General features: G+C 41.6%; 2 protein-coding genes across 2 annotated transcripts; both read right to left on the bottom strand.

The window, feature by feature from the left end:
- Nucleotides 1-15767: 15767 nt before the first annotated feature.
- On the bottom strand, nucleotides 15768-17885 carry LOC130744245 (uncharacterized). The gene has a single exon (XM_057596438.1). The coding sequence runs from the start codon at nucleotides 17883-17885 to the stop codon at nucleotides 15768-15770; it is 2118 nt and encodes a 705-aa protein (XP_057452421.1).
- A 6-nt stretch (nucleotides 17886-17891) lies between these two features.
- On the bottom strand, nucleotides 17892-20575 carry LOC130744244 (uncharacterized). The gene is made up of 2 exons (XM_057596437.1): nucleotides 18295-20575; nucleotides 17892-18229 (listed from the first exon to the last, which is right to left on the bottom strand). The coding sequence occupies exons 1-2, from the start codon at nucleotides 20573-20575 to the stop codon at nucleotides 17892-17894; spliced, it is 2619 nt and encodes an 872-aa protein (XP_057452420.1).
- Between the last annotated feature and the right edge of the window lie 51514 nt (nucleotides 20576-72089).

Below are 72089 nucleotides of genomic sequence, written 5' to 3'. Positions count from 1 at the left end.
GAATTGCTTGAGGAATGTTGCATAGTCGTTTTAGGAATTAGTGCGAGTCGTCTGCACACCTGCCTTATGGCGAGCGTGTCCAGAATAGGCTAATTTCGCTTTTAAAGCAACGTATTAAGTGAGATTTCAAATCCTTGAGAAATTTAAAGGTTCTCCTTATTTTTCCTTCGACCGATGTTTCATTTCGGAACCTTGGACTGTACGCACGATAGTATTCACTTTTCGGAAGTCCGACGACGCTAATTTCTTTACTTCGAAATCCTAAATTCAAGCGCTAGATGAAGACTTTTTCTATTCGGGACTTCTAACGAAGTTTCCGTCCTCGTAGCTAGATTTTTTTCGACATTTCCAATCTTTCTTCTGAACAAAGTTTTGTCGTCTGACCATCACAGCAAAAAGTAGTTTTTCGGGACAGATTAACTTACACCGCTTTTGGGATTTTGGATATCGTTTTTCCCAAATGTCAGAGATTTGGTTGGAGTTCTGGAATTCTGTCGCCAGAATCTCTCTTAGAATTCATCGGTGAACATGCTGCAAAAATCGGAATCGCGAAATTTTCATTTTCCCGCGATTTCACCTTCCTATAAATAGCTGAAAAATCAAAATATCTTCTCATTTTCTTTCTTCAAGGCCGCGAGTTGTGGAGAGGAGAGGGAGAAGATTTTTCGTCGAAACTCGACCGATCTTCGTGCAGTTCGTTCCTACTTCAAGGTATCGAGGTAACTAGCTTGATTCTTACATGTGATCATCGTTTCTACTGCTTTTCTGTAGTCGTTTATGTGCTCAAAGTTTCGAGCTTTTTGTAAAACTGTCCGTTTTTCCTGATTTCTCTGTTGGGTTATCTTCCCTACGTGCCCAAGAGCCTAAAACCTTCGTCAGTATTCGCCGTTATGGATCGAGTTGTCAAGGATCTGAAAAACTGATTCAAAACCCCTTTTGTCGCACATTTCGAAACTTTATTGTCGAAAAGTCGTAATCTGACTTCGTGCCTTTAGGATTAGTTGTCACGGATGTCGTTAGGATCACTGCTATCAAATTTGTTTTCCGAACTGATAACTTTGAGGTTTTGAGCTTTTATTTTGGACCAAAACGCCCCTGAACAGCCGTATTTCGATCCGATCGTCCGAAAATTTTTCCGACAGTTTCTTTGCCTTAGTTTTACCCTAAAACTACCTTGTAAACTTATTAGATCGAAGAAAAAGAGCCGGAGCTCTTTTTCCTTTTTGGCCGAGAGCTACGTTGTGGGGGGGGGGGGGAGTTTTCGTTTTCGAAAACTTGTCTTTTCGCATCCGATTGATGTATTCTGAAGCTTTAATGCTTTGTCTATCGTTTATGAGTTGTATTGCGATCGAACTAATCGATTTTGTTTGGATTCTGCTTTGTTTTCTCCGAGGTTCAGTTGAGGGAACTTTGGGTTTTGCAGAGCATTCGAGGTTAGGGAAACTTACTATTAGCTATGACTACATGATAGGCGTCGATGAATTCGACTTATGCTATACTTTGATGTTGATTATGTTGATGAACTGATGTTATGATGTTTTCTATAACTGATGATGTTGAGATGTTATTGAATTGTGCGTTTTGACGCGACTTCGGAGTGGGGATTCATTGATCTGGTGTTATTTGATATTTCGGGTTGGATGAACAACCCTAGGCAAGTCCAAACTCAAGGGTTGAGACTTAGCCATTTGTTTGTATACTTAGACTTTCCCCGGGAATTGCTTTTGGTGGGGTTTTGGAAAAACTTAGAATGTTTAGAATTTCGAAAACTAGAGACTTTGGGGAAACTTAGACTTTGAGAAATAAACTCATAACTTGACAAATTCAATTCGAGACATTTTTATTACGAATAATCATAGGGGAACTAAAGGAGAAAATAATTGCGAAAGACGGGGAAAAGTCGACTTTTGTAATGGGTTTTGGGGAATTGGGGAAAGCCACTGAGGTGAGCTACGGTGATGATTGAAAGTCACTGAGTACTCTAGTACTCTTGTTATTCGAGTTGTGCTGTATTGACCGACACTAACTCTTGGGTTTTGTTATTCGAGTTGTGTTGTATTGACCGATAGTCCGACACTAACTCTTGGGTTTTGTTATTCGAGTTGTGTTGTATTGACCGACACTAACTCCGAGTTGTGTTGTATTGACCGACACTAACTCTTGGGCCTTCGAGATTGGGTTTTGAGCTAAACATTTGTGTTGTGAGGACGATTCGATGTTTGGCTAACCATATTGCATCATGCATTATATGGTGAATAATGGGATTGGTTCACCATTGCATCATTTGGTGAATAACGGGAATGGTTCACCAATGCATTATTGATGAATAACGGGAATGGTTCATCATACGGTGAATAACAGGAATGGTTCACCAAGAGTGAAGAACGGGAATGCTTCACTAGTGAAGAACGGGAATGCTTCACTTGTGACGAACGGGAACGCGTCACAAATATCCGGATCATATTGATTGCATTTCATGCATATATTCACTATGACTGGAATTGTGTGCTATTTGATTTATTGAAGCATTGTTAGAGCCAATAACATGCTAGGATTGCTTATATATATATATCAACATATATATCTTTACCCCATATCACATGTTGAGTGTATATCTACTTATTTCCGTGAGTTGACCCTAGCGCCTTGGCTTTGGTTTCATGTTTGTGTTTGGGCGGTCGGCCTGCTGCCAGATGTCGACGGTGGTTTGGGTTTCGATGGTCTCTCCCTCGGGGGGGATCATGTTTGAGTTGGAGGACCGTACTGACGAGCGTGGACGTCTGACGGAGGGAGTTCTACGACGCATGGAGCTGAGCTTCAACTTGTCGTCTTCAGTTCGCTGTGGACTCGGTTATGCGAGCAGTAATGGGAGGGTAGGTTTAAGCAGGCGTCATATTTTGTGTAGAGCTCTAATTCGTCTTACTTTTGGGACAGCGTAGGTTCTCGATGCATGGCTTTTCGTGTGGTTCTCTTATTGAGGGATCACAGTGAGTCAGTCGGACTGTAGGGGTCTGTGCTTAGGCCATTTTGAGGCCGACTTTCTCTTAGTGGATTGTACTTATAACTTTCTCACTCAAACTTCTGGGTTTGTATATATTTGCCTACGGGCACACTACTTTGGAGTCACTGCGAGTGCGCGTGACGGGAGAGTGCAGCTGAGGTTGTGCATGTGTATATATTTGTATATTGGTTAGTTAGTGTTGGGTTATGTCTTTATTTTCTATCGCTTCATTTAAAAGGAATCAAACGAAAAAAAATTACCTGTTTTCCGCGTAAAGTTTATTTTTGGTTACTAAAGTGACACCCGGAAATCGGGGTGTTACATTGTGGTATCAGAGCCTAGTCGAGTCTTTCGGGAGTCTTTGGGGAATAGATCTTATGTGCTAGGTTGTGTGACTCTGCAAAGTGTGAAAATTGATTGTCTGCAGAGCGATTTTCGCTCTAATTGTTTGCGTTACCACTTAACCATATTGAATGGTTTGTCTAGTGCTACCTTATGGTTAGTGCTAATTGGACGTTTGATGAGACAGAGGATGGTGGACCTTAACCGGATGGCGGAGGCAATAGCTACACTGATCGAGGCAATGATGAACCAGGCTGCGAAAGACGCTTACATGCGCGCTGAAGAGGCTGCACGTGAGCATCACCAACGACTGATGGCGACGGCAATGTATCAACAAAGAGGAATGAACCGAACAGGAGCTGGGGGACCAATGAGGTCAGGTTCCCAAGGCTACAACAGAAGGGAGAGCTACCATCAGTGGGGATCGTATCAGCGTTCCGATGGAAGAGATCTTATCTCAAGAGCGTATGAACCAACGACTGCTGATACTGGAGGGAAGCCAGTTGGCGACAAAGGTGTGACTTGTTTTCGTTGCGGAAAGTTTGGGCATTTTGCTAACAAGTGCTCAGGGATTGGACGAAGATGCTTCAAGTGTAACCGAGAGGGGCATCTAGCTGTGAACTGCAAGACACTCCAGGAGGGAACGTCTGACGGTAAGATGAAAGGGAATGATGCTACCGGAGGGACAGGAAACAAGACTTCGGGAAAAACAGTGACGTGTTACAGGTGCAGGAAAGTCGGGCACTATACTAGTAGGTGCAAGATCAAGGGAAGCCTATGCTTCTATTGCAACCAACCGGGACATATCTCCAGAGATTGCAAGGCACCCAAGGGCGAATCATCAGGGAATACTGGAAAAGGAAAACAACTTGTTGCAGAGGAAGAGGTTCACACCAAGGAGAGTGCAAGAGTTGAGGAGTTGAACGAGGAAGAACGTGGGAACGATGGTAATATTTTAACTGTTTTCTTATTCTAGGATAACTTACTCCTTTATCTTCGAAACGAGTGTGACGTGCCTAACTTGTATTTACTACTTAGACTATGATCTTATGATTATTATCCTTAGTAGGACCTTATTCGAAGTTGCTCGTGATTTAACTATAGAGGTTACACGAGGTCTAGAATAGCACGCTGAGCTAGGGAGTTGTTTTACCGATGCGTCGATAAGGAAGCTTGGATCTCAGGGAAATTCCTTATGGGTACGAAACGTAGGATTTTAGGGCGTTTAGTTCTGAAGCGGAGTCGTCAAGGATCTAGAGGGTAGGAGAGACTCAGATGTGCATGGTATTCCAAAGATTCGAGAATTTTGCTGATGTTGTTCTGAAGACGTACCTGGACTACCGCCAGTGCGCGATGTAGAGTTTGTGATAGACATTGTACCCGGAACCGGACCGATTTCGATTGCACCGTACCGTATGGCACCTGCAGAGTTAGTAAAGTTGAAATCTCAGTTGGAGGATCTTTCGGCAAAAGGATTCATTCGACCAAGTGTTTCACCATGGGGAGCGCCAGTGCTTTTAGTTAAGAAGAAAGACGGAAGGTCGAGATTGTGCGTGGATTATCGACAACTGAACAAGGCGACGATCAAGAACCGATACCCGTTGCCGAGGATAGATGATTTGATGGATCAATTACGAGGGGCTGCCGTATTTTCGAAGATAGACTTGAAGTCAGGCTATCATCATATCAGGGTGAAGACTGAGGATATACCAAAGACTGCATTCAGAACACGTTACGGACACTACGAGTACCTAGTGATACCGTTAGGAGTGACAAATGCACCTGCTGTTTTCATGGATTACATGAACCGCATCTTTCATGAATTCTTAGATCGGTTTGTGGTGGTGTTTATTGATGACATATTGATCCATTCGAAGGACGCGAAGGAACATGAAGGACATTTGCGCCAAGTTTTACAAGTGTTGAGGGAGAAAAAGTTGTATGCGAACCCTTCCAAGTGTGAATTCTGGCTGGAGGAAGTTAATTTCTTAGGCCATGTTATCTCCAAGGAAGGCATAGCTGTGGATCCGGCGAAAGTAGAGACTGTTTTGGCTTGGTAGCAACCGAAGACAGTGACAGAAATCAGAAGTTTTGTGGGTTTAGCTGGATATTATAGACGCTTCATTGAGGGATTTGCCAAGATTGTTGGACCTTTGACTCAACTGACGAGGAAGGATCAACCTTTTGCATGGACTGAGGCGTGTGAATCAAGTTTTCAGACACTGAAGGAACGTTTGACAACGTTACCTGTGCTTATTTTGCCACAACCGGAGGAACCTTATGAAGTTTATTGTGATGCTTCGTATCAAGGCTTTGGATGTAATATCAGGATATTTGTGACTACTGGAGGATAGGAACTCATTGTCTGTTCCAGTGGGTTTTTCTAAATTTCCACCTTCGATGTATTAGGCCTGATCAACTTAATATTGAGGGGGTGATATTCGGAATCACAGCTGGCAATGGGCTCTAATAGAAGGATGTGTGAGATGAATTTGAATCGATCGAGGATTAGTCTCGGGTTTGGGAGGAAAGTTCGTGTTAAGTAATTGATTTTCTTTGGGAAGGAGTTGTCGTTTTAAGAAATGAATATTCATTTAAGAAGTGTTGGAGAGTTAAAGGATATTAGAGGTCCGAACTTAGTGAAGGTTTAGATTTTAAGCCAATCGATTTGATCATGAACGCGTGAGACATGAAGTCTTGTCAGGTTCTGATCGAGAGGCTAAGTGTTGGATTGATTGGAGGATGATCAAGTTATAGAAAGAAAAGTGTTAGTATTAAGACGAGTACTTGAGGTTTTTATATTTGGACAAGTTTCGTAGAGTTTAAGAGTGAATGGAACTTTGCTATGGATTTCGGTGATGCATGCTGGAGTTAGCGTGAATTTTGCTAAGTTGAATGAGAATCCTAGGGTTAAGATTGACTTCGGGAGTTGAAAATCATGTACGAATAAGAGATTTAGTGGTGTTGGCAGGTTACGATAGTAGTTAAATCTCAGAAGGTTGAAGGATCGGATGATAAAATGGCTAGTTAAGTCCCTTGAGGTATAGTTATGATTTAATCTTCTAGAGGATAAGTCTCGATTTATGCGAAGTGTTAGGGATTTCAGTAAGTGTAAATTGGTTGGAGTGAGGAAAGTTTTGAGGACGAAGACGATAATAATGGATTGTTAGATATTAAGATGAAGATTAGCTTATAAGTTGTTGATAAGTTAATGTTAAAGGGAATGAGTCTCGTGATGCACAAGGTATTAAGACTCAAGTCGAGTTTTAATTTTAATGGTGACTAAGTAGAAGATTGATTTCATGGTGCGAGTGATGGTAGTTACGAAGTTGGATGTGACGTTAATGGACTATTAGATTCCAACGCGATATTTCGTCTAGGAGTTATCAAGCGATCAAGTTGAGTTTTGGATCATGAGTGAAGATCATGAGGATAGGTTGAACATTCACTTTGAAATGGCAGAGATGTACCGAGTTTAAGAAGAATTTCGGACGACCGAAGCTAAAGAAGCAAGTGGTTAAGATTGTGCGACTGCACGGAGTGCCAACTAGTATTATTTCAAACGGAGACCCGACACAAGTGGTCGACCCGGACAACATAGAGCTGAAGGATGATATGTCTTTTGAGACGCCGCAGGTCAGCATTGAGGATAGAAGACTGAAACAATCGAACGGAAAGCAGATTGCTTTAGTGAAAGTGATATGGAACAACGATACGGGAGACGCTACATGGGAATTGGAAGACAAGATCAAGGAACTGTACCCCGGACTTTTCGCAGAACTCAGAGTTTCGAGGACGAAACTTTCTTTTTGGAGGGGAGTATTGTAAGACCTGGATTTACAGAGCAAGTTAATTTCCGACTCACGCGTAGAATCAGTGTACGCGTGACAGGAGTTTGATGTTTGAGAAAGATTAATGAAGAAGAAAGTTCAGGAATTGCTTGAGGAATGTTGCGTAGTTGTTTTAGGAATTAGTGCGAGTCGTCTGCACACCTGCCTTATGACGAGCGTGTCCAGAATAGGCTAATTTCGCTTTTAAAGCAACGTATTAAGCGAGATTTCAAATCCTTGGGAAATTTAAAGGTTCTCCTTATTTTTCCTTCGACCGGTGCTTCATTTCGGAACCCTGGACTGTACGCACGATAGTATTCACTTTTCGAAAGTCCAACGACGCTAATTTCTTTGCTTCGAAACCCTAAATTCAAGCGCTAGATGAAGACTTTTTCTATTCGGGACTTCTAACGAAGTTTCCGTCCACGTTGCCAGATTTGTTTCGACATTTCCTATCTTTCTTCAGAACAAAGTTTTGTGGTCTGACCATCACAGCAAAAAGTAGTTTTTTGGGACAGATTAACTTACACCGCTTTTGGGATTTTGGATATCGTTTTTCCCAAATGTCAGAGATTTGTTTGGAGTTCTGGAATTCTGTCGCCAGAATCTCTCTTAGATTTCATCGGTGAACGTGTTGCAAAAATCGGAATCGCGAAATTTTCATTTTCACCTTCCTATAAAAAGCTGAAAAATCAAAATATCTTCTCATTTTCTTTCTTCAAGGCCGCGAGTTGTGGAGAGGAGAGGGAGAAGATTTTTTCGCCGAAACTCGACCGATCTTCGTGCAGTTCGTTCCTACTTTAAGGTATCGAGGTAACTAGCTTGATTCTTACCTGTGATCATCGTTTCTACTGCTTTTCTGTAGTCGTTTCTGTGCTCAAAGTTTCGAGCTTGTTGTAAAACTGTCCGTTTTTCCTGATTTCTCTGTTGGGTTATCTTCCCTACGTGGCCAAGAGCCTAAAATCTTCGTCAGTATTCGCCGTTATGGATCGAGTTCTCAAGGATCTGAAAAACTGATTCAAAACCCCTTTTGTCGCACATTTCGAAACTTTATTGTCGAAAAGTCGTAATCTGACTTCGTGCCTTTAGGATTAGTTGTCACGGATGTCGTTAGGATCATTGCTGTCAAATTTTTTTTCGAACTGATAACTTTGAGGTTTTGAGATTTTATTTTGGACCAAAACGCCCCTGAACAGCCGTATTTCGATCCGATCGTCCGAAAATTTTTCCGACCGTTTCTTTGCCTTAGTTTTACCCTAAAACTACCTTGTAAACTGATTAGATCGAAGAAAAAGAGCCGGAGCTCTTTTTCCTTTTTGGCTGAGAGCTATGTTGTGGGGGGGGGGGGAGTTTTCGTTTTTGAAAACTTGTCTTTTCGCATCCGATTGATGTATTCTGAAAGCTTTAATGCTTTGTCTATCGTTTATGAGTTGTATTGCGATCGAACTAATCGATTTTGTTTGGATTCTGCTTTGTTTTCTCCGAGGTTCAGTTGAGGGAACTTTGGGTTTTGCAGAGCATTCGTGTGAAGGAAGTTTTAACCACGAGACTGGAGCAGCTCGAGGTTAGGGCAACTTACTATTAGCTATGACTGCATGATAAGCGTCGATGAATTCGACTTATGCTATACTTTGATGTTGATTATGTTGATGAACTGATGTTATGATGTTTTCTATAACTGATGATGTTGAGATGTTATTGAATTGTGCGTTTTGACTCGACTTCGGAGTGGGGATTCATTGATCTGGTGTTATTTGATATTTTGGGTTGGATGAACAACCCTAGGCAAGTCCAAACTCAAGGGTTGAGACTTAGCCATTTGTTTGTATACTTAGACTTTCCCCGGGAATTGCTTTTGGTGGGGTTTTGCAAAAACTTAGAATGATTAGAATTTCGAAAACTAGAGACTTTGGGGAAACTTAGACTTTGAGAAATAAACTCATAACTTGACTAATTCAATTCGAGACATTTTTATTACGAATAATCATAGGGGAATTAAAGGAGAAAATAATTGCGAAAGACGGGGAAAAGTCGACTTTTGTAATGGGTTTTGGGGAATTGGGGAAAGCCACTGAGGTGAGCTACGGTGATGAATGAAAGTCACCGAGTACTCTAGTACTCTTGTTATTCGAGTTGTGTTGTATTGACCGACACTAACTCTTGGGTTTTGTTATTCGAGTTGTGTTGTATTGACCGACACTAACTCTTGGGTTTTGTTATTCGAGTTGTGTTGTATTGACCGACACTAACTCTTGCGTTTTGTTGTTGGAGTTGTGTTGTATTGACCGACACTAACTCCGAGTTGTGTTGTATTGACCGACACTAACTCTTGGGCCTTCGAGATTGGGTTTTGAGCTAAACACTTGTGTTTTGAGGACGATTCGATGTTTGGCTAACCATATTGCATCATGCATTATATGGTGAATAACGAGAATGGTTCACCATTGCATCTTTTGGTGAATAACGGGAATGGTTCACCAATGCATTATTGATGAATAACGGGAATGGTTCATCATACGGTGAATAACGGGAATGGTTCACCAAGAGTGAAGAACGGGAATGCTTCACTTGTGACGAACGGGAACGCGTCACAAATATCCGGATCATATTGATTGCATTTCACGCATATATTCACTATGACTGGAATTGTGTGCTATTTGATTTATTGAAGCATTGTTAGAGCCAATAACATGCTAGGATTGCTTATATATATATATATATCAACATATATATGTAAACCCCATATCACATGTTGAGTGTATATCTACTTATTTCCGTGAGTTGACCCTAGCGCCTTGGCTTTGGTTTCATGTTTGTGTTTGGGCGGTCGACCTGCTGCCAGATGTCGACGGTGGTTTGGGTTTCGATGGTCTCTCCCTCGGGGGGATCAGGTTTGAGTTGGAGGACCGTACTGACGAGCGTGGACGTCTGACGGAGGGAGTTCTACGACGCATGGAGCTGAGTTTCAACTTGCCGTCTTCAGTTCGCTGTGGACTCGGTTATGCGAGCAGTAATGGGAGGGTAGGTTTAGGCAGGCGTCATATTTTGTGTAGAGCTCTGATTCGTCTTACTTTTGGGACAGGGTAGGTTCCCTATGCATGGCTTTTCGTGTGGTTCTCTTATTGAGGGATCACAGTGAGTCAGTCGGACTGTAGGGGTCTGTGCTTAGGCCATTTTGAGGCCGACTTTCTCTTAGTGGATTGTACTTATAACTTTCTCACTCAAACTTCTGGGTTTGTATATATTTGCCTACGGCCACACTACTTTGGAGTCACTGCGAGTGCGCGTGACGGGAGAGTGCAGCTGAGGTTGTGCATGTGTATATATTTGTATATTGGTTAGTTAGTGTTGGGTTATGTCTTTATTTTCTATCGCTTCATTTAAAAGGAATCAAACGAAAAAAAATTACCTGTTTTCCGCGTAAAGTTTATTTTTGGTTACTAAAGTGACACCCGGAAATCGGGGTGTTACACCCCAACCCTTCCTCTATTCCTAGTAGCGAAGATTGAAGGGGCAATCCCAAATCAGTTCCCTAATTTATAACAAACTTCCGTTCTAATTATAGAAAAGTATAAATCTAGCACATGTTCTAACTTGAAACATAAAGCATATGGATATGGGATTCAAAGAAAGAAGAAGAACATGTGCGAAAGAACTTAAGATTATAACTTAAAAGGAAAAGTCTTACCAGAAAACCAAAGTAAAGAAGAGAGATAAGCCAAGCATGGCAAGAGACATGCTTGTCTAAGAACAAGCTTGGAAGCCTTCTCTCACTCTCCTAGATGATCATCTACCTCTGAATTTTACAAAGTATGAAAAGATACAAGAGAAAATGGTTAGAATCCTATTTATAGGCAAAAAAAAAATGTGTTCTCTGCTGTGTCGGGCGCTCAGGCGCCAATTCAGAGCGCCTGAGCACCAATTCCATGCTGAAAATATGGCCCCTGGAGGTAATTGGCGCCTAGGCGCCAATTCAGAATGCTTGGCAAAAAAACAACTAGCGCCTAGGCGCCAATTCCCAGCGCCTAGGCGCTCAAAGCTCGCTGAAAAGGCTTTTGATCTTCATTTTAACTCATCTTTACTCCTCTTTAAGCCTCCATTCAATTCTCCAAGCTTCTTGACCTTCCTTCTCCTTCAGTTTTAGACCTGATTACTCTCATCAAAGCTCAAGGAAAAATATCGAGAATACCAACCATTTAATTTCCCAAGGGACTCAAAACTAATGGCAATTAACAAAAGACTCAAACTATACTAAAATGCAACTAAAGCCCTTATAAAACTACAAATTGACTAAACTAATGCAAATGCACAAATAAAAGTTAAAATGCATGAGAATGCATGAAACACTACATGAGACATAAGAAAAAGACTCAAAACTAACAAAGAAAAAACCCTAAAAACATCATATAAACCCGGGTCATCGCACCACTATACTCAACGACAGCTCGCCCTCGAGCGTCACTAAGATTAGCTTGCCCTCAAGCACAAAGAATTACTCCCAACACACATGCCAAAAGAGGGATACATTTTTAGAAAACCGGTGGATCAAGTAAATGTAGTTAGTTCCAAGATAAAGATTCAATAATCAACTTCATGCAACTCTTAGACAAAGAAGAATTAGAGTCCACTATGAGAAGCATTTAGAGCTAACATCCTAGCATGAGACAATTGTTTAGTCACATCAACTCTATCCTCAAGACAACACTTAGAAGATCGAAGTCTCTCCCTCTCTTTCCCAAACATACAATCACTCCCCAAAAGAAAGAACAAAGTATCCACTTAAAAACATTTTCAAAACCAGCATCATGTGAGTGAGCAAGACTTGGGAACATGTCATTTGAGTATAAGGAATAAAGACCAAGGTATAAAAGACTCTATATAACAATGCATGATAAAATTGGATAAACAAAATCTATAAAAGAAAAATATGCAAAAATGCATGGACTAAAACTCAGGGTAAGAAAAGAACCTCCTTCAAAGTGATTTAGTGCCTCCAAGTGTGTATCCTTTTTATTTCCTGAAACACTAAACATAAAACGTAAAATAGCAAAAGAAGATCCTAAGTATCAACTGATCAACTCATGACCAATGAATCTAATTAAAATTAAATTCACTAGCTGATTCACTCTAGGTCACGTTCATAGAATTCCAAACCTCAAATCATGTTATAATTGATCAAGTCAGAACAAGCACTAAGAACAAGAACGAATCAGTTAAATTGATACATAGGAACAAAACAGAAAAAAAAAAAACATGGGTTGTCTCCCATTCAGCCCTAAGTTATAGTCTAAGGTAGACTAAACTTCAAACTCGTAACTCAAACCAAAAATCACAAACAATCCCCGGCAACGACGCCAAAAACATGTTGGTAAATCTGCAAGTGTAAGAATCCACCCGGTTTTAAATATTGAACCACAGGGATTGTGAGTGACTAAATTCAGTTTAAGCCTCGAGTTTGAAGGTTGGTTTTATTGAATAAGAGATATGTTCAAGTAGTTATAAGGAAAAAGAAAATATAAATTCAGAAATGAAACAGAAAATGAAAAGAAAGAGTGATTTACTTTGGGTTCTTGCTCAACTAATCAATTCAAGCACATCATTCTAAGCACATGTTCTCATGAACCTCTCCTTGATGTTATAGCCGAAGCAACTACCTATCGATGCCTCGCATAGATAATTCTTTCAAACCAAAAGATAAGCCCAATTCCTTGTGTACTTAAACAATTGTTTGAAGCATAAAGATTATAAAGTTCAGGCCAACAAACCCCAACCCTTCCTCTATTCCTAGAAGCCAAGATTGAAGGGGCAATCCCAAATCAGTTCCCTAATCTATAACAAACTTCCGTTCTAATTATAGAAAAGTATAAAGCTAGCACATGTTCTAACTTGAAACATAAAGCATGGATATGGGATTCAAGGAAAGAAGAATAACATGTGGGAAAGAACTTAAGATTATAACTTAAAAGGAAAAGTCTTACAAGAAAACCAAAGTAAAGAAGAGAGATTAGCCAAGCATGGCAAGAGCCATGCTTGGCTAAGAACCTGAATTACAAGCTTGGAAGCCTTCTCTCACTCTCCTAGATGATCCTCTACCTCTGAATTTTACAAAGTATGAAAAGATACAAGAGAAAATGGCTAGAATCCTATTTATAGGCAAAAAAAAACGTGTTCTCTGCTGTGTCGGGCGCCAATTCAGAGCGCCTGAGCGCCAATTCCATGCTGAAAATATGGCCCCTGGAGGTAATTGGCGCCTAGGCGCCAATTCAGAAAGCTTGGCAAAAAAACAACTAGCGCCTAGGCGCTCAAAGCTCGCTTAAAAGGCTTTTGATCTTCATTTTAACTCATCTTTACTCCTCTTTAAGCCTCCATTCAATTCTCCAAGCTTCTTGACCTTCCTTCTCCTTCAGTTTCAGACCTGATTACTCTCATCAAAGCTCAAGGAAAAATATCGAGAATACCAACCATTTAATTTCCCAAGGGACTCAAAACTAATGGCAATTAACAAAAGACTCAAACTATACTAAAATGCAACTAAAGCCCTTATAAAACTACAAAATTACTAAACTAATGCAAATGCACAAATAAAAGTTAAAATGCATGAGAATGCATGAAACACTACATGAGACATAAGAAAAAGACTCAAAACTAACAAAGAAAAAACCCTAAAAACATCATATAAACCCGGGTCATCACCAACCTTAAAGGGCGATTGCATGGAATTTGTTAAAAATGTGAAAAGTGTCAAGCTTATGCTGATCTTCATAGAGCACCTCCAGAAGTTTTAAGTTCAATGAGTTCTTCGTGGCCATTTGCAATGTGGGGCGTAGATATCCTGGTACCGTTCACTCCAGCAAGAGCTCAAGTCAGATTTGTTTTAGTGGCAGTGGATTATTTCACAAAGTGGATTGAAGCGGAGTCCATGGCGAAGATAACAGCTGAAAAGGTTAAGAAATTTTATTGGAGGAATATAATTTGCTGATTTGGTGTGCCAGCGACAATTGTTTCTGACAATGGAACACAATTTACAAGTAGGAAGGTCATAGATTTCTGTGAGGAAATGGGAATCGAGATGAGATTTGCTTCAATGGAGCATCCGCAGTCTAATGGTCAGGTTGAAGCAGCAAACAAGGTCATTTTGAATGGTGTGAAGAAAAGTTTGGGTGAAGCAAAAGGCTTATGGGCTGATGAGTTGATAACTGTAGTCTGAGCTTACAATACAACACCACAGGAGAAACACCTTTCAAGCTTGCTTATGGAGTTGATGCAATGATTCCAGTGGAAATTTAGGATATGCCTTTTGAAATTCTGGCACACCGAGGGACAGATGTTTCACACGATGTCTAAGACATCTTGTAGAACATATTACAATCAGAAAACAGTTTGACAGAAAGTAAAAGTAACAGCAACAAAACACACAGGAATGTTAAACCAGTTCGATGCAAAATCCCCTACGTCTGGAGGGCTTCAGCCCGAGAAAGATAATCCACTATATCAGATAATCAAGTACACAAGGTCTTAGATGAATAGCCCTTATTCATAGCCCATTTCCCTATTTCTATAGTGTCTTATTACTTAGTCTTCCCTAAGTATGAGAGCCCCTCTCACTTTCTCCCACAATTACTGCCACAATAATTGATCCCTTACAAGCACAGTGAAGACAGATCACACGATCAAACAAACACTCAAAATACTCTCAGCCTAACACGATTCTGTGAAAGTTGCTAAGAGAGTTACACACAAGAATACAATATGAACTCACAAGAAAACCCTAATTTCTTATTAGCTGAAATTCGTAATCTAACAGCTAGGTCTTGGTCTTCATATATAGTAGTTCCTCAGGCCTTGTCTTCAATGGGCTTGAGTAACAAAGAGTCCATAACATAACCAGGAAGTCAATCTTATTTCATTAGCAACAAATCTTTTATTACTAAGATTTGAACAAAAGATAAACCTTCCACAAATAACCATTAGATCAAATCTACTGGAATCAATTTGATCACACTCAATCAATCCATCATGCAGTGCGCAGAAGCCTTATAACAATTCCTATCTTGTTGACCACATGATCAATCCAACGCTTCTGAAAGACAGCTCTTAAACAAACACAGCAGGCCCATAGGGACATATGTGACAGCCAAGATGTTACAACATCAAGTCCCACAACTAGCACAAAACCACTTAGCTAAAATTTAGACAATCCAAGACAAAGGAACAACAATCTCCCCTTTTGTCAAATTTTATCTAATAACAACGTGCTACCCTAAATCATGCACAACAACTTGAATAACATGCAGCACACATAGCATTTCCTAGCATCATGGCTATTTTCAGCAGCTACATGCGCATCACACTAACTTCAAACAATCAAGCACACATACATCACATATATCACACCACATGCATACTACTCCCCCTTATTAGCAGAATTTGGCAAAGGACAGTAGAAAAATAACCAAGTTCCATAGAAGCAGACCAGAGCAATCAACAGAGTGTGGCAGAGTACAGAGTTATTACAAACCAGTAGTCAAATGAAACAGCCCAAGGGCAGAAAAATTACAACCAACCAGAGCAAACCAGGAGAAAAACACGACAGCCTACTCATAAGTGCTTTCAGAAGTTGAATCAGCATCAGTAGGATCTTCTCCTTGCTCTTCCACATTGTCATCATCTGACAGTGCCTCATCATCATCCTCCTCATCCAAGTCTGCCTCATCATCCTCATCATCAGCAGGATCACTCACCTCATCATCAACTGGTGCAGCAAGCATTTTGATGAGCTGATCCACATTATGCTTCCTGACCTTGCTAGCTTGAATGGTGGCTTGAAGAGTCTTGGAAATTTCCTTCAGTTCTGCCAAGATGTCATCTTTGCCAGTACCAGTCACGCCCTTGGTTCCATTACCACTAGGAGCATCCTTGGGAGCATTTAACACTATGTCTGGCACATGTGTCCCAACAAACAGTCTATAGTCAAAATTCAGAGGCAATCCTTTCTTACTGGGGGCTTCATCAGCCTGCAAGATGCTAGGATGTTGCTGAAAAATCAACTCAGTAATGAGACATGGGAACATGATTGGCAATTTCACATCATAGGAACCAGCATGTTTGAAGGTCTGCTCAAACACATGTTGTCCAAAATCCATCGTAGCCCCAGTACCTATCCAGAAGATTAACTTGGCCAGAGGGATAGTAATTCCAGAAGTATGATTTGTTGCCAGCCAATTTGCAGCACCAATTTTGCTCAACACAACAAACTTGGCAGTTAGCTTCCCAGATGGTAACAAACCCTTTTTGGGCCACTGCATCACTTGCTTGCCAGAGATAACCTTAGCAATCTCATTGAGGTCAGACTCCCCCTCAGCAACAGCTGTGGTAGACCTTCCCAGAAATTCATTGATCACAACTGGAGAAAAATGCACACACTTGCCCCTTACAAAAACCTTGTGAAACTCAGCAGACCCTGCATCATCACAGTCAGAGGGAATATTGACATTAAAATCCCTCACAAGTTTCTCATAACACCTGCCAATACCTTTGACAGTCTTCATCAACTCAGCTTTACTGAGGAGATCAATGATCTCCTTGAATTCCAAGGCCTCCTCACTTAACACCCTCTCTATAGAAATGCGTCTATGGGAGACAAACTTCCATCTCTGAGCATTATCTGCATAGTGGAAAGAAACATTGTCCAAAGGGACATCAGCAACATTCAGGGGAACTCGTTTACCCTTAACCCTCTTCCTTGCAGTTGTAGAGATGTCAGGCATGATTGGTTCACCATCTTGATCTGACTCATGGTCAGAGATATGCTTCCTCTTCTTGTTTGAAACATTCAACCCTTTTCCTTTGTTTGTTGTCTCGCCTTTGCTTTTCCTTACAGAGCCAGCAGCTTTGGAGTCCTTAGGGGTCCTTGTAGTTGACTTGACCGGTGTTGCGTGTTTCTTCTTCCTCAACCAGCTTTCTATATTCTTCACAGTCACATCAACATCATCAGAAGTATCGCCATCAGAATCAAGGATTACATGCTCTTTCCCTTTCCTGGAGGAAGTTTCTGGAGGCGCTTTGGCAGAGCCAGTCTTGATTACTGATTTCTTCATAGGAGGAGCATCATCGTGAACATCGACAGAGTCTTCAGAGAAGGAAGTGGATTTCTCCACATTTGATTGAACCGGAGGTTCAGAAACCCTTGCACTTGCAAGATCCAGCAAATCTTCAGCATGCACAATGACTGGATCAAGAATATCAGCCACATTTTTAGTATCAGACTCACTAATTGGAGAGGTGTCCTGTGGTGGAGAGACACAGAGAGTCTTCTTCTTTGTCACAACTTGCTTGGTTCGCATCTTCTTAGGAATGGGAGAGTGTCCTGGGGAAGATGATTGAGCAGCAATTCCAAAGGAAGATCGAGTAACCCTAGTGGAATGGGAGGACGGAGATTTCAAACCAAGAAATCTAACACCATGAGCATTCTTCACAGGAACAAGACCAGGAGCGCTTTGCTTGCCAGATTCCTGAGACATGTTGGTAGATACTTGAAATGAGACAAAGAAACTGCTAATTTGGAATGTAGAAGGGAGAGAAATTTGAAAAGCACAATCCTCTTGAGCACGAGCGGTTGGAGGAAGTTTCAAGATAAGTGTGAGTGGTTCCTCTGCACGGATTGTGAAGTTTAAGTAGGATGGATTATAGCCGTTACCACTCCGACATGTCATTAACTGCTATAACTCTGTTGACATACACACCCCCAATTCACTCCTTAATTTCTCAAATTTCACCGCATCTAAAGCCTTAGTAAAAATATCTGCCAGTTGTGCCTCAGTATCCACATGTTCAAGTAAGATGACCTTTTCTTCTACCAGTTCCCTGATAAAGTAATGCCAGATATCAATGTGTTTAGTCCTACTATGTTGGATAGGATTCTGGGAGATGTTGATAGCACTCAGATTATCACAATACAGCGTCATGATGTCTTGCAAGATGTTGTACTCTTTGAGCATCTGTTTCATCCAGATTAATTGTGTGCACCCACTTCCTGCTGCTATATACTCAGCTTCAGCTGTTGATAATGACACACAATTATGTTTCTTACTAAACCATGATCACTGCGAATTCTTACAATACCATAACCTTTCTCCCTTTGAATTTGCTGACACAACTCTTTAAATACACTGAAGGTATCTGATTTTTCTGCAATAAAATTAACCCAGGTGTATCTAGAGAAGTCATCAACACAAACAAATGCATACCTTTTTCCTCCTAGGCTCTCTACTTGCATTGGGCCCATAAGATCCATGTGTAGTAATTCAAGAGTTTTGGATGTAGGAACTTGCTGAAGTTTCTTATGAGATGCCTTAGTTTGTTTGCCAACCTGACACTCACCACATATTCTATCTTCTTTTATTTTTAGCTTGGGCAGTCCCCTGATGCCCTCAGTTGAAATGATCATCTTCATGCCTTTGGGGTTCGAATGACCCAGTTTTTGATGCCATAGAATAACCTCCTCCTTAACTGTTGACAAGCACTTTGAAGACATTGCTTTGTCTTGAGATGCCCACATGTAACAATTGTCCTTTGAACGTGTTCCTCTCATAACTACTTCACCATTGCTATCAGTAACCCTGCAAGCAGTTTTGTTAAAAGACACGTCAAGATCTTGATCACATAGTTGACTTATACTTATCAAATTTGCAGTTAGCCCTTCCACTAGCAGAACATCATCTAGCCCAGGTGATCCAGAGCTGACCAACTTTCCTGATCCTTTGATTTTCCCTTTAGCACCATCTCCAAAAGTTACATAGCTGGTAGTATGAGGTTTGACTTTATCAAGAAGATTCTTCACCCCAATCATATGTCTAGAACATCCACTATCAAAGTGATGACATCTCCAGCTAGAGTTTCTCCCACTCCTCACTTGAGGGTACACATGTTTGACACCTTGTTGGAACATCTGATTTGTCACCTTGAATTCTGTTCTTTTCTCTAAGGGAACAAACTTATTCTCATATTTGCTACCTTCTTCTGAAGTGGGTTCCAGGCCATATCCAATCCCCTTCATATCTTTAGCCATTTTTCCAGTCTCCAAAATTTGATCTAGCACATCACTGCGCCTGTTTAACATTCGTACAGACTTGATCATTTCTTCATGTCTTGATTTCAATACAGAGATCTCCTCTTGGAGATTCTTGTTCATATCTTTCAGTCTCTTCTTGTCAGCTTCCAGACCAGCCACAGTCAATTCCAGTTTCTTGCCATGATTGCATGCTTCTTCCCATTTGTTGAATAGCAGCCTATATGTTTCAGCAAGCTCTTCCTCAGAGATATCATCATCACTTGATCCGTTTTCTGAACTGCATCTCATAGTAAAACCTAGTACTTGAGTCTCACCTTCTTCTCCAGAATCATCATCAGACCATGTTGCTACCATTCCTTTGCTTTGCTTCTTCAGATAGGTTGGACATTCTGCCTTGATGTGGCCAAAGCCTTCACACTCATGACACTGAATCCCCTTGCCTCTGCCAGTCTTGTCTTCTTCCTTGCCCCTGCGAGAATTAACAAAATTATTAGCAGTATCAAAACGCTTATCTGAAGTGTTGGGTTTTGATCTTCTATCAAACTTCCACATGACTTTGCTAAATTTCTTCCTAAGTAAGGCTAATGCTTCAGCAATATTCTCATCGGCATCTTTCTCGCTTTGGTCATCATCTTCAGCATTTGACACAAACGTTATACTCTTGTTTTTCTTGTCAGATCTCTCATTGATAGACATTTCAAAAGTCTGCAGGGATCCAATGAGCTCATCCACTTTAATGCTGCTGATATCTTGGGCTTCTTCAATCGCAGTAACCTTCATGTCACATTTCTTAGGCAATGATCTCAGGATCTTCCTCGCAAGCTTCTCTTCAGACATTTGTTCACCAAGAGCGAATGATGCATTTGCCAAGTCACGTACTCGCATATGAAAGTCAGAGATTGTCTTCTCTTCCTTCTTTCTCAGATTCTCAAACTGAGTAGTCAGCAACTGAAGTCTGGACATGCGTACTCTGGATGTACCTTCATGTGCTACCTTGAGGATTTCCCAAGCATCTTTTGCTACAGTGCAGGTGTTGATAAGCCGGAACATATTTTTGTCAACTCCATTAAAGATGGCATTCAGTGCCTTGGAGTTGCCTAAAGCTTCCTCATCTTCTTCCTTGTTCCACTCCTCCTCTGGTTTCAGTTCAGTTGTTGAGGTTCCCTCCTTGTCAGCCTTCACTGGATGTTTCCACCCTTTGACAATAGCCTTCCAAGTTTTGTTGTCAATAGATTTGAGAAAAGCAACCATACGAGCCTTCCAATAGTCATCGTTGGTTCCATCCAAAATGGGTGGCCTGTTGATAGACCCTCCTTCCTTGCTGTTTTCCATAATACCAGAATATAGTCTCCCTGGATCTCACCCTAAGCAGAATAGGATGCCTGCTCTGATGCCAATTGAAATTCTGGCTCACCGAGGGACAGATGTTTCACACGATGTCTAAGACATCTTGTAGAACATATTATAATCAGAAAACAGTTTGACAGAAAGTAAAAGTAACAGCAACAAAACACACAGGAATGTTAACCTAGTTCGGTGCAAAATCACCTACGTTTGGAGGGCTTCAGCCCGAGAAAGATAATCCACTATATCAGATAATCAAGTACACAAGGTCTTAGATGAATAGCCCCTATTCATAGCCCCTTTCCCTATTTCTATAGTGTCTTATTACTTAGTCCTCCCCCTAAGTATGAGAGCCCCTCTCACTTTCTCACACAATTACTGCCACAGTAATTGATCCCTTACAAGCACAGTTAAGACAGATCACACGATCAAACAAACACTCAAACTACTCTCAGCCTAACAAGATTCTGTGAAAGTTGTTAAGAGAGTTACACACAAGAACACAGTATGAACTCACAAGAAAACCCTAATTTCTTATCAGCTGAAATTCGTAACCTAACAGCTAGGTCTTTGTTGATCAATCTGCAAGTGTACAGAATCTACCCGGTTTTAATTATCGAACCACAGGGATTGTGAGTGACCAAATTCAGTTTAAGCTTTGAGTTTGAAGGTTGGTTTTATTGAATAAGAGATATGTTGAAGTAGTAATAAGGAAAAAGGAAAATAAAAAGACAATTCAGAAAATAACATGCTTTGGGTTCTTGTTCAACTAGTCAATTTAAGCACATCATTCTATGCACATGTTCTCATGGATCTCTCCTTGATGATATAGCCTAGTTACTCACTTATTGATTCCTCACATAAGCAATTCTCTCATACTAAAAGCTAAGCCCAATTCCTTGTATACTTAGTCATTTATATGAGGTTTTAGATCATGCAATTTCAGGCCATCAAACCCCAACCCTTCCTCTATTCCTAGTAGCAAGTATAGAAGGGGTAATCCCAAATCGGTTCCCTAATCTATAACAAACTTCGTTCTGATTATAGAATATTATAAAGCGAGCAGGCATACAAGCTTAGATTGAAATTCAGAAAATGGGATTCAAGGGAAGAAGAAGAACATGTGGGAAAGAACTTAAGATTATAACTTAAACATGAAAAGTCTTACATGAGAACCAAAGCATAAGAAGAGAGATTAGCCAAGCATGGCATGGATAAGAACCTGAATTACAAGCTTGGAAGCCCTCTCACACTCTCCTAGATGCTCATTTACCTCCGAGTTTATGTAAAAATGAAAGTAGTATCCAAGATCCCAAAAGAAAATGACTAAAATCCTATTTATAGGCAAAAATCACGAGTTTGGGTTGTTTCGGGCGCTCAGGCGCCAATTCAGAGCGCCTGAGCGCCAATTCCATGTTGAAAATATGGCCCCTGGAGGTAATTGGCGCCTAGGCGCCAATTAAGCACGCCTAGGCGCCAATTCCAGAACCCTGGACAAAGCAATTGGCGCCTAGGCGCCAATCGAGCACGCCTAGGCGCTCTGACTCGCTGGAAAACCTTTTGATCTTCATTTTAACTCCTTTTTACTCCTCTTTAAGCCTCTCTTCAATTCTCCAAACCTCTAGAGACTTCATCTTCAGCTGTTACAACCTGAAAACTTGATGACAAAGCTAGGAAAATATCTAGAAATTCAGAGGTTAGTTTTGCACAAAGGCTCCAAAATAAGTGGAAATTGCCTATGACTCTTAAACTCTAATAAAATGCAACTAAAGCCCTTATAAAACTACAAAATTACTAAACTAATGCAAATGCACAAATAAAAGTAAAAATGCATGAGAATGCATGAAACACTACATGAGACACAAGAAAAAGACTTAAAACCTACAAGTAAAAACCCTAAAAACATCATATAAACCTGGGTCATCAGTCTTGGTCTTCATATATAGTAGTTACTCAGGCCTTGTCTTCAATGGGCTTGAGTAACAAAGAGTCCATAGCATAACCAGGAAGTCAATCTTATTTCATTAGCAACAAATCTCTTATTACTAAGATTTGAACAAAAGATAAACCTTCCACAAATAACCATTAGATCAAATCTACTGGAATCAATTTGATCACACTCAATCAACCCATCATGCAGCGCGTAGAAGCCTGATAACAATTCCTATCTTGTTGACCACATGATCAATCAAACGCTTCTGAAAGACAGCTCTTAAACAAACACATCAGGCCCACAGGGACATATGTGACAGCCAAGATGTTACAACATCAAGTCCCACAACTAGCACAAAACCACTTAGCTAAAATTTAGACAATCCAAGAGAAAGGAACAACAACTTTTAGAGTTGCAACATATGACGAAGAGCAGAATTAAGAAACAGGCTGGTGGGTCTAAATTTGGCTGATGAAATGAAGGTTGACGTTCGTTTGAGTGAAGCTGCAGTTAAGCAAAGATCTGAGAGGCGTTACATTTCGCGGGTGGTGCCCAGACACATGCAAGTGGGCGATTTGGTACTACGCAGAAAGGCAAAAGGTCCAACTGATTCAAAGCTGACACCTAATTGGGAGGGGCCGTACAAAATTTTGCGTGACACCTGGAAGAGTTATCTGGGCGCAGGATTCCAAGGGCGTGGAATGCACAGCACTTGCGCTATTATTACAGTTGATTCGCCATTTTGGAATTGTCTTTTCAGTTTGTCAGTTGTATTTGAAGACTATGTCGTGTTTGTTTGTTTTGTAGTAATTTGTATGTTTGTTTCGTGTGTCAAGACTATGTGGTTTGCTAAGACTTAGTGGCATGCACTCTTTTCTCTACCCGGCAGGGAGAGTTTTTAACGAGGCATGATGTAAGGCCCTGATTTTATTAAGTATTGTATTACTATTTGAGATAAACAATGAATGTGAAGTTTAGTGAATGATGAGTTTTGTTTGATTGATTACATGATGTGATGAAGGTTACTTGAGGGCCAAGAAAAGGGTTTTGGCCGCATAGTGAAGAGAAAAGAGAAGAGAATGTTTGTCTTGAATTTATCTTTGATTTATTTGGAAAAGATGGAGATTAGTTAAAAGAGAAGAGGATTAGGTCATTTATTTATTTTAATTCAGTTTTTATATAATAAAGATTGGATAATTGAATTAAATTCAATTATGTTTGTAAAGAGGAGGAAAATAGAGTTTTGGAACCCTAGATGTTGAGTGTGGCCGCCGACCACCTAGGGTGAAAAGGGGAGAGTTTTTTCTTGATTTTATTTCTGGTTAATGGTAATTAAAGAGATTAATTAGGTTGTCTTGGGCTTGGGCTAAGAGAAAAGAAAAAAAAACTAATTCTAGTGTGTGTGTGTGTGTGTGTGTAGCCGCGGCTACTAAAGGGGGTGAGGGGAGAATCCTTATTTTTCCACAAAAACTGATCTTAGAGAGAAAAATTTCTTCTACTTTCCTTAGAACTTCAGAGGAGAGAAAGAAAAGAAAAGAAAAGAAGAGAAAAGGGTGAGAAGAAGAGAGAAAGAGACGTGAGAGAGAGAGAGAAGAAGAGAGAGATCAAGGGAGAAGGAAGGAGATCAAGCAGGGGCTGAGAGGAACAGCAAGGAGTGGTCTTCTTCATTCACCATTTTCATCGTCCTTTCATTCCAATACTAGAGGTGAGGGCAGATCTCGCCTTGGGTAGAGTATAGGCGAATTCTTTGATGAAAAACCTATGATTTTATGTGAAAATATGCAATTCTGGGTGGATTATGCTATGGGGAAATTATTTGCATGATAAAAGACTATCTTATGCATGAACAAGGTGCAATGTTTTTGTTTTTGATCACGTCTTTATGTGTTTCCATGAATCCTTGTTGATCACATAAGAAAAGTTGCCATTTTTCCACTATGTTGCTTAGATTTGTCTTGGATTACATAACATGTATTGGATCTGGATTTTTTATGAGACTTGATGATGAGACCCTACTGGAACTAGGCTAGAGAAAACCTTATCCAACAAGATCAAAGATTTGGAAAACCCTAGCCTAAATCATGCTCACGGCCGAACCCAATTTTTAGGGTTTCGGCGGATTATTCTTATGTTCCTTTGACCATTCAATTGCTTGATGTTTTGGTACTGGTTTTAGTATGATTAATTTGAGAACATGATTATGTGTTAGTTGATGATGCTTGGCCGAACCTAAAGCTTCCAAGGGTTAGGCGTTTGAACTTGTTTATGTGATGGGAGATGTTTGATAAGTTTTCTGTTTTGGCAAGGATGAGGGGAAAGCCCTAATAATATGCTATGCATGATGGTTTATCGGTATACTTAAATATTATGATATTAGTAGCCAACTATAGAGATGCGAACTTCGCTTGCCAGTAGTGAATGATATGGTTATAGTGCTAGGGTATATAGGTTATGGACCATGAGAACGATGGTGCTGTTAGAGACAAACAGTTGCTTGCACGCGAGGGAGAAACTTTATGGATTGACTGTGTGGTCTCCATGTGATTAACCCTGACCGAGTCATGGGTTAGGGATGGACTGTGTGGTCTTCCCGAGATTGTTCATCTGCGGATGATCATGATTGGCCAAGGTGAATGTGGTGGTTGTGTGATGGTGAGGACGTTAGCCTAACTAAACTATGAGATTGCTAACTGAGATATGAATATGTATAGTCCCTGTTTATTCATGTGATAATATTATGTGATTACTTGTTTTACTTGCGAGTATTGTATGGGATCTGATCCTCTATTGTCTGTTATTTATTTATTTTGGGGGGGGGGGGCAGATGGTGCTGACGACGAGTTCGGTGTATTCTTGGACAATGAAACTCCACGATGAGGACAATGTCGACGCCTGGGTGGTCGACTCGCGCCAGGTGCGTCGTATTTATGTCGGCAAGGCTACGATCACGGGACGCGACAGCAGAAGAGGAGTCATCCAGACTCAAGAAATGGAACATGGGAGGGTGAAGATGCCTTTTGCACCCCGTCGTTTCTATTTCCCTATGGACGCGGGATCCAGGACATCTTCTGCACAAGTATCCGACGATGAGCTAGATCATTCAGAGGATATGAGATAGCTTTGGGGAAGCCATTGGCAGGGCCTAGTGCACCATCGGTACCAGTTCCGGAGGCCGCTCCCATCGAGCAGAAGGCTAAGGAACAGGAAAGGCCGCGGAAGAAGCTGAGGGGATTCTTTGATCGACTGGAGCCCACAGAAGTGGATGAAGATGAAGATGAAGAGGAAGAGTGGTCCGAGTGACTTTACTTTACTGTTGGGTTGAGTGATCAATAGCACCGTACTTATTTATTTTCTTACTTTGGATTTTATTTCCTTTTTGGAAGATTGTTGTAATCACATTTTGAGGATCTTTTCAACATTTATCTTATTATGTCATGGTTTAATTTAATGTCGAGGTTTCCGACTATTTGTTTATTCCTCAAGTTAATTTGGTTAACCTTTCAAGAGTTTCGCAGTAAATGAACTTTTGTCATTAATTAAAGATTAACAATTGAATCGACGAAAATTCTTTATGAATTTTATGACGTTTGGTTACTGTGTGACACTCGAAAAAATCAGGGCGTTACATTGTGGTATCAGAGCTCCGGTTGAGAAACCAGAGCACTAAGGGTTTTAGGCACACAAGTTTATGAACTCGTTATGTTTTGTTTTGGGTAGAAGTGATTTCTAGGATTCCGCGGTGAGATTTGGGTAGACTTGTTTGCTATGTAACACCCCGATTTCCAGGTGTCACTTTAGTAACCAAAAATAAACTTTACGCGGAAAACAGGTAATTTTTTTTTTCCGATTGATTCCTTTAATTAAAAGCGATATACGATATATACACATGTACAGCCTCAGCTGCACTCCACGTCACGCGAACCCGCAGTGACTCCAAAGTTGTATGCCCATAGGCAAATATGTACAGCACCAGTAATGTACTCAAAAGTATCAAAGTACAGTCATCCAAGAGAAAGTCGGCACCCAAAAATGGCCTGAACAAAAGACCCCTATAACCCGACAGACTCTCTGTGATTCCTCATCAAAAGAACCACACAAAAAGCCACACATCAGGAACCTACCCTGTCCCAAAGTAAGACGATCAGAGCTCTACACAAAAAATGACGCTAGCCTAACCTACCCTCCCAGCTCATAGCTCCTCCTCCTCCTCGTCGCTGCTCGGCGAGTAGCTGTCCCCACTGCTCTCGGAGTTAAAGTCGGAATCCACCATAATCATCTCAGTGTCCAAGTCCACGACCTCCCTCCTAACTGTCCTGCGCACCGTCCTAGTCGAGCCGGTCTCAACATCCACCTCTCCTGTAAGAACATCCTCCTCCACCACCCTAAGCAAGGGGTCCACACGGTAGCCGAGTGGTGAAGCAAAGGAAAAGAGACGTGAGGCAGATGGGACAACAGACTCCCTCTTCGGCCGCACAAGCCTAGAGGACGACGCCACGTCGGTAGGATCAATGGAAGTAGCAGGAGGTGGCGCAACAGGTGCAGCAACAACAGGCTCGACCTCCGCTGGGTCCTCGTCATCAGAAGATGAAGCAGGTGGTGGTGCAGGTGGTCCTCGACCAGAACCTGTTCCACAGTGAACTGAGGGCGGCAAGTCAAAGCTCAGCTCCATACGTCGTAGCACTCCTCTCGTCAGACGTCCACGCTCATCAGTCCGGTCCTCCATGACCCTTCCCCTATACGTCGTTCGGTGACCAGCCACATCGATCACCCAGGCGGTGGGGGCATCTCGATCCACCAACTCATACCTGATCCCCCCGAGGGAGAGACCATCGAAAACCAGTCGGCCATCGACATCTGGCAGCAGGCCGACCGCCCAAACACAAACATGAAACCAAAGCCAAGGCGCTAGGGTCAACTCACGAAATAAAGTAGATATACACTCAACATGTGATATGGGGTATAGATATATATGTTGTTATATAAACAAATAGATAATCCTAGCATGTTATGGCTCTAACAATGCTTCAATAAATCAAACAGCACACAATCCCAGTCAGAATGAATGTATGCGTGAAATGCAATCAATATGATCCGGATTGTGACGCGTTCCCGTTCGCCACAAGTGAAGCATTCCCGTTCTTCACTATGAATGAACTATTCCCGTTATTCATCCTTGGTGAACCATTCCCGTTATTCACCGTATGATGAACCATTCCCGTTATTCATCATTAATGCATTGGTGAACCATTCTCGTTATTCACCAAATGATGCAATGGTGAACCATTCCCGTTATTCACCAAAAGATGCACAGGTGAAACATTCCCGTTATTCACCCGATTGATGCAATATGGTTAGCCAAACATCGAATCGTCCTCACCACACAAGCGTTTAGCTCAAACCCAATCTCAAAACAAACGCAAGAGTTAGTGTCGGTCAATACAACACAACTCGGAGTTTAGTGTCGGTCAATACAACACAACTCCCACCACAATAGAACCCAAGGGTGTAGTGTCGGTCAATACAACACAACCCCAACAACAAGAGCACTGAGTGTCGGTCAATACAACACAGCACCAACCACAAGAGTACACAAGGGTTTAGTGTCGGTCAATACAACACAACCCCAACAACAAGAGTACTTAAAGTACTCGGTGACTTTCAATCATCACCGTAGCTCACCTCAGTGGCTTTCCCCAAAACCAAAACCCACAACAGAAGTCGACTTTTCCCCGTCTTTCGTAAATATTTTCCCCTTCAGTTCTCCTATGCTTAAACGTTAATAAAAATTGTTTCAATTCGAATTAGTCAAGTTATGAGTTTATTTCTCAAAGTCTAAGTTTCCCAAGTCTTTAGTTTTCGAAACTCTATTCATTCTAAATTTTTCCCAAAACCCACCAAAAGCAATTCCCGGGGAAAGTCTAAGGATACGAACAAATGGCTAAGTCTCAAACCCCACATTTGGACTTGCCTAGGGTTGTTCATCCAACCCGAAATATCAAAGATCACCAGATCAATGAATCTCCACTCCGAAGTCGTGTAAGACCTGGACAGGAGTTTGATATTTGAGAAAGATTAATGAATCTCGACTCACGCGTAGAATCAGTGTAAGCGTGACAGGAGTTTGATATTTGAGAAAGATTAATGAAGAAGAAAGTTCAGGAATTGCTTGAGGAATGTTGCGTAGTCGTTTTCGGAGTTAGTGCGAGTCGTCTGCACACTTGCCTTATGGCGAGCGTGTCCAGAATAGGCTAATTCGCCCTTAGAGTAACGTTTTAAGTGAGATTTCGAACTCTCGGAAAATTTAAAGATTCTCTTTATTTTTCCATCGACCACCGTTTCATTTCGAAACTCTGGACTGTACGCACGATAGTATTTACTTTTCGGAACTCCGCCGACGCTAATTTCTTGATTCGAGCGATGGATGAAGACTTTTTCTATTCGGGACTTCTAACGAAGATTCCGTCCGCGTTGTCAAATTTGTTTCGACGTTTCCAATCTTTCTTTAGTAGGAAGTTTTGTCGTTTGAGCATCACAGCAAAAAGTAGTTTTTCGGGGACAGATTAACTTACACCGCTTTTGGGATTTTGGATTTCGTTTTTCCCAAATCTTAGATAATTGTTTTGAGTTCTGGAATTCTGACGCCAGAATCTCTCTTAGAATTCTTCGGTGAACGTGCTGCAAAAATCGGAATCGCGAAATTTTCATTTTCCAGCGATTTCACCCGCCTATAAATAGCTCGAAAAAGCAAAAATCTTGCCATTTCACTCTCTTGGGGCCGCGAGTTTGAGGAGCTTGGGGGGAGAAGAGATTTTCGCGAAAACTTGACCAATCTTCGTGCAGTTCGTCCCAACTTCTAGGTATTGAGGTAACTAGCATGAATCCTACCTCTGATTACTGTTTCTGCTGAGTTTCTGAAGTCGTTTCTGTGCTCACAGTTTTGAGCTTTTTCTAAAATTGCCCGATTTCTTTGATTTCTTGGTTGGGGTTTGTTCCCTAGGTTCCCAAGAGCCTAAAACCTCTGTCAGTAATCGCTGATTGTGATCCTGTTGTCAAGGATCTGAAAAACTGATTCAAAACCCTTTTTGTCTCACATTTCGAAACTTTGTTGTCGAAAAGCTGTAATCTGACTTCGTGCCTTTAGGATTTGTTGTCACGGATGTCATGAGGATCATTGCTGTCAAATTTGTTTTCAGAACTGATAACTTTGAAGTTTTGAGCCTTTATTTTGGACCAAAATGCCCCTGGATAGTCGTATTTCGACCCGATTGTCCGAAAATTGTTCTGACAGTTTCTTTGCCTTAGTTTTACCCTAAAACTACCTTGTAAACAGATTTGATCAAAGAAAAAGAGTCGAAGTTGTAAGACCTGGATTTTCAGAACAAGCTAGTTTCCGACTCACGCGTAGAATCAGTGTAAGCGTGACAGGAGTTTGACATTTGAGGAAGATTAATGAAGAAGAAAGTTCAGGAATTGCTTGAGGAATGTTGCGTAGTTGTTTTCGGAGTTAGTGCGAGTCGTCTGCACACTTGCCTTAGGGCGAGCGTGTCCAGAATAGACTATTTCGCTCTTAAAGCAACGTTTTGAGTGAGATTTCGAACTCTCGGAAAATTTAAAGATTCTCTTTATTTTTCCATCGACCAGCGTTTCATTTCGGAACTCTGGACTGTACGCACGATAGGTTTCACTTTTCGGATGTCCGCCGACGCTAATTTCTTTGCTTCGAAACCCTATTTTCGAGCAATGGATGAAGACTTTTTCTATTCGGGACTTCTAAAGAAGATTCCGTCCGTGTTGCCAGACTTGTTTCGACGTTTCCAAACTTTCTTCAGTTGGAAGTTTTGTCGTTTGAGCATCACAGCAAAAAGTAGTTTTTCGGGGCAGATTAACCGACACCGCTTTTGAGTTTTTCGATATCGTTTTTCCCAAATCCTAGATATTTGTTTTGAGTTCTGGAATTCTGACGCCAGAATCTCTCTTATAATTTCTCGGTGATCGTGCTGCAAAAATCGGAATCGCGAAATTTTCATTTTCCCGCGATTTCGCCCGCCTATAAATAGGCGAAAAAGCAAAATCCTCTTCATTTTGCACCATTGAGGCCGCGGTTTGTAGAGAGAGAGGGAGAGGAGAGATTTTCGCGAAACCTTGACCAATCTTCGTGCAGTTCGTCCCTACTTCTAGGTATCGAGGTAACTAACACGATTCCTACCTCTGATTACTGTTTCTGCTGAGTTTCTGTAGTCGTTTCTGTGCTCTAAGTTTTGAGCTTTTTCTAAAATTGTCCGTTTTCTTCGATTTCTTGCTTGGGTTATGTTCTCTAGGTTTCCATGAGCCTAAAACCTCTGTCAGTAAACGCTGATTGTGATCCAGTTGTCCAGGATCTGAAAAACTGTTTCAAAACCCTTTTTGCTCACATTTCGAAACTTTATTGTCGAAAAGACTTAATCTGACTTCGTGCCTTTAGGATTTGTTGTCACGGAAGTCATGAGGATCGTTGCTGTCAAATTTGTTTTCAGAACTGATAACTTTGAAGTTTTGAGCCTTTATTTTGGACCAAAATGCCCCTGCGTAGTCGTATTTCGGCCCGATTGTCCGAAAATTGTTCTGACAGTTTCTCTGCCTTAGTTTTACCCTAAAACTACCTTGTGAATTGATTTGATCAAGGAAAAAGAGCCGAAGCCCTTTTTCCTTTGAGGCCGTGGACTATTTCCTTTAGGGGGGAGTTTTTCGGTTTCGAAAACTTGTCTTTTCGTACCTGAATGTCCTATTCTGAAGCTTTAATGCTTTGTCTATCGTTTATGTATTGTATTGCGATCGAACTAATCGATTTTGTGTGGATTCTGCTTTGTTTTTCCTCCGAGGTTCAGTCGAAGGAACTTTGGAAGTTTCAAGGCATTCCTGTGAAGGAGATTTGATTTGCGAAGCTGGATCAGCTCGAGGTTAGGGCAACTTACTATATATTAGCTATGACTGCATGATAGGCGTCGATAAATTCGACTTATGTTTTATCTGATGTTGTTTTTGATGATGAGTTGATGTTATGATGCTTTTCCATACTTGTGATGTTGTGCTTTTGTTGGATTGAGCGTTTTGACGCAATTTCGGAGTGGAGATTCATTGATCTGGTGATCTTTGATATTTCGGGTTGGATGAACAACCCTAGGCAAGTCCAAATGTGGGGTTTGAGACTTAGCCATATGTTGGAATTCTTAGACTTTCCCCGGGAAATGTATTTTGGGTGGTTGATCTTTGAAAACTTAGAATGATAGAGTTTTGAAAATCTAAAGACTTGGGAAACTTAGACTTTGAGAAATAAACTCATAACTTGACTAATTCGAATTGAAACAATTTTTATTAACGTTTAAGCATAGGAGAACTGAAGGGGAAAATATTTACGAAAAACGGGGAAAAGTCGACTTTGTTGTGGGTTTGGAGAGTTTGGAATTGGGGAAAGCCACTGAGGTGAGCTATGGTGATGTTTGAAAGTCACCAAGTACTCTAGTACTCCTGGTAGTGTTGTTCGAGTCGTGTTGTATTGACCGGCACAGACTCTGGGTTTTGTTTGTGGGTTTTGTGGTGGGGGTTGTGTTGTATTGACCGACACTAACTCCAAGTCGTGTTGTATTGACCGACACTGACTCTGGTTTTGATAATCATATTGCACACGTGCATATACGCGATGAAGTGCCAAGCAGAGTACTTCGGTATAACAGGAAGTAACGATCAGCCATGCAGAGTTGAATCGGTCCTGACTATATCTGGCACAACAGGAGGTAACGATCATCCATGTAGAGTTGCATCGTGCCTGTTGATGTTCGGCATAGCAAGCAGAAATGGTCAAACCATGTAGAGTTTGTATCGTCTTGACTATAGCCAAAGGTGATAAGCGACGCCCGAGCAGAAATGGTTAAACACGAGGCCAGTGTTACGACCGTCTCGAGGTGCCCAGCCTATAAGTGGCAATACCATTGGTTTGTCCCGTCGCCAAGCAGAGTGACGTCGTTGATTTGTCCCGTCGCCAAGCAGAGTGACGTCGTTGATTTGTCCCGTCGCCAAGCAGAGTGACGTCGTTGACTTGTTCCGTCGCCAAGCAGAGTGACGTTGTTGATTTGTTCCGTCGCCAAGCAGAGTGACGTTATTCGGGTTTGTGTCAGCATATTCTGCAGTGACACAATGCATCTTATTATGATTTGATGTTGATTAACATTGTTACGTGTTTTGGTGATTGAATTGTGTAAGAGATTCGATAACATGCTATGTATATACCTTAGGGTAGGCAATACATAACTGATATGTATGTATATACAACATATATATATACCCCTTTTATCGCATGTTGATTGTATATCTATTGTATTCTGTAAGTTGACCCTAGCGCCTTGGCTTTGTTTGTATGTTTGTGCTTGGGCGGTCGGCCTGCTGCCAGGCGTCCGTCAGCCGGTTCGTGATGATTCGTTGTGCGGGAAAGACCCGGAGCGGAACGACTATTACTGAAGCTTTCGACGAGGACCCGGACTTCATGACTGTTCGAGGGAGGGTCGATGATAGTAGTGTGGGTTATGGGTGGTTAGAGCCTTTTGAGTTAGTTGTTACTGTAATAGCTCTGATTCGTCATTCATATTTTGGGACAGGGTAGGTTCCCGACGCATGGCTTTTGTGTGGTTCTCTTACTGAGGGATCACAGTGAGTCAGTCGGACCATAGGGGTCTTTGCTTAGGCCATTTTGAGGCCGACTTCCTCCTAGTGGTTTGTAATTATGATTTTCTCACTCACACATCTGGATCTGTAACTATTTGCCTACGGGCACACTACTTTGGAGTCACTGCGAGTGCGCGTGACGGGAGAGTGCAGCTGAGGTGGTACATGTGTATATATTTGTATATTGGTTAGTTAGTGTTGGGGTTATGTCTTTATTTCTCTATTGCTTGATTTAAAAGGAATCAAACGGAAAAAAAAATTACCTGTTTTCAGCGTAAAGTCTATTTTTGGTTACTAAAGTGACACCTGGAAATCGGGGTGTTACATTGTGGTATCAGAGCTTAGTCGAGTCTTTTGGGAGTCTTTGGGGAATAGGTCTTCTGTGCTAGGTTGTGTGACTCTGCAAAGAGTGAAAATTGATTGTCTGCAGAGCGATTTTCGCTCTAATTGCTTGCGTTACTACTCAATCGGATTGAGTGGTTTGTCTAGTGCTACCGTATGGTTAGTACTAATCGGACGTTCGATGGGATATAGGATGGTGGATCTTAACCGGATGGCGGAGGCTACACGTGAGCATCATCAACGACTGATGGCGACAGCAATGTATCAACCAAGAGGAATGAACCGAACTGGAGCTAGGGAGTTGTTTTACCGAGGCGTTGATAAGGAAGCTAGGATCTCAGGGAAATTCCTTATGGGTACGAATCGTAGGATTTTAGGGCGTTTAGTTTTGAAGCGGAGTCGTTAGAGGATCTTTCGGCAAAAGGGATTCATTCGACCGAGTGTTTCACCATGGGGAGCGCCAGTGCTTTTAGTCAAGAAGAAGGACGGAAGGTCGAGATCGTGGGTGGATTATCGACAATTGAACAAGGCAACGATCAAGAACAGATACCCGTTGCCGAGGATAGATGATTTGATGGACCAACTACGAGGGGCTACCGTATTTTCCAAGATAGATTTGAGGTCAGGCTATCGTCGGATCAGAGTGAAGATTGAGGATATACCGAAGACTGCTTTCAGGACACGTTAAGGACACTACGAGTACCTAGTGATGCCGTTTGGAGTGACGAATGTACCTGCTGTTTTCATGGATTACATGAACCGCATCTTTCAGGAGTTCTTAGATCGGCGTGTGGTGGTGTTTATTGAGGACATATTGATCTATTCGAAGGACGCGAATAAACATGAAGGACATTTGCGCCAAGTTTTACAATTGTTGAGAGAGAAAAAGCTGTATGCGAACCCTTCCAAGTGTGAATTCTGGCTGGAGGAAGTCAATTTCTTAGGCCATGCTATCTCGAAGGAGGGCATAGCTGTGGATCCGGCGAAAGTGGAGACTGTTTTGGCTTGGGAGCAACCGAAGATGGTGACAGAGATCAGAAGTTCTGTGGATTTAGCTGGATATTATAGACGCTTCATTGAGGGATTTGCCAAGATTGTTGGACCTTTGACTCAATTGACGAGGAAGGATTAATCTTTTACATGGACTGAGGGTGTGTGGTTCCGTAGCAGAATCGTTAGGAACTTGATATCAGGATATTTGTGGTTACTGGATGTTAGGAACTCATTGTCTGTTCCAGTGGGTTTTTCTAAATTTCCACCTTCGATGTATTAGGCCTGATCAACCTAATATTGAGGGGGTGATATTCGGAATCACAGCTGGTTATGGACTTTGATAGAAGGACGGGTAAGATGAATTTGAATTGATTGAGGATTAGTCGGATTTGGGTGGAAAGTTCGTGTTAAGCATTTGATTGTAAAAGATTAAGATTTGAATCTGTGGAAGTCGATGAGTGTCGTATAGGCATTGATTGGTTAGTTCGTGTGATTACTCCAAGTAGAGGTAGACCAAGTCAAGAGATTTAGTGCTGGAAAAGTATTAAGTAGTTTCTCAGAAGTTATGAAGTCATAGGTTATGTGATTGCTGAGGGGAGTTGTTAGAGACTAAATAAGTTGGATTTAATCATGTTTTAGATGATACCTTGATGGTAGCGAGATTGAGAAGAATTAGCTCTGAACTAGATTGTTATAGTCGAGTTCGAGGAATAAGTTTTGCTAAGCGTTTGATTAATATGTGGAGACATTATAGTCTTAAGAGATGAATTTTCGCTTGAAAAGTGTTGAATTAATGATTAAGTTGGAGAAAGAAAGTTTTAGCATAAGTTGAATACTTGAGGTTGGTGATATGGATTCCAAGGAAATATGCTGAGATTACTAAGTGAGATTTACTAAGTTGGATTGCAATCTTAGGGTTAAGATTGAATCTTGAGAGCCGAGAATCACGTACGAGTAGGAGATCTTATGGTTGTAGGTGTGACAATAGGAGTTGAATCTTAGAAGATTGAAGACCTGAAGGTGAGTTTCGGGTTAAGACCATTGAGGTGTAGTATAAGAGAGATCTTGAAGTAAGGGAATTCTGGGTTGTGTGGAGTGTTAAGGTTGGTGATCGATTGATGTTGATTATGAGGTTGCGGACATAATGACCATGTGATAAGATTTGAATGATGTTAGCATAATAAGTTATGATTATGGATAGCAGGATCAAGTTGTGAATGTGAAAGCATGACGACACTGGTCAGGTCGTTTGGGTGAGTGAAGGAGTTATAGTTTTTAAGAAACGGATATCCATTTAAGAAGTATTGAAGGATTAAAGGTCATTAGAGGACCAAACTTGGTGAAGGTTTAGGTTTTAAATCTATGAATGTCTGTCTAAGGTGTGTAGGACTTGAAGTTTGTCAGAATTTGATTGAGAAATTAAGAAGTTGATTGACGAGATGGTGATTGAGTCACAAAAAGGAAGGTGTTAGTATTAAGACGAATATCTGAGGTTGTTATATTTTGACGAGTTTCGTAGAGTTTAAGAGTCAATGGCTAGTTAAGTCCCTTGAGGTATAGTTATGATTTAATCTTCTAGAGGATAAGTCTCGATTTGTGCGAAGTGTTAGGGATTTCAGTAAGTGTAAATAGGTTTGAGTGAGGGAAGTTCTAAGGAAGAAGACGATAATAATGGATTGTTAGATATTAAGAAGAGGATTATCTTATAAGTTGTTGATAACTTGATGTTGAAGGGGATAAGATTAGTGAAGGACAAGAAATAAGGACATAAGTCGATTTTTAATTCGAATGGTGACTAAGTAGGAGATTGATTTCATTGTGCGAGTGATGATAGTTACGAAGTTGGATGTGACGTTAATGGACTATTAGATTCCAACACAATGTTTCGTCTAAGAGTTATCGAACGAACAAGTGATGGACTGTAGATGAAGATCACGAGGACAAGTTGAGTATCTACTTTATGATGACAGAGAGGCACCGAGTTTAAGAAGAATTTCGGACGACCGAAAGTAAAGAAGTAAGTGGCTAAGGTTGTGCGACTGCACGGAATGCCAACCGATATCATTTCAAGCAGAGATCTGACGCATGTAATCGAGTCAGACGACATGAGGTTGAATGATGTTTTGTCTTTTGAGACGCCGATAGTTAGCAGTGGGGATAGAAGAGTGAAACAGTTAAGGGGAAGGCAGATTGCTTAAGTAAAGATTTTGAGGAACAATGACACCGGCACTACTACATGAGAATTGGAAGATAAGATCAAGGAACTGTATTCCGAACTTTTTGCAGAACTCTGAGTTTCGAGGACGAAACTTTCTTTTTGGAGGGGAGTATTGTAAGACCTGGATTTTCAGAACAAGCTAGTTTCCGACTCACGCGTAGAATCAGTGTAAGCGTGACAGGAGTTTGACATTTGAGGAAGATTAATGAAGAAGAAAGTTCAGGAATTGCTTGAGGAATGTTGCGTAGTTGTTTTCGGAGTTAGTGCGAGTCGTCTGCACACTTGCCTTAGGGCGAGCGTGTCCAGAATAGACTATTTCGCTCTTAAAGCAACGTTTTGAGTGAGATTTCGAACTCTCGGAAAATTTAAAGATTCTCTTTATTTTTCCATCGACCAGCGTTTCATTTCGGAACTCTGGACTGTACGCACGATAGGTTTCACTTTTCGGATGTCCGCCGACGCTAATTTCTTTGCTTCGAAACCCTATTTTCGAGCAATGGATGAAGACTTTTTCTATTCGGGACTTCTAAAGAAGATTCCGTCCGTGTTGCCAGACTTGTTTCGACGTTTCCAAACTTTCTTCAGTTGGAAGTTTTGTCGTTTGAGCATCACAGCAAAAAGTAGTTTTTCGGGGCAGATTAACCGACACCGCTTTTGAGTTTTTCGATATCGTTTTTCCCAAATCCTAGATATTTGTTTTGAGTTCTGGAATTCTGACGCCAGAATCTCTCTTATAATTTCTCGGTGATCGTGCTGCAAAAATCGGAATCGCGAAATTTTCATTTTCCCGCGATTTCGCCCGCCTATAAATAGGCGAAAAAGCAAAATCCTCTTCATTTTGCACCATTGAGGCCGCGGTTTGTAGAGAGAGAGGGAGAGGAGAGATTTTCGCGAAACCTTGACCAATCTTCGTGCAGTTCGTCCCTACTTCTAGGTATCGAGGTAACTAACACGATTCCTACCTCTGATTACTGTTTCTGCTGAGTTTCTGTAGTCGTTTCTGTGCTCTAAGTTTTGAGCTTTTTCTAAAATTGTCCGTTTTCTTCGATTTCTTGCTTGGGTTATGTTCTCTAGGTTTCCATGAGCCTAAAACCTCTGTCAGTAAACGCTGATTGTGATCCAGTTGTCCAGGATCTGAAAAACTGTTTCAAAACCCTTTTTGCTCACATTTCGAAACTTTATTGTCGAAAAGACTTAATCTGACTTCGTGCCTTTAGGATTTGTTGTCACGGAAGTCATGAGGATCGTTGCTGTCAAATTTGTTTTCAGAACTGATAACTTTGAAGTTTTGAGCCTTTATTTTGGACCAAAATGCCCCTGCGTAGTCGTATTTCGGCCCGATTGTCCGAAAATTGTTCTGACAGTTTCTCTGCCTTAGTTTTACCCTAAAACTACCTTGTGAATTGATTTGATCAAGGAAAAAGAGCCGAAGCCCTTTTTCCTTTGAGGCCGTGGACTATTTCCTTTAGGGGGGAGTTTTTCGGTTTCGAAAACTTGTCTTTTCGTACCTGAATGTCCTATTCTGAAGCTTTAATGCTTTGTCTATCGTTTATGTATTGTATTGCGATCGAACTAATCGATTTTGTGTGGATTCTGCTTTGTTTTTCCTCCGAGGTTCAGTCGAAGGAACTTTGGAAGTTTCAAGGCATTCCTGTGAAGGAGATTTGATTTGCGAAGCTGGATCAGCTCGAGGTTAGGGCAACTTACTATATATTAGCTATGACTGCATGATAGGCGTCGATAAATTCGACTTATGTTTTATCTGATGTTGTTTTTGATGATGAGTTGATGTTATGATGCTTTTCCATACTTGTGATGTTGTGCTTTTGTTGGATTGAGCGTTTTGACGCAATTTCGGAGTGGAGATTCATTGATCTGGTGATCTTTGATATTTCGGGTTGGATGAACAACCCTAGGCAAGTCCAAATGTGGGGTTTGAGACTTAGCCATATGTTGGAATTCTTAGACTTTCCCCGGGAAATGTATTTTGGGTGGTTGATCTTTGAAAACTTAGAATGATAGAGTTTTGAAAATCTAAAGACTTGGGAAACTTAGACTTTGAGAAATAAACTCATAACTTGACTAATTCGAATTGAAACAATTTTTATTAACGTTTAAGCATAGGAGAACTGAAGGGGAAAATATTTACGAAAAACGGGGAAAAGTCGACTTTGTTGTGGGTTTGGAGAGTTTGGAATTGGGGAAAGCCACTGAGGTGAGCTATGGTGATGTTTGAAAGTCACCAAGTACTCTAGTACTCCTGGTAGTGTTGTTCGAGTCGTGTTGTATTGACCGGCACAGACTCTGGGTTTTGTTTGTGGGTTTTGTGGTGGGGGTTGTGTTGTATTGACCGACACTAACTCCAAGTCGTGTTGTATTGACCGACACTGACTCTGGTTTTGATAATCATATTGCACACGTGCATATACGCGATGAAGTGCCAAGCAGAGTACTTCGGTATAACAGGAAGTAACGATCAGCCATGCAGAGTTGAATCGGTCCTGACTATATCTGGCACAACAGGAGGTAACGATCATCCATGTAGAGTTGCATCGTGCCTGTTGATGTTCGGCATAGCAAGCAGAAATGGTCAAACCATGTAGAGTTTGTATCGTCTTGACTATAGCCAAAGGTGATAAGCGACGCCCGAGCAGAAATGGTTAAACACGAGGCCAGTGTTACGACCGTCTCGAGGTGCCCAGCCTATAAGTGGCAATACCATTGGTTTGTCCCGTCGCCAAGCAGAGTGACGTCGTTGATTTGTCCCGTCGCCAAGCAGAGTGACGTCGTTGATTTGTCCCGTCGCCAAGCAGAGTGACGTCGTTGACTTGTTCCGTCGCCAAGCAGAGTGACGTTGTTGATTTGTTCCGTCGCCAAGCAGAGTGACGTTATTCGGGTTTGTGTCAGCATATTCTGCAGTGACACAATGCATCTTATTATGATTTGATGTTGATTAACATTGTTACGTGTTTTGGTGATTGAATTGTGTAAGAGATTCGATAACATGCTATGTATATACCTTAGGGTAGGCAATACATAACTGATATGTATGTATATACAACATATATATATACCCCTTTTATCGCATGTTGATTGTATATCTATTGTATTCTGTAAGTTGACCCTAGCGCCTTGGCTTTGTTTGTATGTTTGTGCTTGGGCGGTCGGCCTGCTGCCAGGCGTCCGTCAGCCGGTTCGTGATGATTCGTTGTGCGGGAAAGACCCGGAGCGGAACGACTATTACTGAAGCTTTCGACGAGGACCCGGACTTCATGACTGTTCGAGGGAGGGTCGATGATAGTAGTGTGGGTTATGGGTGGTTAGAGCCTTTTGAGTTAGTTGTTACTGTAATAGCTCTGATTCGTCATTCATATTTTGGGACAGGGTAGGTTCCCGACGCATGGCTTTTGTGTGGTTCTCTTACTGAGGGATCACAGTGAGTCAGTCGGACCATAGGGGTCTTTGCTTAGGCCATTTTGAGGCCGACTTCCTCCTAGTGGTTTGTAATTATGATTTTCTCACTCACACATCTGGATCTGTAACTATTTGCCTACGGGCACACTACTTTGGAGTCACTGCGAGTGCGCGTGACGGGAGAGTGCAGCTGAGGTGGTACATGTGTATATATTTGTATATTGGTTAGTTAGTGTTGGGGTTATGTCTTTATTTCTCTATTGCTTGATTTAAAAGGAATCAAACGGAAAAAAAAATTACCTGTTTTCAGCGTAAAGTCTATTTTTGGTTACTAAAGTGACACCTGGAAATCGGGGTGTTACAGAAGTCCTTTTTCTTTTGAGGCCGTGGGTTATTTCCTTTAGGGGGGAAGTTTTTCGTTTTCGAAAACTTGTCTTTTCGTACCCGATTGTTGTATTCTGAAGCTTTAATGCTTTGTCTATCGTTTATGTATTGTATTGCGATCGAACTAATCGATTTTGTTTGGTTTCTGCTTTGTTTTCTTCGAGGTTCAGTTGAAGGAACTTTGGAATACTCAGAGCAATTGTTTGAGGAAAACTTTGTTTGCGAAGTTGGAACAGCTCGAGGTTAGGGCAACTTACCATATTAGCTATGATTGCATGATAGGCGTCGATAAATTCGACTTATGCTTTACTATGATATTGATTATGATGATGGTTTATTGTTATGAATGTTTTCATAACTTATGATGTTGATGTTGTGATGAATTGTGCGTTTTGACGCAATTTCGGAGTGGAGATTCATTGATCTGGTGATCTTTGATATTTCGGGTTGGATGAACAACCCCAGGCAAGTCCAAATGTGGGGTTTGAGACTTAGCCCTAAGTTGGAATTCTTAGACTTTCCCCGGGAAATGTATTTTGGGTGTTTGATCTTTGAAAACTTAGAACGATAGAGCTTTGAAAACTAGAGACTTTGGGAGACTTAGACTTTGAGAAATAAACTCATAACTTGACTAATTCAATTCGAAACATTTTTACTAAACAAATAATTATAGGGAACCTAAAGGAGGAAATGATTGCGAAAGACGGGGAAAAGTCGACTTTGTTGGGGGTTTGGAGAGTTTTGGAATTGGGAAAGCCACTAAGGTGAGCTATGGTGATGATTGAAAGTCACCGAGTACCCTAAGTACTCTTGTTGTGGGGTTGTGTTGTATTGACCGACACTAATCCCATGGGTTCTCTTGTTGTTGGAGCAGTGTTGTATTGACCGACACTTAGCGCTCTTGTTGTTCGGGCTGTGTTGTATTGACCGACACTAGACCCTTGTGTATTCTGTGGGTGGAGTTGTGTTGTATTGACCGACACTTACTCCGAGTTGTGTTGTATTGACCGACACTAACTCATGGGTTTGTTTTGAGTTTGGGTTGTGAGCTAAACACTTTCGTGGTAAGGACGATTCGTTGTTTGGCTAACCATATTGCATCAATCGGGTGAATAACGGGAATGGTTCACCTGTGCATATCATGGTGAATAACGGGAATGGTTCACCTTGCATTTATGATGAATAACGGGAATGGTTCATCATATAGTGAATAACGGGAATGGTTCACCAAGGATGAATAATGGGAATGGTTCATCCAGGATGAATAACGGGAATGGTTCATCCATAGTGAAGAACGGGAATGCTTCACTTGTGGCGAACGGGAACGCGTCACAAATCCGGATCATATTGTGCATTTCACGCATACATTCATTCTGACTTGAATTGTGTGCTGTTTGTTTATTGAAGCAACGTTAGAGCCATAACATGCTAGGATTGTTTATATATGTATATATCAACACATATCTATACCCCATATCACATGTTGAGTGTATATCTACGTATTTCTGTGAGTTGACCCTAGCGCCTTGGCTTTGTTTGTATGTTTGTGTTTGGGCGGTCGGCCTGCTGCCAGATGTCGATGGCCGACTGATTCTCGATGGTCTCTCCCTCGGGGGGGGATCAGATATGAGCTGCTGGATCGGGATGCCCCCACCGCTTGGGTGATGGAAGTTGCTGGTCACCGGACGCCTGACGAGAGGATTGCTACGGCGTATGGAGCTGAGTTTTGACTTGCCGCCCTCAGTTCACTATGGACCAGGCACTGGACATGGACCACCTGCACCACCTTCGACTTCACCTTCTGTTGAGGAGGACCCGGCGGAGATCGCGCCTGCTGTTGCTGCTACACCTGTTGTGCCACCTCCTGCTACTGCCATTGCCCCTACCGACGTGGCGTCGTCCTCTAGGCTCGTACAACCGAGGAGGGAGTCTGTTGTCCCATCTGCCTCACGTCTCTTATCTTTCTCTTCACCGCATGGCTACCGTGTGGACCCCTTGATGATGGTGGTGGAGGAGGATGTTCTTACAGGAGAGGTGGATGTGGAGACCGGTTCGACTAGGGCGGTGCGCAGGACAGTGAGGAGGGAGGTCATGGATTTGGACACCGAGATGATTACGGTGGATTCCGACTCTGACTCCGAGAGCAGTGGGGAGAGCTACTCGCCGAGCAGCGATGAGGAGGAGGAGGATTGGTGAGCTGAGCTGGGAGGGTAGGTTAGGACTAGCGACATTTTTTGTGTAGAGCTCTGATCGTCAGTTAGTGGGAAGTGCCCGGTGGCAAAGGGAAGAGTGTATACAATGGATGGAGAAGAGGCTGAAGGAGCTGATGGGTTGATCAGAGGGGAATGTGAAATTGACGGTAATCTTCTAACTGTACTCTTTGATTCTGGTGCAACTCATTCATTTGTCTCTAAGGATTGCGTATGAAGACTGCATCTACCTATTACTACTTTGAGCTTTGATCTTATGGTAACTACACCTGCTAGGACTCTAATTGCTAATGCCGCATGCTTGCACTGTTCAGTAGTATATAAAGATAGAACTTTTCATGCCAACCTAGTATGTCTACCCCTTAAAAACCTAGATGTAATCCTAGGGATGGATTGGTTATCCCATTACCATTGTCTTTTGGACTGTAGTCGAAAGAAAGTGGTGTTCCCAGACTCGGATCTTTTCGAGTATCTTTCTATTAACCACATTAGTGCATCGTTGAGCGAGGGCACTCAGAAGTACTTTTCGTTGCTAAGTCTGGAGGGGAAGAAGGAATCAGATATTCATGGTATTCCGGTGGTTCGAGATTTTGCGGATGTTTTTCCTGGAGATGTACCTGGACTACCGCCTGTACGCGATGTAGAGTTTGTGATCGACATTGTACCCGGAACTGGACCGATTTCGATTGCACCTTACCGTATGGCACCTGCGGAGTTAGTGGAGTTGAAGTCTCAGTTGGAGGATCTTTCGGCAAAAGGATTCCTTCGACCAAGTGTTTCACCGTGGGGAGCGACAGTGTTGTTAGTCAAGAAGAAAGACGGAAGGTCGAGATTGTGTGTGGATTATCGACAACTGAACAAAGCTACGATCAAGAACCGATACCCGTTGCCGAGGATAGATGATTTGATGGATCAGTTACGAGGGGCTGCTGTATTTTCCAAGATAGATTTGAAGTCAGGTTATCATCAGATCAGGGTGAAGACTGAGGATATACCAAAGACTGCATTCAGAACACGCTACGGACACTATGAGTACCTAGTGATGCCGTTTGGAGTGACAAATGCACCTGCTACTTTATGGATTACATGAACCGCATCTTTCATGAATTCTTAGATCGGTTTGTGGTGGTGTTTATTGATGATATACTAATATATTCGAAGGACGCGACGGAACATGAAGGACATTTGCGCCAAGTTTTACAAGTGTTGAGAGAGAAGAAGTTGTATGCGAACCCCTTCCAAGTGTGAATTCTGGCTGGAGGAAGTCAATTTCTTAGGCCATGTTATCTCAAAGGAAGGCATAGCTGTGGATCCGGCGAAAGTAGAGACTGTTTTGGCTTGGGAACAGCCGAAGACGGTGACAGAAATCAGAAGTTTTGTGGGTTTAGCTGGGTACTATAGACGCTTCATTGAGGGATTTGCCAAGATCGTTGGACCTTTGACTCAATTGACGAGGAAGGATCAACCTTTTGCATGGACTGAGGCGTGTGAATCAAGTTTTCAGACTCTGAAGGAACGTTTGACGACGTCACCTGTGCTTATTTTGCCGCAACCAGAGGAACCATATGAAGTTTATTGTGATGCTTCGTATCAAGGCTTGGGATGTGTGCTGATGCAACATCGAAAGGTGGTGGCTTATGCTTCGAGACAGTTGAAGACTCACGAGAGGAACTATCCGACTCACGATCTGGAGTTAGCTGCCATTGTGTTTTCGCTGAAGATCTGGAGGCATTATCTCTATGGTTGTACTTTCACGATATTTAGCGATCACAAGAGCCTTAAATACCTGTTTGATCAGAAGGAGCTGAACATGAGGCAACGAAGATGGATGGGGTTCATCAAGGACTATGAGTTTACGTTGCAATATCACCCTGGGAAGGCGAATGTAGTTGCTGATGCTTTGAGCAGAAAGATGCATGTCTCGTCAATGATGGTTAAAGAGCTGGAGTTGCTGGAACAATTTCGAGATATGAGCTTAGGTGTGACATCGTCTGAGGGAAAGTTGAAGTTCGGAATGATCAGAATTGCCAGTGGACTGATGGAAGAGATTAGAGAGCAACAACTGCAAGATGAGTTTCTGCTGGAGAAGAGGAACTTGGTAATTCAAGGGAAAGACCCGGAATTCAAGATCGGAACTGATGATATCTTAAGATGCAAGGACAGAGTTTGTGTACCCAACAATCCGGAATTGAGAAGGCTAATCATGGATGAAGGGCACAAGAGCAAATGGAGTATTCATCCGGGGATGACAAAGATGTATCAAGATTTGAAACTGAATTTCTGGTGGCCAGGAATGAAGAAACAAGTGGCTGAGTATGTCGCTGCATGTTTGACTTGTCAGAAGGCGAAGGTGGAACATCAAAGACCTGCTGGTATGCTACAGAGTTTAGACGTGCCAGAGTGGAAATGGGATAGTATATCCATGGATTTTGTGGTGGCTTTGCCAAGAACACAACAGAGACACGATTCGATTTGGGTGATTGTGGATCGTTTGACCAAGTCAGCGCATTTTCTGCCAGTGAGAACTACCTACAATGTAGAGAAGTTGGCTAAGATTTATGTGGCGGAGATTGTGAGACTACATGGAGTTCCAACAAGCATTGTTTCTGATCGGGATCCGAAGTTTACTTCGTACTTTTGGGGAGCTCTTCATGATGCGTTAGGAACCAAGCTGAGGCTGAGTTCGGCGTATCATCCACAAACTAATGGGCAAACTGAGAGAACTATTCAGTGGCTAGAGGATCTACTACGGGCTTGTGTGTTAGATAACAGAGGAAGCTGGGATGATCTTCTGCCATTGGTTGAATTCACCTACAACAATAGTTTTCATGCGAGCATTGGGATGGCACCGTATGAAGCTTTGTATGGTCGAAAGTGTAGGACACCGTTGTGTTGGTATCAAGATGGGGAGAGTTTGTGATTGGGCCAGAAATGCTGCAACAGACGACTGAGAAGGTTAAGCAGATTCGAGAACAGATGAGAGCTTCACAGAGCAGATAGAAGAGTTATGCTGATCAGAGACGTAGAACCCTAGAGTTTGAGGAAGGTGACCATGTGTTTCTACGAGTTACTCAGACTACGGGGGTTGGACGAGCTACTAAGTCAAGGAAGCTTACGCCAAATATATTGGGCCTTATCAAATCACTCGACGTGTTGGACCAGTTGCGTATCAGATTGCACTACCACCATTTCTTTCCAACATTCATGATGTATTTCATGTGTCGCAGTTGAGGAAGTACATTCCAGATCCGACTCATGTAATCGAGCCAGACAACGTTGAACTGAAGGATGATTTGACCTTTGAGGCACCGCCAGTGAGTATTGGGGATAGAAGAGTGAAACAGCTGAGGGGAAAGCAGATTTCGTTGGTAAAGGTGATATGGAACAAGGATACGGGAGATGCTACATGGGAATTGGAAGATAAGATTAAGGAACTGTACCCCGGACTTTTTGCTGAACTCTGAGTTTCGAGGACGAAACTTTCTTTTTGGAGGGGAGTATTGTAAGACCTGGATTTTCAGAACAAATTAGTTTCCGACTCACGCGTAGAATCAGTGTAAGCGTGACAGGAGTTTGATATTTGAGAAAGATTAATGAAGAAGAAAGTTCAGGAATTGCTTGAGGAATGTTGCGTAGTCGTTTTCGGAGTTAGTGCGAGTCGTCTGCACACTTGCCTTATGGCGAGCGTGTCCAGAATAGGCTAATTCGCCCTTAGAGTAACGTTTTAAGTGAGATTTCGAACTCTCGGAAAATTTAAAGATTCTCTTTATTTTTCCATCGACCAGCGTTTCATTTCGGAACTCTGGACTGTACGCACGATAGTATTTACTTTTCGGAAGTCCGCCGACGCTAATTTCTTTGCTTCGAAACCTTAGATTCGAGCGATGGATGAAGACTTTTTCTATTCGGGACTTCTAACGAAGATTCCGTCCGCAATGCCAGATTTGTTTCGACGTTTCCAATCTTTCTTCAGTAGGATGTTTTGTCGTTTGAGCATCACAGCAAAAAGTAGTTTTTCGGACAGATTAACTTACACCGCTTTTGGGATTTTGGATATCTTTTTCCCAAATCCTAAATAATTGTTTTGAGTTCTGGAATTCTGACGCCAGAATCTCTCTTAGAATTCTTCGGTGAACGTGCTGCAAAAATCAGAATCGCGAAATTTTCATTTTCCCGCGATTTCACCCGCCTATAAATAGCTCGAAAAAGCAAAAATGTTGCCATTTCACTCTCTTGGGGCCGCGAGTTTGAGGAGCTTGGGGGGAGAAGAGATTTTCGCGAAAACTTGACCAATCTTCGTGCAGTTCGTCCCTACTTCTAGGTATTGAGGTAACTAGCATGAATCCTACCTCTGATTACTGTTTCTGCTGAGTTTCTGAAGTCGTTTCTGTGCTCACAGTTTTGAGCTTTTTCTAAAATTTCCCGATTTCTTTGATTTCTTGGTTGGGGTTTGTTCCCTAGGTTCCCAAGAGCCTAAAACCTCTGTCAGTAATCGCTGATTGTGATCCTGTTGTCAAGGATCTGAAAAACTGATTCAAAACCCTTTTTGTCTCACATTTCGAAACTTTATTGTCTAAAAGCTGTAATCTGACTTCGTGCCTTTAGGATTTGTTGTCACGGATGTCATGAGGATCATTGCTGTCAAATTTGTTTTCAGAACTGATAACTTTGAAGTTTTGAGCCTTTATTTTGGACCAAAATGCCCCTGGATCGTCGTATTTCGACCCGATTGTCCGAAAATTGTTCTGACAGTTTCTTTCCCTTAGTTTTACCCTAAAACTACCTTGTAAACAGATTTGATCGAAGAAAAAGAGTCGAAGCCCTTTTTCCTTTGAGGCCGTGGGTTATTTCCTTTAGGGGGGAAGTTTTTCGTTTTCGAAAACTTGTCTTTTCGTACCCGATTGTTGTATTCTGAAGCTTTAATGCTTTGTCTATCGTTTATGTATTGTATTGCGATCGAACTAATCGATTTTGTTTGGTTTCTGCTTTGTTTTCTCCGAGGTTCAGTTGAAGGAACTTTGGAATACTCATAGCAATTGTTTGAGGAAAACTTTGTTTGCGAAGCTGGAACAGCTCGAGGTTAGGGCAACTTACCATATTAGCTATGATTGCATGATAGGCGTCGATAAATTCGACTTATGCTTTACTATGATATTGATTATGATGATGGTTTATTGTTATGAATGTTTTCATAACTTATGATGTTGATGTTGTGATGAATTGTGCGTTTTGACGCAATTTCGGAGTGGAGATTCATTGATCTGGTGATCTTTGATATTTCGGGTTGGATGAACAACCCCAGGCAAGTCCAAATGTGGGGTTTGAGACTTAGCCCTAAGTTGGAATTCTTAGACTTACCCCGGGAAATGTATTTTGGGTGGTTGATCTTTGAAAACTTAAAATGATAGAGCTTTGAAAACTAGAGACTTTGGGAGACTTAGACTTTGAGAAATAAACTCATAACTTGACTAATTCAATTCGAAACATTTTTACTAAACAAATAATTATAGGGAACCTAAAGGAGGAAATGATTGCGAAAGACGGGGAAAAGTCGACTTTGTTGTGGGTTTAGAGAGTTTTGGAATTGGGAAAGCCACTAAGGTGAGCTATGGTGATGATTGAAAGTCACCGAGTACCCTACGTACTCTTGTTGTGGAGTTGTGTTGTATTGACCGACACTAATCCCTTGGGTTCTCTTGTTGTTGGAGCGGTGTTGTATTGACCGACACTTAGCGCTCTTGTTGTTCGGGCTGTGTTGTATTGACCGACACTAGACCCTTGTGTATTATGTGGGTGGAGTTGTGTTGTATTGACCGACACTTACTCCGAGTTGTGTTGTATTGACCGACACTAACTCATGGGTTTGTTTTGAGTTTGGGTTGTGAGCTAAACACTTTCGTGGTAAGGACGATTCGTTGTTTGGCTAACCATATTGCATCAATCGGGTGAATAACAGGAATGGTTCACCTGTGCATATCATGGTGAATAACGGGAATGGTTCACCTTGCATTTATGATGAATAACGGGAATGGTTCATCATATGGTGAATAACGGGAATGGTTCACCAAGGATGAATAACGGGAATGGTTCATCCAGGATGAATAACGGGAATGGTTCATACATAGTGAAGAACGGGAATGCTTCACTTGTGGCGAACGGGAACGCGTCACAAATTCGGATCATATTGTGCATTTCACGCATACATTCATTCTGACTTGAATTGTGTGCTGTTTGTTTATTGAAGCAATGTTAGAGCCATAACATGCTAGGATTGTTTATATATGTATATATCAACACATATCTATACCCCTTATCACATGTTGAGTGTATATCTACGTATTTCTGTGAGTTGACCCTAGCGCCTTGGCTTTGTTTGTATGTTTGTGTTTGGGCGATCGGCCTGATGCCAGATGTCGATGGCCGACTGGTTCTCGATGGTCTCTCCCTCGGGGGGGATCAGATATGAGCTGCTGGATCGGGATGCCCCCACCGCTTGGGTGATGGATGTTGCTGGTCACCGGGCGACGTATAGGGGAAGGGTCATGGGGGGCCGGACGGATGAGCGAGGACGCCTGACGAGAGGAGTGCTACGGCGTTTGGAGCAGAGTTTTGACTTGCCGCCCTCAGTTCACTGTGGACCAGGCACTGGACATGGACCACCTGCACCACCTTCGACTTCACCTTCTGTTGAGGAGGACCCGGGCGGAGATCGCGCCTTCTGTTGCTGCTACACCTGTTGTGCCACCTCCTAATACTGCCATTGCCCCTACCGACGTGGCGTCATCCTCTAGGCTCGTACAGCCAAGGAGGGAGTCTGTTGTCCCATCTGCCTCACGTCTCTTATCGTTCTCTTCACCGCATGGCTACCGTGTGGACCCCTTGATGAGGGTGGTGGAGGAGGATGTTCTTACAGGAGAGGTGGATGTGGAGACCGGCTCGACTAGGGCGGTGCGCAGGACAGTGAGGAGGGAGGTCATGGATTTGGACACCGAGATGATTACGGTGGATTCCGACTCTGACTCCGAGAGCAGTGGGGAGAGCTACTCGTCGAGCAGCGATGAGGAGGAGGAGGATTGGTGAGCTGAGCTGGGAGGGTAGGTTAGGACTAGCGACATTTGTTGTGTGGAGCTCTGATCGTCAGTTTCTTTTTGGGACAGGGTAGGTTCTGATGTGTGGCTTTTTGTGTGGTTCTTTTGAGGAGGATCACAGAGAGTCTGTCGGAGTATAGGGGTCTTTCTTTCAGACCATTTTTGGGTGCCGACTTTCTCTGGATAACTGTATTTTGATACTTTTACTCACAGTTCTGGTTTGTATATATTTGCCTGCGGGCGTACTACTTTGGAGTCACTGCGAGTGCGCGTGACGGGGGAGTGCAGCTGAGGCTGTACATGTGTATATATTGTATATCGGTTAGTTTAGTTGTTGGGTTTTGTCTTTATTTCTTTATAGCTTTTATTTAAAGGAATCAAACGAAAAAAAATTACCTGTTTTCCGCGTAAAGTTTATTTTTGGTTACTAAAGTGACACCTGGAATTCGGGGTGTTACAAGTCGCGTCAAAACGCACAATTCATCAACATCTCAACATCACAAGTTATGTAAAACACCATAACATCAATTCATCAACATAATCAACATCAAGCAAAACATAAGTCGAGTTTATCGACGCCTATCATGCAGTCATAGCTATTAGTAAGTTGCCCTAACCTCGAGCTGTTCCAGCCTCGCAATCAAAGGTTCCTTCACTCAAATGCTCTGAAGATCCCAAAGTTCCTTCAACTGAACCTCGGAGAAAAACAAAGCAGAATCCAAACAAAATTGATTAGTTCGATCGCAAAACAACCCATAAACGATAGACAAAGCATTAAAGCTTCAGAATACAACAATCGGATACGAAAAGACAAGTTTTCGAAAACGGAAAACTCCCCCCCCCCCATTGATATAGCTCTCGGCCATAAGGGAAAAAGGGCTCCGGCTCTTTTTCTTCGATCAAATCTGTTTACAAGGTAGTTTTAGGGTAAAACTAAGGCAAAGAAACTGTCGGAACAATTTTCGGACAATCGGATCGAAATACGGCTGTTCAGGGGCGTTTTGGTCAAAAATAAAAGCTCAAAACCTCAAAGTTATCAGTTCGGAAAACAAATTCGACAGCAATGATCCTAACGACATCCGTGACAACAAATCCTAAAGGCACGAAGTCAGATTCCGACTTTTCGACAATAAAGTTTCGAAATGTGCGCAAAAAGGGTTTTGAAACAGTTTTTCAGATCTTGGACAACTCGATCCATATCGGCGAATACTGACAGAGGTTCTAGGCTCTTGGGCATGTAGGGAAGATAACCCAATAGAGAAATCAGGAAAAACGGACAGTTTTACAAAAAGCTCAAAACTTTGAGCACAGAAACGACTACAGAAACGCAGTAGAAACAGTAATCAAAGGTAAGAATCAAGCTAGTTACCTCGGTACCTTGAAGTAGGAACAAACTGCGCGAAGATCAGTCGAGTTTTGGCGAAAAATTCTTCTCCTCTCCTCCCCTTGAAGCTCGCGGCCTTGAAGAAAGAAAATGAGGATATTTTTGAACTTTTGAGCTATTTATAGGCAGGCGAAATCGCGGGAAAATGAAAATTTCGGGATTCCGATTTTTGCAGCACGTTCACCGATGAATTCTAAGAGAGATTCTGGCGTCATAATTCCATAACTCAAAACAAATCTCAGACATTTGGGAAAAACGATATCTAAAATCCCAAAAGCGGTGTAAGTTAATCTGTCCCGAAAAACTACTTTTTGCTGTGATGGTCAGATGACAAAACTTCCTTCTGAAGAAAAATTGGAAACGTCGAAACACATCTGGCAACGCGGACAGAAACTTCGTTAGAAGTCCCGAATAGAAAAAGTCTTCATCCAGGGCTCTTGGGTTTCGAAGCAAAGAAATTAGCGTCGTCGAACTTCTGAAAAGTGCATACTATCGTGCGTACAGTCCAGGGTTCCAAAATGAAACGCTGGTCGAAGGAAATATAAAGAGAATCTTTAAATTTTCCAAGGATTCGAAATCTCACTTAATACGTTGCTCTAAAGCGAAATTAGCCTATTCTGGACACGCTCTCCATAAGGCAGGTGTGCAGACGACTCGCACTAATTCCTACAGCGACTACGCAACATTCCTCAAGCAATTCCTGAACTTTCTTCTTCATTAATCTTTCTCAAACATCAAATTCCTGTCACGCTTACACTGATTCTACGCGTGAGTCGGAAATTAACTTGCTCTGAAAATCCAGGTCTTACAATACTCCCCTCCAAAAAGAAAGTTTCGTCCTCGAAACTCAGAGTTCTGCAAAAAGTCCGGGGTACAGTTCCTTGAACTTATCTTCCAATTCCCATGTAGCGTCCCCCGTATCATTGTTCCATATCACCTTCACCAACGCAACTGCTTCCCTCTAAGCTGTTTCACTCTTCTATCCCCAATACTCACTGGCGGTGCCTCAAAGGTCAAATCATCCTTCAGCTCAACGTTGTCTGGCTCGATTACATGAGTCGGATCTGGAATGTACTTCCTCAACTGCGATGTAAGATCAAGTTTTGATCGAGTAGTACAACTCTATGTTTTGATGATTACAAGTTAACCTTTTGATATGAACAATTGTGGTACTCTAACGTGTTTTTCTGAGTGTGCTATTTACAGGCTCTGACCTCAACTCAATCTCACACAAATCAGAAGCACTGTGTATAAAGAGTAACCCAAGCAACGCTTTCGCATTCACCATGTTCAGTATGAACAGTGGAAAAGCTTCAGAAGTTCTGAAGCTATACAAACTCTGATGTGGACTCAGTCGCTAGAAGCTCTGAAGATCCAGAAGTTCTGATAACCAAGAAACACTGAAGGTTCAGATGTTCTGATGGTGTAGAAGACTCTGAAGATCCAGAAGCTGAATAGTGGAAACTCTGAAGTCCAGAAGCAAGAAACTCTGAAGGCCATGTTCTTCCCTCTGAGTTCAGAATCAGAAGATACAATGGTCAGAGGATCTGTGCTTTCCCTCTGACTCTGATCAACCGGCTTCACAAGTTCCAATATGAAGTATTCCCCTGATCAGAAGTCTCCTAGGTTAAAAGGTCAAGTCGCTATCCAAGTACAAAAGCAAGTGTACCTTCCTGACGACCTACCTAACGTTCTCAGCCACAGCAGAAGCTGGATTTTCCAGAACTGCCCTCCAACGGTAGCATTTCTCATGCAACGCTCAACCCTAATCCTTGGAGTATATATAGAGGCTGAAGATTGAAAGAAGCAGTAGAGAAGTAACACATACGCGCAAGACATATTCAAAATATTCTAAGCCTTCTTTCATCTGAAATTCATTGAGTTTACTATTAGCTTTTTAGAAGCAAATCTCTTGTAAACATTTCTTTGATAAACAGTTTGTTTAGTTCCTTTAGGAGATCAAGGTTGATCGGATCCTAGAGAAGACTAAGAGAGTGAATCTTAGTGTGAGCTAAGTCAGTGTAATTGTTAGTCACTTGTAGGTTTCAAGTGCAGTTGTAACTCTTACCTGATTAGTGGATTGCCTTCATTCTAAGAAGGAAGAAATCACCTTAACGGGTGGACTGGAGTAGCTTGAGTGATTTATCAAGTGAACCAAGATAAAATCCTTGTGTGCTTCTCTATCTCTTATCGTTAGCACTTAAGTTCTCGAAAGATTTGTCAAAATCTTTAAGGTGGAAGTTTTGTACTGAAAACGTTATTCAAACCCCCCCTTTCTACCGGTTTTCATACCTTCAATTGGTATCAGAGCGCAAGTTCTGATTACCACACCTAACAGTGTTCAGTGATCCGGGCCGGTGTGAAAAACAATGGCTGCCACCACCAGTGAAACTCAAAGAGATGGTTACAATGCAAAGCCTCCACGGTTGTCTTTCAGGCCGCGGTTTATGATACGTGGTATAAAGATAACCGTGGCCTTACGATTTTCAACGAACTGTGGCATAAACGCGATAAAACCGTGGCTCATGAGCTTGGCCACGGCCACATACACTGCGACAAGGAAACCGCGGCCAAACCGTGGCTTATGCCTTTAGCCACGGTTTTTTCACATGAGCCCGCGGTTTTCCTTCCGCGGTGGAAGGGCAAAAATGCTGTAGTGAAGGTTCGAATATTGGAAAGATAGACTGGAAAGTTTCTTTCTGGGTTTCGATGCAGATCTCTGGGATATTATTGTGGATGGCTACGAGCGTCCAGTTGATGCAGATGGCAAGAAGATCCCAAGGTCAGAGATGACTGCAGATCAAAAGAAGCTGTACTCACAACATCACAAAGCAAGAGCAATTCTTCTAAGTGCTATTTCCTATGAAGAGTACCAGAAGATTACAGATCGTGAGTTTGCTAAAGGCATTTTTGAATCTCTGAAGATGTCTCATGAAGGAAACAAGAAAGTCAAAGAATCAAAGGCATTGTCTTTGATCCAAAAGTATGAATCCTTCATCATGGAGCCAAATGAATCCATTGAAGAAATGTTCTCCAGATTTCAATTGCTTGTAGCTGGCATACGACCTCTCAACAAGAGCTACACAACAAAAGATCATGTCATAAGGGTCATCAGGTGTCTTCCTGAAAGTTGGATGCCTTTGGTGACTTCAATAGAGCTCACGAGAGACGTTGAGAACATGAGTTTAGAAGAACTCATCAGCATTTTGAAATGCCATGAGCTGAAGCGCTCAGAGATGCAAGATCTGAGGAAAAAGTCCATAGCCTTGAAATCCAAATCTGAAAAGGCTAAGGTTGAGAAGTCAAAGGCTCTTCAAGCTGAAGAAGAAGAATCTGAAGAAGCATCAGAAGATTCTGATGAAGATGAGCTGACTCTGATCTCCAAGAGACTCAACCGCATCTGGAAGCACAGGCAGAGCAAGTTCAAAGGCTCTGGAAAGGCAAAAGGAAAGTATGAGTCCTCAGGCCAGAAGAAGTCTTCAATCAAGGAAGTCACATGTTTTGAGTGCAAAGAATCTGGGCACTACAAAAGTGATTGTCCAAAGTTGAAGAAAGACAAGAAGCCAAAGAAGCACTTCAAGACCAAGAAGAGTCTGATGGTGACATTCGATGAATCAGAGTCAGAGGATGTTGACTCTGATGGTGAAGTCCAAGGACTCATGGCCATTGTCAAAGACAAAGGAGCAGAGTCAAAGGAAGTTGTTGACTCTGACTCAGAATCAGAAGGAGATCCTAACTCAGACGATGAAAATGAGGTATTTGCTTCTTTCTCTACCTCTGAACTGAAACATGCTTTGTCTGATATCATGGATAAGTATAACTCTTTATTGTCTAAGCATAAAAAGTTGAAAAAGAACTTATCTGCTGTCTCCAAGACTCCTTCTGAACATGAGAAAATTATTTCTGATTTGAAAAATGAAAATCATGCTTTGGTAAATTCTAACTCTGTGCTTAAGAACCAGATTGCTAAGTTAGAAGAAATTGTTGCCTGTGATGCCTCTGATTGTAGAAATGAATCTAAGTATGAAAAGTCTTTTCAAAGATTCCTAGCTAAAAGCGTGGATAGAAGCTTAATGGCTTCAATGATCTATGGCGTAAGCAGAAATGGAATGCATTGCATTGGCTATTCTAAACCAATTAGAAATGAGCCTTCTGTGTCTAAAGCTAAATCCTTGTATGAATGCTTTGTTCCCTCTGGTACCATATTGCCTGATCCTGTACCTGCTAAAGTTGCTAAGCATCCTCTTAAAAAGGGATCTTTCTCTATGACTAAATATCATGCAAATATTCCTTTAAAATATTATGTTGAGACACCCAAGGTGATCAGAACCTCTGGGGTAACTAACAAAAGAGGACCCAGAAAGTGGGTACCTAAGGACAAGATTATCTATGTTGCAGATATCCTTGATAGCTCCACTGAAACACCAATCATGGTATCTGGACAGTGGATGCTCGCGTCACATGACGGGAGAAAAGCGTATGTTCCGAGAGCTGAAACTTAAGCCTGGAGGCGAAGTTGGCTTCGGAGGAAATGAAAAGGGTAAAATTGTTGGTACTGGTACTATTTGTGTAGATAGTAGCCCATGCATTGATAATGTTTTATTGGTAGACGGCTTAACACATAACTTATTGTCTATAAGTCAATTAGCTGACAAGGGTTATGATGTTATATTCAATCAAAAGTCCTGCCGGGCTGTAAGTCAGATCGATGGCTCTGTTCTATTTAACAGCAAGAGGAAGAACAACATCTATAAGATCAGATTATCTGAGTTGGAGGCTCAGAATGTGAAGTGCCTTCTGTCTGTTAATGAAGAGCAGTGGGTATGGCATAGACGGTTAGGGCATGCCAGTATGAGAAAGATTTCTCAGCTGAGCAAGCTAAACCTTGTCAGGGGCTTACCCAATCTGAAGTTCGCTTCAGACGCTCTTTGTGAAGCATGTCAGAAAGGCAAATTCACAAAAGTCCCTTTCAAGGCAAAGAATGTTGTCTCAACCTCAAGGCCGTTGGAACTTCTGCATATCGACCTTTTTGGACCAGTGAAAACTGAGTCTATAGGTGGCAAGAGATATGGGATGGTTATCGTTGATGACTATAGCCGCTGGACATGGGTAAAGTTTCTAACCCGCAAGGATGAGTCTCATGCTGTGTTCTCTACCTTCATTGCTCAAGTGCAAAACGAGAAGGCTTGTAGGATTGTGCGTGTCAGAAGTGACCATGGTGGAGAGTTTGAGAATGACAAGTTTGAGAGTCTGTTTGATTCCTATGGAATTGCACATGATTTCTCTTGTCCCAGAACTCCTCAACAAAATGGTGTTGTTGAGAGGAAGAACAGAACTCTTCAGGAGATGGCTAGAACCATGCTCCAAGAAACTGGCATGGCTAAGCATTTTTGGGCAGAGGCAGTAAATACAGCATGTTACATTCAGAACAGAATCTCTGTGAGACCAATTCTGAATAAGACTCCTTATGAATTGTGGAAGAACATAAAACCCAACATTTCTTATTTTCATCTTTTTGGTTGTGTTTGTTATGTTCTCAATACTAAGGATAGATTGCATAAATTTGATGCTAAGTCTTCTAAGTGTCTATTACTTGGTTATTCTGATAGATCTAAAGGTTTTAGATTTTATAATACTGATGCTAAGACTATTGAAGAATCTATTCATGTTAGATTTGATGATAAGCTTGACTCTGACCAGTCAAAGCTAGTTGAAAAGTTTGCAGATTTAAGCATTAATGTTTCTGACAAAGGCAAAGCTCCAGAGGAAGTTGAGCCAGAGGAAGATGAACCAGAGGAAGAAGCTGGTCCCTCTAACTCACAAACTCTGAAGAAGAGCAGAATCACTGCAGCTCACCCTAAGGAATTGATTCTAGGCAACAAAGACGAACCAGTCAGAACCAGATCTGCCTTCAGACCCTCTGAAGAGACCTTGCTCAGTCTGAAAGGATTGGTGTCCTTAATTGAACCCAAGTCCATAGATGAAGCTCTTCAGGACAAGGATTGGATTCTGGCCATGGAAGAAGAATTGAATCAATTTTCCAAGAACGATGTTTGGAGCTTAGTGAAGAAGCCTGAGAGTGTCCATGTTATTGGAACGAAATGGGTATTCAGAAACAAGCTGAATGAGAAAGGAGATGTAGTCAGAAATAAGGCAAGGCTAGTTGCTCAAGGCTACAGCCAGCAGGAAGGAATAGACTACACTGAAACATTTGCTCCAGTAGCAAGACTGGAAGCAATCAGACTGTTGATCTCTTTCTCAGTAAATCACAACATAGTTCTACATCAGATGGACGTAAAGAGTGCCTTCCTAAATGGTTATATCTCAGAGGAAGTCTATGTTCATCAACCCCCAGGTTTTGAAGATGAAAAGAAACCAGACCATGTGTTCAAATTGAAGAAATCACTCTACGGTCTGAAGCAAGCTCCCAGAGCATGGTATGAGAGACTTAGCTCATTCCTTCTGGAGAATGAGTTTGTAAGGGGTAAAGTAGATACAACTCTTTTTTGCAAGACTTATAAAGATGATATCTTAATTGTGCAAATTTATGTTGATGATATTATATTTGGTTCTGCTAATCAATCTCTATGCAAAGAATTTTCTGAGATGATGCAGGCTGAATTTGAGATGAGTATGATGGGAGAATTAAAGTACTTTCTGGGAATACAAGTTGATCAAACACCAGAAGGAACATATATCCATCAGAGCAAGTACACTAAAGAACTTCTGAAGAAGTTCAATATGCTGGAATCTACAGTGGCCAAGACTCCAATGCATCCAACATGCATTCTGGAGAAAGAAGATATAAGTGGTAAAGTATGTCAGAAGCTCTATCATGGCATGATAGGTTCACTTCTATACTTAACTGCATCTAGGCCAGACATACTATTTAGTGTTCATTTATGTGCTCGATTCCAATCAGATCCAAGGGAAACCCACTTAACTGCTGTTAAGAGGATCCTAAGGTATCTGAAAGGCACCACTAACCTTGGCTTGATGTATAAGAAAACATCAGAGTATAAGCTTTCAGGTTATTGTGATGCTGATTATGCTGGAGATAGAACAGAGAGAAAAAGTACTTCCGGAAATTGTCAATTTCTGGGAAGCAATCTAGTCTCATGGGCAAGCAAGAGGCAATCAACCATTGCACTATCAACTGCAGAGGCAGAATATATCTCAGCAGCAATATGCAGCACTCAGATGCTCTGGATTCAACAAGCTCACCCTGTCCCTGACCAACAAGAGCCTATTCAACCAGAACCTGAACCCGAACATTCAGTGTCTAACCAATCCTCGGTTAGATCACCTCATCCTCTGGTTGAAACTTCAGACCCTCACCTTGGAACCTCTGAACCCAATGTTCCCATGATTAACATTGGTTCTCCACAAGGTGTCTCTGAAGCTCATAGCAGCAATCACCCAGCCTCTCCTGAAACCAACCTCTCCATAATTCCCTATACTCACCTTCAACCCACATCTCTCTCTGAGTGCATCAATATTTTCTATCATGAAGCCTCCTTGAGGCTCCGCAATGTGCACGGTCAGACTGACCTCAGTGAGAATGCTGAAAGTGTGGCTGATGAGTGGAACAATCTGAGCACTTGGCTAGTGGCTCAAGTTCCAATTATGATGCAGCTCCTGCATGCAGAGGGAAGTCAGAGCATTGCGGCAGCAAAGCAAAGGTTTGCTCGAAGGGTGGCTCTTCATGAACAAGAACAGAGAAATAAGCTTCTTGAAGCTATTGAAGAAGCCAAGAGAAAGAAAGAACAAGCAGAAGAAGCTGCACGTCAGGCAGCAGCTCAAGCTGAACAAGCCAGACTTGAGGTAGAGCGACTTGAAGCTGAGGCTGAAGCTCTTAGATGCCAAGCACTTGCACCAGTTGTGTTTACTCCTGCTGCTTCTGCTTCCATTCCAGATCCGCAAGCTGCTCAGAATGTTCCTTCCAGTTCTACTCAGCCAAGCTCATCCAGACTCGACATCATGGAACAACGTCTTGACACTCATGAATCCATGCTGATTGAGATGAAGCACATGATGATGGAACTTCTGCGACGCACTGACAAACCTTCGTTTTAGGATCTCTTCTTTTTCTTCTTTTTCGTTAACTTTGTTTTCCTTTTGTTAAACTCTGTTTCCTTTTTAATTTGTTCGTTTGTGATTATATATGCATATCTATATACTTGTGTCACATATGTTTGCTAAACTCGTTTTATTCATAATCTTTTTATGTTTACATCATACATTACTTCCCTATAAAGTCTAGAATGGAGGATCTCTCCTCATTCTTCTGCACTCCTGGCGCTGCTCTGACCTATCTTTCTCCAGACGCTCCAGTACATGCTGGATGTTGCTGAGCCTGTTCTTTAGCTCATCCCTCTCCAGAATCTCTTCTGAAGTCTTGAGCTTCTCTTCCAAACACTCTTTCTCTTCCAGCAGCTTGAGTTCAAGCCGGCTGAGTTCTTGCACCTCCTCCACGAAGGCAAGAAATTCCTTCAGGTCTCTCTCCAACTCTGGACGCAGGTCCTCTTCCAGCAGTGTCCGTGTTAGCTCCGAGATGGTCGTTGTACCCTCTGGATGCCTGATGTTCAGGAACAAGTCCTCTTCAAAGGCCTTCTTCCTCAGCTCTTCTAGTGCTACGTTGTATGATGCCATTCTTTTTTACTGAAAATTGTTCGAGGTGTGAAGCTTACCTTTCTCTCCAACGCTTTTTATAGGCTTCACTTTCTCTCTGCAAGTTAATGCTCCTACAGTTTCTCGAGGTTAAGTTCTTGGTAACTGACCCTTCTATTTACTCACTTGACCGGTGGTAAACGTTCATCCCTTGCATTAACTCTTTTATTTATTTCGCCTAACTCTGATTCTTACATCGTTTTCGTTTTCTTTAAACTTAGACCTTCTCTAAGGGGGAGTACCTTGTACTTCAAGCTAAGTTTTTCACACCCCAGGCTTTTTGCTTATGACAAAAAGGGGGAGTAAACCCAGTTTTTGATGTGTAAGATGTGTTAGTGTGATTTATTTCTCTTTTGGAGATTTTAAGAGTTCCACCTTCATGACCATAGATGTGTCACTGGGCAAATACAAGGAATACATTTCACTTCTTCTGAAGTGATTCTAAGTTGACTCTGATACCCAAGACTCTGATACCTTGTCCATGACTCTGATCACTTATGCGCTCTGATTATTCGTTTTTCATCTATGTCATAAGTTTTTCATTCTGAACTCTTACATCATTTAGCTCAGAATCTAGACTTTACTAACGTTTTCATCAAGTATTAGATTCAGGGGGAGCTAAGCTCAGAATCAAGCAGTGACTTGAATTCAGAATGAGCAAGATAAACTATTCACATCAGGATAAGTCTTATTCTATATCTCTAAACTCTGAGTGAATTCAGTTTAATGTTTAAGAATTGTTCATCAAAAATCCTAGTTTTGTCATCATCAAAAAGGGGGAGATTGTAAGATCAAGTTTTGATCGAGTAGTACAACTCTATGTTTTGATGATTACAAGTTAACCTTTTGATATGAACAATTGTGGTACTCTAACGTGTTTTTCTGAGTGTGCTATTTACAGGCTCTGACCTCAACTCAATCTCACACAAATCAGAAGCACTGTGTATAAAGAGTAACCCAAGCAACGCTTTCGCATTCACCATGTTGAGTATGAACAGTGGAAAAGCTTCAGAAGTTCTGAAGCTATACAAACTCTGATGTGGACTCAGTCGCTAGAAGCTCTGAAGATCCAGAAGTTCTGATAACCAAGAAACACTGAAGGTTCAGATGTTCTGATGGTGTAGAAGACTCTGAAGATCCAGAAGCTGAATAGTGGAAACTCTGAAGTCCAGAAGCAAGAAATTCTGAAGGCCATGTTCTTCCCTCTGAGTTCAGAATCAGAAGATACAATGGTCAGAGGATCTGTGCTTTCCCTCTGACTCTGATCAACCGGCTTCACAAGTTCCAATATGAAGTATTCCCCTGATCAGAAGTCTCCTAGGTTAAAAGGTCAAGTCGCTATCCAAGTACAAAAGCAAGTGTACCTTCCTGACGACCTACCTAACGTTCTCAGCCACAGCAGAAGCTGGATTTTCCAGAACTGCCCTCCAACGGTAGCATTTCCCATGCAACGCTCAACCCTAATCCTTGGAGTATATATAGAGGCTGAAGATTGAAAGAAGCAGTAGAGAAGTAACACATACGCGCAAGACATATTCAAAATATTCTAAGCCTTCTTTCATCTGAAATTCATTGAGTTTACTATTAGCTTTTTAGAAGCAAATCTCTTGTAAACATTTCTTTGATAAACAGTTTGTTTAGTTCCTTTAGGAGATCAAGGTTGATCGGATCCTAGAGAAGACTAAGAGAGTGAATCTTAGTGTGAGCTAAGTCAGTGTAATTGTTAGTCACTTGTAGGTTTCAAGTGCAGTTGTAACTCTTACCTGATTAGTGGATTGCCTTCATTCTAAGAAGGAAGAAATCACCTTAACGGGTGGACTGGAGTAGCTTGAGTGATTTATCAAGTGAACCAGGATAAAATCCTTGTGTGCTTCTCTATCTCTTATCGTTAGCACTTAAGTTCTCGAAAGATTTGTCAAAATCTTTAAGGTGGAAGTTTTGTACTGAAAACGTTATTCAAACCCCCCCCCTTTCTACCGTTTTTCATACCTTCATGCGACACATGAAATACATCATGAATGTTGGAAAGAAACGGTGGTAGTGCAATCTGATATGCAACTGGTCCAACACGTCGAGTGATTTGATAAGGCCCAATAAACTTTGGCGTGAGCTTCCTTGACTTAATAGCTCGTCCAACCCCCGTAGTCTGAGTAACTCGTAGAAACACATGATCGCCCTCTTCAAACTCTAGAGTTCTACGTCTCTGATCAGCATAACTCTTCTGTCTGCTCTGTGAAGCCCTCATCTTCAGTCGTCTGTTGTAGCAGCTCTGGCCCAATCAACAAACTCTCCCCATCTTGATACCAACACAACGGTGTCCTACACTTTCGGCCATACAAAGCTTCATACGGTGCCATCCCAATGCTCGCATGAAAACTATTGTTGTATGTAAACTCGATCAATGGCAGAAGATCATCCCAGCTTCCTCTGTTATCTAACACACAAGCCCGTAGTAGATCTTCTAGCGACTGAATAGTTCTCTCTGTTTGCCCATCAGTTTGTGGATGATACGCCGAACTCAATCTCAGCTTGGTTCCTAACGCATCATGAAGAGCTCCCCAAAAGTGCGAAGTAAACTTTGGATCCCGATCAGACACAATACTCGTCGGAACTCCATGTAGTCACACAATCTCCGCCACATAAATCTCAGCCAACTTCTCTACATTGTAGGTAGTTCTCACTGGTAGAAAATGCGCTGACTTAGTCAAACGATCCACAATTACCCAAATCGAATCGTGTCGCTTCTGTGTTCTTGGCAAAGCTACCACGAAATCCATGGATATACTATCCCATTTCCATTCTGGCACATCTAAACTCTGTAGCATACCAGCAGGCCTTTGATGCTCTACCTTCGCCTTCTGACAAGTCAAACATGCAGCGACATACTCGGCCACTTGTTTCTTCATTCCTGGCCACCAGAAATTCAGTTTCAAGTCTTGATACATCTTTGTCATACCAGGATGAATACTCCATTTGCTCTTGTGTCCTTCATCCATGATCAGTCTTCTCAATTCTGGATTGTTGGGTACACACACTCTGTCCTTGCATCTTAAGATATCGTCAGTTCCGATCTTGAATTCCGGGTCTTTCCCTTGAATTACGAAGTTCCTCTTCTCCAGCAGAAACGCATCTTGCAGTTGTTGTTCTCTAATCTCTTCCATCAGTCCACTTCTGATCATTCCGAATTTCAACTTTCCCTCCGACGGTGTCACACCCAAACTCATATCTCGAAATTGTTCCAGTAACTCCATCTCTTTAACCATCATTGACGAGACATGCATTTTCCTACTCAAAGCATCAGCAACTACATTCGCCTTCCCAGGGTGATATTGCAACGTAAACTCATAATCTTTGATGAACTCCATCCATCTTTGTTGCCTCATGTTCAGCTCCTTCTGATCAAACAAGTATTTAAGACTTTTGTGATCGCTAAATATCGTGAAAGTACAACCATAGAGATAATGCCTCCAGATTTTCAGCGCAAACACAATGGCAGCTAACTCCAAATCGTGAGTCGGATAGTTCCTCTCGTGAGTCTTCAACTGTCTCGAAGCATAAGCCACCACTTTTCGATGTTGCATCAGCACACATCCCAAACCTTGATACGAAGCATCACAGTAGACCTCATAAGGTTCCTCCGATTGTGGAAAAATAAGCACAGGTGACGTCGTCAAACGTTCCTTCAGTGTCTGAAAACTTGATTCACACGCCTCAGTCCATGCAAAAGGTTGATCCTTCCTCGTCAGTTGAGTCAAAGGTCCAACAATCTTGGCAAATCCCTCAATGAAGCGTCTATAATATCCAGCTAAACCCACAAAATTTCTGATCTCTGTCACTGTCTTCGGTTGCTCCCAAGCCAAAACAGTCTCCACTTTCGCTGGATCCACAGCTATGCCTTCCTTCGAGATAACATGGCCTAAGAAATTGACTTCCTCCAGCCAGAATTTGTAAGACCCAAGTTTTTAAGCTTAGAATAAGTGGAAGAGATTTCCATTTACGATTAGGCTTGATGTATCGTGAAAGGAAACCTGAACAAGAGTTGACCAAATGAAATAAATTTATGAAGGAGAAAGTTCAGGAAAAGCCAAAGGATCGTATCGAAGTCGATAAAAGTTATAGCACGATCGTTATACGCTTAAACCTAGGTCAGAAACCCTAGTATATAGCTAATTTTCATTTATAGGCACGATGGAAGTTAATTCCAAAAATCTTCAGAGAAATGTTAGAACTTCTCTTATTCCATATATAACAATCGTTTCGAGGCGAAACTCTAGGATCTACGAACGTCCGATTCCAATCATCGGAAGTTTGCCGAAACCGAATCCCTGGTATTTCAAACCCTAGAATTTCTCGACAATGAAGACTTTATCTATTCAGAGCTTCAAATGAATATTCTACACGCGTACACCCATTTCTCTTGATGATTTCAATCTTTCTTCAGAAGGAAGTTTTCCATTCCGACATTCGATGCAAAAAGCAACTTATCGGGTAAAATAGTTTTACACCGACTTTGCACCGACTTTGCATTAGTTGCCAAAAATACAAGGAGACATCTTCTTAGCTTAGGAATTCCTTTGCCAAAACCTATCTTAGAATTCATGGAGAATGATGCCGGAAAAATCTGATTCGCGAAACTTTCATTTTCCCGCGAATTACCATTTTCTATATATAGCAAGAAAGGTGAGAAAAATTACAAGAACTCCTCCATTTTCTCTCCAAGGCCGCGAGCTCCATAGAAGGAAGAGGAAGAAGAGCTTTTCTTCAAACCTTGCTTGATCGTCGATCAATCAGTTGCTGCTTCAAGGCTTCGAGGTATAGTCGCTAATCCTTACCTCTGATCGCTTTTTTCCATAGCTTTTCTGTAGAGTTTTCTGAGTGGATAGTTTATGGGTTTTTGCAAATTATCCTGAATCTTTCATTTCTGATTCTAAACCTCTTCTATATGTGCCCAAGATCACTTCTGCCGGATTAGATTTTCCGTTATGTCGCCGGAATTCCGCCGGAATCAATTTTAGCCTTAAATACCCATTTTTGGAGTTTTTGAGGTAAAGCTTCAACCTTTAGGCTAAAAACTATCGCCTTAGCTTAGTGTTAGTAGGATTAGTTGTCATAAACGTCGTTAGTAACGTCCCTGCAAAATTTGGTTTTTGGGATTTCAGTTTTGAAATTTCTAAGTTAAAAATCATGACCAAAATACCCCTGCGACAGTTTTCGATCCGATAATTTTTCCGAGTTCAGAATACCCTTAGTTACGGCTAATGATAGCATAGGAACCAAGTTTGATCGAAGAAAAATCGAGTCTCCTAATTGCACAAAGTGGCCGAGCCCTATTAGGGGGGAGGAGGAAAATTTCCTTTTCCGAAAACTTGTCTTTTCGCGCTAGATTATCGTACCTTAGAGTATAGATTACTTCGAGTAACCTTAGTAAGTATCGATAGCTTAGTTTTCGATAGATTCTGATAGTATTTCTGTGGTTTTGCTCTAAAGGTGATTTTGAGGAATTCCCAGAGGAGCAAGCCTTTGTTTGTGAACAAGTGTTAGGAGATCGTCCTGGAGAACCTACAGGTGAGGGCTTCTCACTGAATCTCTAGTTAATGCTTAGGGTCGATGTTTCGACATTGTTTACTGTTTATGCACTGAGATTGTGTGTGATTGAAAATGTTTTCTGAGGCTTCGGCTGACAATGTAGATGATTCATCTACTGAATGTTTTTGAAGATTGACTTACATGCTATGTGCTATGTGGGTAATCTAGGATGTGTGGTGCATGCTTTATATGCTAAGTGCTAAGTGTTAATGTTGAGATTTCTTGATATATGACATGTTGTTGATTGTGATGATTTAAATATGCTTTACACTGGAAATCTGAGATTCTGAATGGTGAGAATAGCGGGCAGGTCATGCCGATTTTATTTTGAGAGTTTTGAGAAAGTTTGATAGGACGAACGAGGTTCGGGCCTTGATTTTGTTTAGTGGATCGAGACATCCTCTGGAAGCGACTTGGGATTGGGGATCCTGCAAATGTATAAGACTTGCGATAAGACAAAATGGAATCTATTTTATAAAGAAAACTCATAAGACCTTAAATAACCTCTAAATCTTTAAGTAATGATAACAACCTCGAAGGAAGGCATTGGAAGTGAAATCTTAATTTTGGAAAACGAGGAGTGTCGTCGGATCCAAGTGTTGAGTATGTCGTTGTTGTGCTGTTGGAGCAGCGTTTGATGTTGTGCTGTTGGAGCAGCGTTTATTGTTGTGCTGTTGGAGCAGCGTGTGTTATTGTGCTGTTGGAGCAGCTTGTGTGTGCGGTGGTGCTGTTGGAGCAGCTATGTGTCGTTATGAAGTGTGTCTTTTGGTCGCAGAATCGACTTTACCTTAGGGTAAGCTTTTAGAGACTTTAACTTCCCTAGAACACGTGGCGACGTGTCGAGTGAGGTCGGAGACGTTGTTTGACTAATCATTTTGCATACATGCAACATTAATGAGGTATTAACACAGGACGTACTCTGGACCTCGTCGGTTTCCAAAATGGTCATAAGACCCGGAATGCCGTGAAAGAGCGTTTGTAGACGTCTCTTGTAGCAGACCGAAATGGCAGACCTACGGGTTTACTGCTGATCTGACTACCCTGTGGGAGTAAGAGACATCACGGGCCGAAATGGCACCACCGTGGCTGGTGAAGGGCTGATCCGATGATGTCCATCCGTTCCGGATTGCATATTGGTTGACTGGGTTAACCTGCATACATATCACGCAACATGCATACTGACTTAGTTGATGAGTGTGGTTGCTATTTGTTAATCCTATTTGGAACATGTTAATTGTTATTATTGCTGTTAAGTTCATTATGGAAAATGCAACCCTAGGATGTTATGCCTAGCTATAAGCCTAAGTGGCTATTCACTTATCTATATCTATTGGTGCTATTATTTATGTAATTCTTTGGAGTTGACCCTCGCGTCTTCTGTGTGTGCTTTGGCGGACAAACGCCCTTTGTCAGATGTCTTTGGCGGACTGGTTCACGACGGTTCACCCTTCGGGGGAAACTAGAGTTGGGATGCTGGAACAGGAGCCCATCGCGATAGCGAGCGGAGGACGGATGGTGTACATAGATTAGGTCGTTCTGGATTTCGAATTCGGACGACGATCATGCCAGCATGTAGGATTGAGTGTTAGTGTGAGCTCCTCGAGATGGGATTAGTGTAGGAGTAGAGTCTTAGCTCTGAACATTATTTGTTTCATTCGGGACAGGGTAGTTTCCCACCTATAGCTTTTTGTGTGGTTTCTTTACGGGAATCACAGAGAGTTGGTTGGACTTAGGAGGTCTTGTTTCAGGCCGATGGGCCAGCTTATTCTCAGTTTTGAGGGATAGTGTTGCGGACACTTACCTTTAGATTTGGTTTGTACATTTTGCCTTCGGGCGCTACACTTTTCTTTCCGTCACTGGAGGTTACTCGTGACGAAGTTGTTACTTACAGCGGGGGCTGTTTATATATTGTATATTAGCTCTATTACTTTTCGCTTTTGGGTTTTATTTAATTCAGTCTTGTCTTAGTTATTATCGAAAAAAAAATATTTCACGTTTTTCCGCATTAAGTTTACTTTTGGTTACTAAAGTGACGCCACCGAAATCGGGGTGTCACATTGTGGTATCAGAGCACGGTCGAGTCTTTCGGGAGTTGTTGGGGAATAGGTCTTCTGTGCTAGGTTGTGTGACTCTGCAAAGAGTGAAAATTGATTGTCTGCAAGCGATTTTTCGCTTAAAAATTGATTGAAGTTATTGCTTAATCATATTGTATAGTTATGGAAATGCTATCTTATGATGAGTACTAACTGTTTGTCTAACTTAACAGAACGATGGTAACTTTCTCACCATTCTTTCTCATTTCAGTATAATATATTCCATTACTCTCGTAGCGTGTGCAAACACACCTAACTTACTTATACTGTCTAAGCTTGACCTTATAGTTATTACGCCTATTAATACCTTATTTGACCGTAGCTCGTATTTTAGCTATAGAAGTTATACGAGGTTTAGAATGACACGCTAAGCTTAGAAAGTAGTCTTCTACCGATGCGTTTAAAAGGAAGCTAGAAGCTGAAGAATGAATCTCATAGAGATTTTTTATGCATAGTATACGTATGATGTCGAGGGCGTGTAGTTCCGTAGCGGAATCGTTGAGGATGTGAGGTCAGGATATTTATGACTATTGGATGATAGGAACTCATTGACTGTTCCAGTGGGTTTTTCTAAATTTCACCTTCGATGTATTAGGCTTGATCAACTTAATATTGAGGGGGTGATATTCGGAATCAGAGCTGGCTATGGACTTTGATAGAAGGATTGGTAAGATTAACTTGATTGGATCGAGGATTAGTCGAGCTGGGAGGAAAAAGTTCGCATTAAGTATAAGTTCTCTTGCGAAGGAGATATAGTTTGAAGAAATGGATATTCATTTAGGAAGCATTGAAGAATTAACGGACATTAGAGGTCCAAACTTGGTGAAGGTTCAGGTTTTAAGTCTATGAATTGTTGTCTTAAGTTTCTAGGACTCGAAGTTGGTTAGAATTTGATAGAGAGATTAAGAAGTTGATTGACGAGATGGTGATCAAGTTACAAAAAAGGGAAGTGTTAGTATTAAGATGAACACTTGAGGTTGTCATATTTGGACAAGTTGCTTAAAGTCTAAGAGTGAATGAAACTTGTTATGGATTTCGGTGATACAAGCTAGAGATTAGCGAGTGAATTTTTCTAAGTGGAATGAGAATCTTAGGGTAAAGATTGACTTCAGAAGCTGGAGATCATATTCGAGTAAGAGTTTTAGTGGTGTTATCATTGATGATTGTAGTTAAACCTCGGCAAGTTGAAAGATGATACGTCTGTTGAGACGCCGTTGGTCAACATTGGGACTAGAAGAGTGAAACAATCGAAGGGAAAGCAGAGTGCTTTAGTAAGAGTTATTTGGAACAAAGACACAGACGATGCCATATGGGAGTTAGAGGAAAAGATCAAGAACAATAGTCAGAGCTTTTACTGAACCCTAAGTTTCGAGGACGAAACTTTCTTTTTGGAGGGTAGTAATGTAAGACCCAAGTTTTTAAGCTTAGAATAAGTGGAAGAGATTTCCATTTACGATTAGGCTTGATGTATCGTGAAAGGAAACCTGAACAAGATTTTACCAAATGAAATAAATTTATGAAGGAGAAAGTTCAGGAAAAGCCAAAGGATCGTATCGAAGTCGATAAAAGTTATAGCACGATCGTTATACGCTTAAACCTAGGTCAGAAACCCTAGTATATAGCTAATTTTCATTTATAGGCACGATGGAAGTTAATTCCAAAAATCTTCAGAGAAATGTTAGAACTTCTCTTATTCCATATATAACAATCGTTTAGAGGCGAAACTCTAGGATCTACGAACGTCCGATTCCAATCATCGGAAGTTTGTCGAAACCGAATCCCTGGTATTTCAAAACCCTAGAATTTCTCGACAATGAAGACTTTATCTATTCAGAGCTTCAAATGAATATTCTACACGCGTACACCTATTTCTCTTGATGATTTCAATCTTTCTTCAGAAGGAAGTTTTCCATTCCGACATTCGATGCAAAAAGCAACTTATCGGGTAAAATAGTTTTACACCGACTTTGCACCGACTTTGCATTAGTTGCCAAAAATACAAGGAGACATCTTCTTAGCTTAGGAATTCCTTTGCCAAAACCTATCTTAGAATTCATGGAGAATGATGCCAGAAAAATCTGATTCGCGAAACTTTCATTTTCCCGCGAATTACCATTTTCTATATATAGCAAGAAAGGTGAGAAAAATTACAAGAACTCCTCCATTTTCTCTCCAAGGCCGCGAGCTCCATAGAAGGAAGAGGAAGAAGAGCTTTTCTTCAAACCTTGCTTGATCGTCGATCAATCAGTTGCTGCTTCAAGGCTTCGAGGTATAGTCGCTAATCCTTACCTCTGATCGCTTTTTTCCATAGCTTTTCTGTAGAGTTTTCTGAGTGGATAGTTTATGGGTTTTTGCAAATTATCCTGAATCTTTCATTTCTGATTCTAAACCTCTTCTATATGTGCCCAAGATCACTTCTGCCGGATTAGATTTTCCGTTATGTCGCCGGAATTCCGCCGGAATCAATTTTAGCCTTAAATACCCATTTTTGGAGTTTTTGAGGTAAAGCTTCAACCTTTAGGCTAAAAACTATCGCCTTAGCTTAGTGTTAGTAGGATTAGTTGTCATAAACGTCGTTAGTAACGTCCCTGCAAAATTTGGTTTTTGGGATTTCAGTTTTGAAATTTCTAAGTTAAAAATCATGACCAAAATACCCCTGCGACAGTTTTCGATCCGATAATTTTTCCGAGTTCAGAATACCCTTAGTTACGGCTAATGATAGCATAGGAACCAAGTTTGATCGAAGAAAAATCGAGTCTCCTAATTGCACAAAGTGGCCGAGCCCTATTAGGGGGGAGGAGGAAAATTTCCTTTTCCGAAAACTTGTCTTTTCGCGCTAGATTATCGTACCTTAGAGTATAGATTACTTCGAGTAACCTTAGTAAGTATCGATAGCTTAGTTTTCGATAGATTCTGATAGTATTTCTGTGGTTTTGCTCTAAAGGTGATTTTGAGGAATTCCCAGAGGAGCAAGCCTTTGTTTGTGAACAAGTGTTAGGAGATCGTCCTGGAGAACCTACAGGTGAGGGCTTCTCACTGAATCTCTAGTTAATGCTTAGGGTCGATGTTTCGACATTGTTTACTGTTTATGCACTGAGATTGTGTGTGATTGAAAATGTTTTCTGAGGCTTCGGCTGACAATGTAGATGATTCATCTACTGAATGTTTTTGAAGATTGACTTACATGCTATGTGCTATGTGGGTAATCTAGGATGTGTGGTGCATGCTTTATATGCTAAGTGCTAAGTGTTAATGTTGAGATTTCTTGATATATGACATGTTGTTGATTGTGATGATTTAAATATGCTTTACACTGGAAATCTGAGATTCTGAATGGTGAGAATAGCGGGCAGGTCATGCCGATTTTATTTTGAGAGTTTTGAGAAAGTTTGATAGGACGAACGAGGTTCGGGCCTTTATTTTGTTTAGTGGATCGAGACATCCTCTGGAAGCGACTTGGGATTGGGAGATCCTGCAAATGTATAAGACTTGCGATAAGACAAAATGGAATCTATTTTATAAAGAAAACTCATAAGACCTTAAATAACCTCTAAATCTTTAAGTAATGATAACAACCTCGAAGGAAGGCATTGGAAGTGAAATCTTAATTTTGGAAAACGAGGAGTGTCGTCGGATCCAAGTGTTGAGTATGTCGTTGTTGTGCTGTTGGAGCAGCGTTTGATGTTGTGCTGTTGGAGCAGCGTTTATTGTTGTGCTGTTGGAGCAGCATGTGTTATTGTGCTGTTGGAGCAGCTTGTGTGTGTGGTGGTGCTGTTGGAGCAGCTATGTGTCGTTATGAAGTGTGTCTTTTGGTCGCAGAATCGACTTTACCTTAGGGTAAGCTTTTAGAGACTTTAACTTCCCTAGAACACGTGGCGACGTGTCGAGTGAGGTCGGAGACGTTGTTTGACTAATCATTTTGCATACATGCAACATTAATGAGGTATTAACACAGGACGTACTCTGGACCTCATCGGATTCCAAAATGGTCATAAGACCCGGATTTCCGTGATAGAGCGTCTGTAGACGTCTCTTGTAGCAGACCGAAATGGCAGACCTACGGGTTACGGCTGATCTGACTACCGTTGTTGTTGGTGTAAGAGGCACGCGGGCCGAAATGGCACCACCGTGGCTGGTGAAGGGCTGATCCGTTGATGTCCATCCGTTCCGGATTGCATATTGGTTGACTGGGTTAACCTGCATACATATCACGCAACATGCATACTGACTTAGTTGATGAGTGTGGTTGCTATTTGTTAATCCTATTTGGAACATGTTAATTGTTATTATTGCTGTTAAGTTCATTATGGAAAATGCAACCCTAGGATGTTATCCCTAGCTATAAGCCTAAGTGGCTATTCACTTATCTATATCTATTGGTGCTATTATTTATGTAATTCTTTGGAGTTGACCCTCGCGTCTTCTGTGTGTGCTTTGGCGGACAAACGCCCTTTGTCAGATGTCTTTGGCGGACTGGTTCACGACGGTTCAC

Source organism: Lotus japonicus, chromosome 3 (genome assembly GCF_012489685.1).
Source record: "Lotus japonicus ecotype B-129 chromosome 3, LjGifu_v1.2".
NCBI classification, from domain to species: Eukaryota; Viridiplantae; Streptophyta; class Magnoliopsida; order Fabales; family Fabaceae; genus Lotus; species Lotus japonicus.
This window is presented reverse-complemented; position numbering and strand designations above follow the sequence as displayed.

Bases quoted from the DNA above. Each gene is read 5' to 3' on its own strand.
- LOC130744245 (XM_057596438.1), bottom strand. From the start codon at position 17,885: ATGACATGTCGGAGTGGTAACGGCTATAATCCATCCTACTTAAACTTC.
- LOC130744244 (XM_057596437.1), bottom strand. From the start codon at position 20,575: ATGGAAAACAGCAAGGAAGGAGGGTCTATCAACAGGCCACCCATTTTG. The intron at 18,230-18,294 runs GTATTGTAAGAA...CATTATCAACAG, and splicing joins TCAAAGGGAGAAAGGTTATG to CTGAAGCTGAGTATATAGCA.